We start from the raw sequence: 60,983 nt of genomic DNA, 5'->3' as shown, positions 1-60,983 counted from the left end.
AATTATATGCACCCGTGGTTCTAAATGTGAGGGACAAAGCGACCCCCCCCCCCAAATATAAAAGTCAAACTCGGTCTATGGTTATATCTTACATAAAATCGTGGGTTTTCTTTGCCATAAAACTTTTTAACACGGAAATGTAGCCTCGGGCTTTTCTGGACCAGTGTTTTTCTAATACCAGCATTTGTTTACGCAAGCAAAGTTGGGACTGCTTTGAGTCCGTGACGTCAACAGCATTTATTTGAACAGGCCACACTGCTGAGACTCAAAAGAGAATGGAAACCTGCTTACGCAATTACTTGTTGGGAATCATTGGTCCAGGAGGCTCAAATTTTGGTTGACCAAAAATTATACTTTTGTCCCAATAATTTAGTACTCGTAATTAGCCAAGACAGCAACATACTTTCTACAAAGTTTACGTACCGTGATGAATAGGCAACATGATGTTTGTGGAGTGCTCTTCAATATGTTGAACTTATTTCATACCGTACATAGCCAACCGCGCTGAACGGGAGGTGGGGGAAGGACCAACTAAACAAAAAAATGCAGCTCTTTCCGGTAACGTCAGGTTAACATGCAGTATGTAACGAGCTACCCTGCCGACGAGACTCAGTCAAAACTGCTCATTCGCAGAAAACAAATGATGCTCGAACAAGATTGGTCCAGAAGATGCATAAGCTGTGCTAGGATTTTATCCAAGTACTTTAATGGTGAAATAATCCTAAAAATACGTTTCGGATGCAACATAAGCGTCCGTCACCAGGCGAAAACTGATGACGGACGCTTGTGTTGCGTCCGAAACGTCGTGATCTATTATTTTTCGACCTACGTGACTTTACCGAAAGACCCAAAGAGTATGGATTCCTGCGGTCACGAAAGCTTAAAATCAAAACTGCCCCACATTATTGCAGATGACGCATTATACATTATTAAATCATAGCATTTTAATTATGGAAGAGCATTGAAAAAAACAATCTATATAATAAGGCCCAATACGATTGTCAAAATATATTTAGCCTCACAATGTTTGATTGGCTTTGGAATCCTGCCATTCTTTGAGGGCCTCACTTATTTTATACTAGATATTTATGCATTTAGAGCCATCCTTGAGGTAACACTTCCACAAATGTGAACGGGTATTCAAAGCATGTCAATGAACATCGTATGCAATTTACAATTCAACTTTATTTGAAAACATTCATACATGTACAAGATTGATGTAAAGATAGATTGCAACCAATTAGCAAACACAGATATAAACACACAAAGTTGCAAACATTCAAAATGAACAGGCAACAATGGCCAAAACTGGTCAATAACTTCCCTTTAAATAACCCAGCCGTGTATGCACATACGATCTTCTGTGGAAATTACACAAAATACCGAGGTCGCGTTGCTAATACAAATCCCCAAACTAGAATAACTAAGATAAAAAAAAATGATTTCACATCACAAAATTCCCACAGCATTCTCAGTGATAAAAGCACACAGTGCTTAACACAAGTGAGGGTACATTGTTACTGTAGTGTCACACTAATGGAGAAACCTGTCCGATGTGGTGTGAGATTGCCACTGAGACAAAGGACATGCATACATGTAAACTGAGACAATGTCCACTCAAGTGAGCATGCACTGCAGTTTTGTTGTTATTTTTGATCAATTCTAGACACGTTGATGCCGTTTATGGAGATAGCAGGATGGTAGTGGATGAAGTGTTTTGCCAACGGAGCTTCCATGATATATATATTTTTTTCTCCCAAAGCAATGCATTCACTTGGGACAATTGTTGGTCAGTCTTATAGCAGACATGGGGGGTTATCCACAAGCAGTATGTACACATACAATAGCTTCTGTTTGGAAAACCTGCATATATCTAATACAGAACAAATTGTTTTTTTTAAACACACTTAACAAGTGATTAACAACAAAACACAAATTCAACATGGCAAGATATTTTCGCATCGATATATAAAATGTTAATGCATTGATTTGAACTTTTGTATCGTATCTTAAAGTTGTATTAAATGTAACAAACCACGAGTTGCAGGTGTCACATTGTATTTATTGACAAAGATAAGGCCATAGAATTTGTGCAAATGTTAGTGACTGCAGTGAAATCCCCCATACTCCAGAGCAGCACATCAAATACTGTTATAGAAAAAGTGAAATATAGGTTCTCAAATGCCTTGCTCCCATGAATGCTTTCTTTCCAATCCAGATCCAATCTATGCAGTGGGCCATGGTGTGTGTCCTAAGGAATCCCAAAGCACGAGACCCATTTTAGACATGGCCATGTCATTTTCAAACTCAGCCACACAGCCCAAACATTCCCACCAACATCTGGGCCCACTAAAAATACGTAACTCCGGAGGACATCATACCACAGTGTGTCATTTTACATTGGTGCCAGCTAATAAGCTCAGTAAGCATTTTCTACACTATTTACATTATCACACACATTTGAAACATTTAAGTGGATTATAGACACAATGGTAGGAAGGTCAAATGTCAAGAGGAGTTGGAGGATGACATCGTTTACTGGTTTTCACTCAAGATCATGATAGGCTGGGTCAGATTGAGAACCGATCTAATCGCGATTGGTGCTAACTGGGTTACAGGTGTCATGGGAACCAGCTACAGACCACTACCTCCTCAATTAGGAAATATACGTGAATGCAAGAAAACCCTATTTGCAACTGCCAAGCAAAAACGCGTGTAAAAATGTAATTCCACCACGCTCGGTGACTTTTAACGCAGATTCCTATGAAAAAATATATGACCAGCAACCGACAAGGTCACCAACAAATGTGCGTGATGTTAATTTATCTATATAATAATAAAAAAAGTACAAACACCACTTGTTTCAACCAATACAAGCACTTCTTTTGAATAAATTATAGTGGTGACAACCATGAAAACACATTCAAACTGCAATATAAAAGTCACAGCAATGTGAAAAAAAGTTATTGTGGTCTTTACATATCAGCAATGCAGTCGTCCATGAAGAGTAATAATAAGTGGACGAAAAATCCTGTGCAACGACCTCGACTCTGGCCATTTGCTTTTTGTTATTTGAAGCCCCTTGTGCTGCTTACTGGTATCATACCGATATTCACGAATGCACTATATGGCTTGATTTAAACAATTGGTGGGTCATCTCTCTCAACTATCGTGTTATCATGTTGACATTAATAAAACGGTATTACATGCCTAATGAATGGACAAAAATGGGTTTTTGGAAAGTGAAAGTTAAACACTACACTACGTAAAAAAACTCTGTAAATGACGATAAACCCCATTACAACAGAAAAAATGAATGTAGGATGGAAACATAGATTTAACAACACACAGAGGAATATGACAGTAATATGGCAGCAGTGAACATTGTTGTACTACACTGACCAGTCCTAATGAGCACAAAACTGGTCTACAGTTGTCTGTTTCACTGCTGCCTGTTGGGATAGCCACATTTTATCAACTCTGAGTCCGAGATCTAAATGACAAAATGGCGACGCCTTCAGTTATTTTGATGCGGTTGTCTGGATAAGGCTTTTGTAAGTGCCATGCACACCTTTGAGTGTTGTTAAATCTGCTAAACAGATTGGAGCGGTCTCCTGTATGGAAAGGTAGCTATAAAATGTCACCAGGGTTTTTTTGATAAATTACCAAAAGCTCTCGCTTAACTTCTTGCCACCGCACCCGCTGTAAAATAAAAAAAAGTTTAGTTTAGTTCATACACGGTTTCAGGGCGTTCCCTTTATACAGTGGGTTATGTGGCCGTATCATTCTCGTGTTGTCGTCTCTAAGTTTTGATAGGTAGTCACTGTCTTCCTGTCACTGTGCTTGTCAGGTAAGCAGGTTGTGCATTGTAATTATAACAATGTATTTGGCAGCGCTACACATTACACACTCATGGGGTTTGCATTGGCATGTTGAGGAATAGGTTTATGATAGTGGAATTGCATGCTTTTAAATCACTAATGAATGCCATAGGAAAAAAACCACACATTTTCTAAATGGCAGCAAAGTGGAAGAATGAATACATTTGATAGAAGACACTTGTTCAACAGTGGCTTTACGTTTGTACTTAAATAAAAAGAAAACACTTTCCTCCTTCTTACACGTGCATTGATTTTTTTTTCTGTTTTACACAGGAATTTAAACGGTCGGCAGCCATGCATACAGTTAAGTTTGCTAGTTCCTGAATCACTGAGAAAGGCGTGCGCTCATGAATCGAGATTTATATTTTACCTACATGTGTATGTTTAATTTGTTTTGACATCCAGCGGCTATGAGGCATCAGTGTCACCCCCTAAACTCTGCAGTGGAGGGAGCGCAGATGCGTTAGCCTGCCGGCCGACCGGCCAGCCATTGCTACCCTCTGACCGCTGCTCCTCAGTCGGGAGGCAGCGGCTGGTCAGGGTAATGCTCGTGGCCCCTCGACGGACCAGACAGGTTGGGCAGGACGTCCAATTCGTCCACCTGCGGAGGCGGCGCGTGCAAACTTCCCGCGCCGTGGATGACGGCCGCGGCGTTGGCGGCAGGAGCTGCGCCGCCGCTGCCAGCGGCGAGTGGCTCGGTGGGCGGAACGTCGGAGGCGGCCGCCGCCAGGTTGGTGATGGACTTGCTCTTTACGCACTGGAAGTCCACGTGCCGGCTCTTGCCCTCCTCCTTCTCCCACGACATGCGGATGAAGGGCCGTTGCACGTAGTTGTAGATGACCTCTGGGCGCCCGCCCGGACGCTTCTTCACCTTCTCCTTGTACGTCGGGTAACCTGTTTGGGGCGATGGTGGAGGTGTATAGGGAAGACGGTCATTTGGCACAACGCACCTGCCAACACCGCCCCCAACTGGGTTCCTTTTGCAAGTGTTGACCACTTAACATCATCATGTCTCTTTTAACAGACGCACCAAAGTAATTGATCCCATTCAAGTAAATTAAAAACCCCAATGATTTGCACAATATAGAAGGGAGATGTTATCAAAATGCACTTAGGCATGCACACCATTATGTTCATGATGGTAGATGTCTGCTATAAAATGGATACCCCTTGTACACAAGTGAAGAGTAAACATTTTTAGAAACTTTTGAGGACTGAAGAAATGGTGGTAGAGGGCACAAGTGGTCCGGCGGGGGTTTCCCCTCACCCCTCCGTCTTTACGAATTGTCTTTTTTAGCATTTCTGTAGTGTCCGCCACAAGATGGTGTCCAATGGTCACTGACCTGGAGTTTGTCGGTGACCACCGTCTTAATAATATTAGGGTTATGATGATCAAAGATAAAAGCATCACCATGTTAGGTACATAGAATTGATTACCCAAGCCTGCAGCTACCTTTACACTGCCGACAGGATTTGTATAAAAGTTGCCAATTAGTTGCAGCAGACAGAACCACAACGGACAGCAGTGGACCGAAAGAAAATCATCCTCCTTACCCTCGATTCCCAGTCGAATCTTCTTCAGGCCACGTTCTTTTAAAACGGACTTGGCAACGTCCCTGTTCTCGATATACTTGAAGAATCGATAAAGCTTGGTGCTGTAAATGACTGAAACCGACACAAAAAGCAATAAAAGAACACACATCATAATTGCTTAGACAGCGCAGCTCCTGATTTTCCAACTTGTTAATATCCAGCAATCATGGGGGTGCCAGTGAGACATAAGTGACATTTAATGTAGATATATATTTTTCATATTCAAGCACAACTTTGATTTACAATGAAAGCAGTCTGCCAATGCAAGACAAATTCTGTTTGACCGTAAACTGTGAAGGGAATAAGAGTAATGCAGATAAAACATAACATTTGGCAAAAGTGACAAATGTCAAAAGTGATAAGTGTATTAAGAAAGCTACAGATTTGCTTTTCTTGCTCCTGCCGTTTTAGTCACAAGCAACGGCTGAATGTGGACATGTTCAACGGTGGAACCATTGGTCACGAACAAACTACTACAATTAGCTAATACTGTATATCATGAGACCTCCTTTGCCAGTATAAAATTATGATAATAGGGTTTTCCCCTTTCTGGCAATAAAGCAGGTGTTAAAATGTTAAAACACCAAACTGAAACCTTTGCGAGGAATAATGTCTGCATCAACCACATATACTTGTGGTGAACATGTAAACAAAAAAACATGCTCAGACAGTATGTGCATTGTCTTTGAAACTGATTGGTGTGGTTAATGCAGACAGAGGAATAAAAATAATGCGCCTGCAAAGATTTAGTTTTCCAGCATTTGTAGTCGCAAGTAATTCTTCAGCGATTACAAAATTACATTTTAAGCTGTATGATGAGATGACGTCAAACAATGGCATGGCCATCAAGGACAATCCCTTTCGTGCTGGCTTTATTGCCAAAATGTCAACAATCCTTTGACAGGTTTTACATAAGGGTATAATCCAAACTGGAACAACTTGACACGATATTTTCTTTTGCATTGGATTATCTTTCCGGAGACTTATCGCCCCCCCGCCCTCCTCCCCCATTACAGAACCGATGTAAGTGCGACTGCATAACTGACGCTTTTATACTCGGCTTGGAAAGCGTTAACGAGCAGTGTGTGTGCGCGCGGGTGCTCGGGTGTGCGCATTACTCTGCGAGTACTCCTCCCCCATCTGCGGCGGGTACTCCTCGTCCCAGTCGACGACGTCCTCGTCGGTCAGCACGACGATGTGGCACTCGCGGTCGCCGCCCTGCGCGCTCGCCACCATCAGCGGCAACACCATCTCCTCCAGGTAGTACTCAAACTGCTGCCGTGCCCCGTCATTGGACAGCTCGTGCATCAGGGCGCCTGCGGGGCGTAACGGAACACGTGCGTCAGGGATGGTTCCTCCTCGCCCACACCATGCACTCTTTGTGCCCTTGTCTCATATTATATTGTTGCTATCGTCATCATGATGATTTATAATAACCTCCACCCCAAAAAATAATAATCACTGCCCCTGTCAATCCACTGCTGGATGAAGGACTCCCAATGCCATGTCAGTCATTGGGGTTGTGTGAGCATAATTGAACACGCTGAGCAGGCGTAGTTTGGTTAAGGCGGGTGGAGCGTTGCACCAATTCTAATATGATTTGCCATCGATATTATGATCAGGAATCGAATGCATGTCACCGGGTTTGTAGCGCAGTGCGCTAATCAGTACACTACTGCTCCACCTCTGTCATTGTTATAATCGCATTGATTCAACATTTGTCATTCAGGACCAGGCGATAACTCGTTGACGAAATAAAATCTCATTTATAAGAGACCTCAACATACTTACTAATGATATAATGCAGTAATATTTGTACGCCCTTGTAAACTATGTGTTATGAAGCTATGGAAAACAGTGGTATAAATACATAAATAAGAAGTAATTATTACAAGCACAGTTCGATTATCATGATCAAAGAACATTTTAATTGTTGAATCATTACATCTCTACTATGAAGCAAAGGACCATTATTACTGTGAACTGATCATAGGAAATATTTTATTTTTAGTATTTAACATTGATTGAGTATTGATCACCACTGGTAATTAAGATGATGAAGGCCAGTAAATTTCAGCGTACTAAGATATTGAATAAATGTAAGAGCTATATACTCAAATTAATTCAACTGGAATACATACACACTCAAATGTATATGTATCACCGAGGAAAAGCAATGACTTGAAAACTTGTGTACCAAGTAAAATGTAAACATGAGCTAGTAAACTGTTATTTGCTTCTCATTTCCATATCGCTACAGCAAGACATTGACTCTGGCCCGTATGTTGAGCTTCTTTTGCAACCTACGTCGCCAACCGTGCTAATTGGAGGTGGCCAATGCTGCACCGTAGTGCACATTAATTACGGCCTTCACTTTACCCTGGGCATCACCACACGCAGTGGCGCCTGCAATGTTCTGCCCACCACCCTCAAAGCCCATAATTTACTGGTGACAGAATCTGTTCAGAGTCAAGGGCTCCAAGGGCCTATTAGCCGTAAGTGTCTGCTCTGCTTCTCTTAAAACATTAAAAAAGACTCCATAATACAGGTCTTTTTGGGTGAGATCGCGTAAATATATAAAAGTGTCGTTAAACCCGCCACCATCCGACAGCCAATTAGCAAGGTTTGTCACGTAAACAGAACATGCCAATTCGTTACTAGTACAGCACACCGGTGTGGTGGAGAGCACAGCGTTGTGTTGGAGAGCACTAGTAACAAATTTGCATGTTCTGTTTCCGTGACAAACCTTACTAATTGGCTGTGTCGGATGGTGGCGGGTTTAACGACACTATTATAAATTTACGCGATCTAACCAAAAATAACCTGTATTATGGATGCTATTAGTCGCGAAAGCCTACATGTTAAACTGATTAACAATACTGATTCATAAACAATAACTATTCAACGATGGTTGTAGATGTGTTTGGGGAGATGAAGATTGCCAAGTCCCTTTCAATAGGCTTGTGACCAAGTCAGCCGGAATGCGACCGATTTTTGTCAGATCTCGGAAGCTAGGTGGAGCGAGCTTTAGATGGGCAACCACCACGTACAAACAGGCTGCCATTGGCGGTTGCAAGAGCTGGGCTACATTATCAACAGAAGAGGGAATTGCATCAAAATCCATTGCTCTACTGTACTATGTTCCCTCACCGATGCTCACTGCTTTCAGTCACCTGCACTTACCAGAATTGTGAAGTATGGATAAAAATAAGTTACAGCCCATGGTGGAAGGTTTTACTCGGCAATGAATTAACAAAGGGCCGTACATGTACACCTTCAATCGGACGTAGAGAGAAAACGACTAGGAGGATTATTTCCAAGGGGCAGCACGGCTGGGATAATATCACTGTAGGGGCAGTGCTACTCACTGAGATCGCGGCACTTGATGGTGCTGTACTCGAAGGGGATGCACAGATAGTCGCATGCCTCTCTCAGCTCCGGGATGGAAATCCCATCTGGGCACCGAATCATTCCAGTCTTGTAGTAATCCTGTTTTTAAGACATGGGATTAAAGACAAATCAGAAATGTTAACGTGCATCAAGGAAACATTCAACTTCACCGTACATCGTGCACACGCCGACATAAATTCCTTAAAAAATACTTTTGTGTTCCACTGAGAGGAAGGAAAGTAGTCCGTGGAGAGAATTTGTTGCAAAGTTCCACCTAATCTTCATACACAATTGGCTGCAAGCCATTCCTTCAATCGTCAAAGCTTATTCTTTAGTGATGCAAAACATAGCTGGAAGAAACAAGGGTGGATGTGAAATTAATTAATGAAAATAGCAGTGGCTTATTTTTATAGCGAGGTAATAATGCCAGTAGGCATCATAATAATTTAAAATTGTGTGCAATTTTCATTGTGTGAATATGGTGGGGTGCTAACACTAATAAACAATGGAGAGGGCACACATTTCACAAATCAGACGCATCATGAAATTTCTAAATCATAGAGGCATGGAGCCATAGCTCAAAGTCCCTCGTACGCCAGCGTGAACAAGTGAGAGCCTTGAGTTGCAGCTTCTTGGAAGGCGAATGGTGCTTGGATTGATGCGTGTGTGCAGCGCGAGAAAGTTCCAGATGGCCGGTGCAGTTACAGAGAAAACGGCGCTCAATCAAGGCAGTTACTGGCTCCGGGTACGAGGAGCAGACCATTCGACGTGAACTCGGCAGGGCACGGCAGTTTTCTGTGGTCAATGGAGTAAGAGAGGTGGAGAGCTATTGCATGAGAACTTGAGAGAGAGAGAGAGCTTGGTTGCCACAGAGAATAGTGATTTTGTATGATTTTCTCTTGATTTGTTGGTGGAGCCGGTGCAAAGTTTTTAGCGAAGCGACATGGGCCGCGCAAATACCAAGGACAGCGCGTGACAGGATTGTTTTTGGAGCCGCTGTTGTTTGCCGAGACGTTTTTCTGATGCAAGGACGGCATCGCAATACCAAATAGCCACAACGCAGGTTAAACCTAAAAAAATACGTCAGTCACGAGGGGATACAAACTGCAAGCCGGCGCATGCACGTGAACATCAACACCACGTTCTGTCGCGTGCCTCGACACAGTAATCTGCTGGTGTTCAATTCTATCGCCAAGGCACTGCACATTAATCATGAATTCATCCTTAAGCCAGTTAAGAAAATAAAAGTAGTTTTCTAGTTTCCAGCTCCAGACGTTTAGCAAACATTCAACCCCCCAAGAAACTATCATGCAACCCCACAATTTATTCAATAAATAAAACTCTGGTTGACATTCACCAACTGGAAGGAAAACATTCAGGGGTTCTTGTGAACCAGGTCTTGAAATGTTGTGCACACCACATTTAGGTAATTCTCTCTCGTACAGAACATTCTAAATAAAGTGTGGTTAATTTGCCACATGGTCTACTTAAAAAACATTCTTTCTATTCCACGCCTCTGCAAACCTTCCACATTCATCCATACTCCTAGTACAGTGATGCATTGCACTCACAAAGAGCAGGACACGAGGTTTGAATTTCCTTGAAGCCGAAACCTCCTCATCCTCCAAGACAGAAAACCTCTAGACTGGGCTATCCTTAGTGCTGGGGTCTACATCTTTATCACTCATCCTGGGCAGCAAGGCATGAAAGCACTGAGAGGGCCTCCGGTGAGGGAGGGTGTCAACATGCGCTCTGACAGGCCCGAAAAGCGATGGAAATTTCCGCCAGGGGGAAAAAAAAACCTAGTGTTTTGTTTGAAGTTGAGACTTACCGCTTTCAGCATATTCAGAATATACAAACAGCTGCTGAAAGTAAAGGCGATGTACTTTCTCTGTCACAGGCGGTTTTTATTTGTAAACGTGTAAGTATATGGAGAAGCAATGTACCAAGTGTGGCCATTTTTGCATCGATATTGTTCTTGCAATTCCAACAATGTCACTTGAAAACAAAAACAAGTCAGGAAAAATATGATTCTATACATGTCTGCTTCCTCCGTGGGATGAAGCCCAACAACTCATCGTCTCTTGAGTACCTCCTGAATGCTGTTAAAACCAAATGTCTGCCTTTGCAAGAGATATTGTTCTTGTAGTATGTATGTATGTTGAACTTCTTTCACACCTTGTGTAGCCAACTGCGCTAATCGGAGATGCGGGGGAAGGTCAACAAAAACTAAACACAAAAAGCAGTTCCAAAGAAATGTGTTTTCAATCTAGATTTAAAAGTGCATGGCTCCAGTGGCTTCCTAACATCAGTGCCAACAAACTCTTATTACTCGGGCAAGAATACGGTGTGAATAATGAGCCGAGACTATGGAGCTTAACTCGTGCAGCCAGGTCTGATATAAATCAAAGGAAGGCATGCAGACAGAAAGAGGATAACACTGGACTCAAAGAAGAGGTTGTTGTGTCGCTGACTCGTACCAGGCACAGCTCTTCCTGACACCCATGACAAACAACTCGTGTTCAAAGCTAAAACTCAGCTCTCAAGAACATAACACAGTTACCACCAGAATACTTGCGAACGCTGCACCTCAGCCAGCAGATTTACGCAGCTTGTGCTAGGGCTGACGCGACGGAATTGTAATTCCAACGAAATTTAATTTGACTCAAAGCGTTCTACGAGAGAAAAAAAAAACGGAAGGAAAATAATAATCTCTCTGCATTTTACGAACTACAAAAGCAAATCACGTCTGTTGATATTGGCAAAATCTGGTGAGTTATGGGAAAGATTTATAAGGCAATCTACCATGCACACACACTCGCGCTACGCAGCGCTACTTCATGTTGGTTAATCTAAAAGACATTAGCGTGAATTGTGCTCGCTGCCTGCCAGTCCGACACCACTCTCTCTCTCTCTCTCTCACCAGGATTGCTCTGAAGACTGTGGAGCTGATCCCTTCTGCGACATCGTATTCCCCTTTGTCGTTCGGCCGCGTGAAGTTATACTCCCGTCCGGAGCCAAACATCCTGGAAAAAAAAACATCAACAAAACACAGAGAGTGGGTCGTTATTGCACACGGAAGAATTAATGGCTTCAGGCGTCTGTCTGAGGTCGTGTGTGCGATGTACCCTTAGTATCACTGTGTATGCCTGGCCCTCCATCTGCAATTTGTTTAACTTCACGAGCAATCTAACTGTTCATAAATATCGAATATTAGAGGTGCAATGATTCACCAACAATTGTTACGATCCCAAATTATAATTTGCATGAGTAGATTACTTTATTAAACGTTAGAACATGCAGTGGCCACTTGTGCCTGCGGGGGTTAGAACCCGTTCCATAGAACTCATGGCAATTGAAAAAAATATACATTCCTACACGTGCGAATGCATCATCATCTTAAGAATCAACATTAATGATTTAATCAATGCATCGACATACCTCTAACAATGCAATACAAGCAGTATACAAATCCTCAATAATCAGTTTGTCTTTTTCCTAGACCTCCGATTTTCACGGTTGGCTACATACGGTGAGAAATAACTTCAACATTCAAACATACATGCAATATCTTCCCACTTTACAACTGTTTCACAGCATCTCTGAAAGGAAAATCTAATTTTATCCAGACAACTACTCTTTTCGTAAAACCAATGCTGACACCGAGAATATTCCGTTCTCTTTCATATTATGGACTATTTGCAAAGGCGAAACTGTCAAAATGTGTTGCTCTTGGTTGCAGTTTCCCGCTAGTGCAAGATATTTTTGGGGACAAGAAAGCAGCCAAAACAGTCCTGGCAAGCGTCACATCCACACGTTATAATAAAAATGCACTGAGCACAGAGAACAGCAGGGAAGTCAGTGACTTCTCACCTGTCCAGAGAGATGCGAGGCAATTATTTTTCCCATCACCCAGGGAAAAGTGTGCCAAAAGTACTCGGATAAGGCACCAACCAGTGCCAAAAAACATGTTTTTCTTCTATCACTGCACACGTTTAAGTAGCAGAAGTCAAATCCCACTGCCACCTCACCTCAGTAAAAAATTAACCCGTAAAAACAAAGTTTTTCACTCTCGTCCTCTGGCTTGAGATGGCTGCCACCTATGGGTCAGATGATTGCCTGCCACCATTAAGCAATTGGTAATTAAATATAAAAAACATTTTCCTAAAAAGTGTAACATTTTTGAAAATGCTTTCATGAAAATAAATTGTCACGCACAACGAGTCTGTGTGCAAAATGTCAGCTCGATTGGATCACGGGAAGTGGGTTAAAAAACGACCGAAAGATTTGCATGGTCGTAAGCGCGCAAGCAAGTGAACTTAATATAAAGGATTTAAAAAGAAAGCTCATGAATAACGAATGCAACCGATGTGAACAAGGTTTCATAGCAATTACTCTCATGTCGATTCCGTAGTGTCGTGAAATTCCTCGAAGGAACATGCACATTGTCCTCATTCACTCGCTTTTAATCAGGATGTAAATGATCAGATTTGCTTTCTCTGTAAAATCTACGCACAACAATGCGACTGCGCAACTACTACTTCAATATTTGTTGTACATGTCAAATGATAATTCACAGAGCACTGCGGAAGACAATTTAAGAAATTAGTGTTTCTTAAGTTTCCCATTAAACTTTTAAATTGCTTACAAGAACCCAATTAATTTCCACATGCACAAAACTGTGAACTCAACCGATAATATCTTCTTCGTACAAGATATTTGAAAATATGTAGTTGAGAACCAAATAAACAATACAAATTAAGTTAAGGTATTGGGCAATGAACACGTGGCAGTATTTTGAAGACATGACACTGCTCAAAACATACAAAACACTTTACTCATGCCAACGGAAGAAAATCAGATTCAGCTCATGCTTACATACTGACGCAGGACATAGTGTGATACAATATATTGGTTCATTAAGACGCTGTCTTTCCGACAGCCCTGTTTTTCACCTGAGGACGGCTGCTTGCGTTGTGGCCGAAACGTCGTGAGAATTTTCTTATTAAGTTTTATTTTTCTTATTTTATTATTTCCCTTCTACGTCATTTTACCGAAAGAACCAAGAATATGAATCCATGCAGTCACAACAACTTTAAATAGAAATTTAAAATACAATATAACGTCGCAATCACTCGCAGTTCTGCATTAAAAATGATTCGCAGCTGGACCCAACGTCACCCCTATAAACACGCTCACCTGCCCAGCATTGTGTTGGGGTGCGCCGTGAAGATTCCCGGGTCAACCACGAACCGCGTGCTGTCCACGATGAGCGTCACCCGCTCGTGACCGCGCACGCTCCGGCCCAGGCCCAGGCCCATGCTGGGGCCGCAGATGCCGCCGCCGATACCGCCGCCGATGATGATACCACCGCCGTCCTTGTGGCTCTCCAAAGACATCACCACCATGTCCTCCTTGGCACGAGCCCCGCACGCCCCCCCGGCCGTGCAAGGCGGAGACGCCCGCGTCGGCCGCGGGCTCGACGGCCGCGACACTCGCCCGCCGTCCCCGCTGCCGCGATCTGACACCAACGCAGACACGCACACCTCCCTTTAAGCTCGCGGCTGATGCGGGCGATGGGGGGGGGGGGGGAGCAGAGGCCCCCTGGAATGTTTTCACACATTCATTTGAAGTGGCCTTGAGCTACAGAACGTCTGTTGGAGGTGGCTTCTTTACATGTGAGCAGGTGCCCATCTAAAAGAGATATTGTATTAAAACAAAAACAGGTCTTATTCTGTAGATATGTGCCGAGGTTGAATCCATTGCGGCACGAGTGATACTACTTGTCTCTGTTTTTCAATGGCAATGTACTGGTGTCACTAGAGTACTAAGATGGAGTTGGCCAACCAAGATTAAAAAACCTTTTTTCTCATAAAGGAAACAAAATGTGGCAGGCAGCCTGGAAAACAGCCTAGGAAAAAATCTGTTTATCCTCCTTGACGTTTAAACAGCAACAGGGTCCATTGATAAGCGAATGGGAGTACATAAAATGCTGGTGTTTCACGTACACAAGTCTCTATATGACATTGTACTCGTTCATGCCAAGTAGCTTGCTTTGTTATACTAGATGCAAAGCAGTCGCTAATCATGTTTTCCAAATAATGATTAATAATGAACCCTAATTATGCGTAAATAATAATTCCCGAAAATGTAGTTTCTCCAAATTCAACAAAATCTGAAATGTAATTAAGGCAAAGTACACGGACATTTCAACAGCATTTAAATAGTTTAACATGCAGACTTTCGCGACCAACCAGGCTGTTTTCCGATGATACTAATTATAATTACTAGCAAAACGTCAACTCGAATAGTAAATGTTGTGGGTTTACTCTCCAACACACAGGTGTGCGCTGTACTAGTAACGAATTGGCACGTTTTGTTTACGTGACAGACATTACTAATTGGCTGTGTCGGCTGGTGGCGGGTTAAACGACACAAATTTAGATTTACCCAAAAAAACCTCTTATGGATTTAAATCGTTGTTCTTCATTTACATTTTTAAAAGTAATCATTTTAAAATATTTCCAAAGCTTCAGATGGCAGTGTTGCTTTATCTGCAGGAAATCCCAGGTGGCGATGCTCATGCATAACTTATTAATACAAGAGACGAACGTAAATACGGAGCTCCTAGTGACGGCGCCAGCACAAATACATCATCATCAGCATCACCACTTACATATAAACAACGAGGAATGTACTGCAGTGTCCCGAGACAGTGTTATTTAATCAACAAAACGGAATATTAATTCACCTTGGCTAGGTTTTCATGAACAAAATTTAACTCTTTGTGCACACAGCTCCAAAATGCCGCACCTTGTTGGAGGGCAAGGAAGCAGCTACCACGACTCTTACATCCAGCCCATGGTACCATCCCCCCCCCCCCACTGCCAACAATTAACATGCACAATGTCTATTATACCCTGGTTAAAATATTGCACGGCATTGTGTGCACATGTGTGGTGAAGCCTCGCTGATAAAGGGGCGCTTGAAGGTGTGGGATGCAAGGATTGCAGTGCTCATTTACCCTCAACCCACGGCTTGCCCTAAGAGACACTGTGAACGCGGGGGCATTTAGAGCAAAGGGTTTGACAAAACCGATAATCAGCTACCTCACATAGTAGTACAGGGATGGTCGTAGCCACTGTTAAAGCAATTCCGTCAACTTTAGTAGAATCACAAAACCAAGACCCGTCAACTAAGCAAGCTTGTAAAGCATTTCTTTTCCCTCTTGTACATAAACTGTACGAAATTAGATTATAAACACGTGTTACCATCAACGTGCAATGTAATCAGCAGCCAAGAGCAAAAAAAGCACAATGGCATTAAACAGACTCCTGCCGTGAATGCATTCGGGGAACCAAAGCAGCGGCATTAAATATTGATAGCGTTCTCTCCAAAAAAAAACTGTGCACATAAAATGAGGAAAATCGAAATTACAAACGGCCAACTGAGACAACCTATTGAACATGAGGATACGGCCACAAAAATTACGTGAGGTTGATTTTAATTGGTTTTGGCTGGACGAATGCTCACGGAACTTCTTAGACGGTGATGATTAATAGCGAAACTGTGCCAGACTGCCGTTGCAGCCGTAGCCGCCACCGCCGCCGCCGCCGCGCCATGCATGGAAATGGGCTTCACGCGGCTGACCCTGTTATTGGCGAAGGCTCAGGAATCGCTCACCGCCAAAGCGACACTCCCAGCTAGCGGGCCCCGGCAATGCACGTTATTACTGCATGAACATTTTTTTTAAGATTCCCGCTAGTTACAAATGCGTCACACCGACCATTTTGGTCTTTTTCTTTCCTTGGGAGGCTGGGGTGCTAAAAAAAAATATTTGGCTTTTGAGTGTAAATCTGACTCGGGTGCCTAGGAGTCCGACTGATCTTTTCTGTCTAAAGATAAAATAATAAATTAAAATAAAAGCATATTACGACGTTTCGATTGCAACACAAGCAATCATCATCAGGCAAAAAAGAAAAAGCAACAAAAATCTAACTAGAAAACTATAGACAGACATACAAGCAGACAGACATCACAAGGACACACAGAGAGAGGACACATATCGGCACAAACCGAAAGAACCAAAGAATAATTCCTGCAGTCACGAAAGCTCCATAATTAAGATTGATCTTTTCTGGCCAGACGTGACGCTGGGCAGCGCCGCGGTAAATCAGGCGTGAAACACGGCTGTGTCCATTCCCTCTTCAATTTTACCACCGCTCTCTGTTGTCGGTCTAATGATCCAGTGCAGTTTGGTTTCGCATTCAATATGCTCAACCGCTGTTCTTTGTCAGCTTCGTTTGAATCACCGTTGTTGTGGACGCACACCAGGGTGAATTTGAAATATGCCGCATCACTGATGTGGTGGACGAGATTTTGTGTTACTATATTAGACGACAGAACGGCGTGGGGCTGCAGTGAGCATGATGAAGCCGAAGAGGGCATTAACAACGAGGATTTTCAGTAAAACTGCTTCTCAGAGTGGCTATGAAGTCACGTTAATGTGATACGATCAATCAATGGTGACTTGTCCTAATTGCAGCAAATGCAGACTACTAGAATCTATTAAAGAATTCTAATTATTTTGAACAACAAATTACACAGGTGTAATTTAGATGCGATTGTTTGTTGCAGTAAACATTTATAAAAAATTATTTACAAATGTGTTGCTAGAACATTATTATTAAATACATTAACATTACTCTATAACACTACTTTTCAAGTTGTTTGGTGACAATGTAATGGTATTTTCATGTAAGCGTACATTCAAATGTGGGGATTAAGCCATAGATCAATCTGCTGTGGCTTTTTTTCGCGTCCAATGTCCTCCGCAAGACCAACGGTGCATTACACACAGCCCCAGTGACCCAGAAAAATCTCACTGAGACAGCTTTGCCAAATCAGGTTGCCTCTTACAGTTTGGGAACGGCCAGGCTAATGTTCATGGACGGGGTACGGCAGGGGGGTGCAAAAGCATCGAATTACAATGCGGATCTTTCCATGGGTCAACAGCAGAGTAGGATGACTTCCAAGCGTTTCAGTCTCCTAGCCGTAGCCCAAATGCAGATGCACCAAGCCTCCTGCATTGCACCAATGTTGACCCCCCCCCGCCACCCAACTCAGTAAACCTACTACCTGCACATTGACTGCCAAATTGTCCAAAGGCCATCACCGGCTGCTTCATTCACTCACTTAACCACTGCAATTCTCAGGCGATGAGTACCACCAACCCATTATCTGGGGGTGACAAACTGGACAGCAATAGTAGCCTGTGGGAAATTATATGTCTGCTAGACAACGCCTGAAATTAAGCACCATATTTGGATCTTATTTTACAAAAAAAGTAGGGAAGAAAAATAGATCGTGGACATATAACAAATGAATGGGCCCTCTAGTTAACTTAAGTCCCCATGCAGCACCTCCCTGCAGCTTACCACAATCCTGCACTGCATTATTTAACAGAGCCGTTCGGGTGCCCGTGTAAGCCTTTGATATGTTACGCGAGGTGCCAATGCCCTTGCTCAGCCACCGCAGCCGGCAGAAGCCAAACAAACGAGCGAATCGACGAACCGACCGACATCGGAGCGAGCGACTTGGGTGCGGCGGTGGTCAATCGACCGCGCAGGATCAAGCGAGCACCTACCGGGCGGGCGCTGGCGGGTGGGCGACGTCACGTTGCGGATGCAGGGCGTGAGCTGCCCCTCGGCACGCTCGTGGGAGGAGTCGCGTGAGCGGTCGCTGGAGCGGCAGCGGTCTCTCGAACGCTCCGACCCGTTCCCACCGCCTCCGCCAGCTCCGCCACTGCCGTTGGCACCCACGTTGCCAGTCCCATGAAGGCTCATCCTATTCAGCTGATCGCCCACGTTCTTCACAACTCGCGATGAGGCACTGCACACGCGCACGACAGTGACGACAGCGGGCGGAAAGAGAACTGAGAACGGAAGAGGTTAATACCGAGGCCAATTACGGTCCAATCGGCACCCTCAGAACGCGCATTAACGCATGAAGGATGTTTTCTGCAGCAGGCTCGTCACGTTGTCGTGTTCGGCACGAGCCGTTAGCTAAGGTGGATCTGGCGCATTGCACGTCCATCAAAGGTCAACAGAAATCGCTTTGATTGCCGACGCCGTCTCCAGACGACACTGCGGTTTGACCTCCGTGCGGCTGCTCGGCCCTCACTGCTGCCTCAAGAGGTCCCGGGCGAGCCGCGTGTGAATGTTAACAGCGAGCAGACAGGTGGCCTCAAAAAAAGGCAAACAACAATTCTGATGCCATCCCATCATTTGGAGTGGAGTTATCGGCTCCGATTACAGTTTCCGTCTGTTTGGAAAGTTGTTGACACACGAGTTCATTGTAAACACAAGAAAAATAAACGGGGGAAAAAATATGTATGCATTATGTTTCAATGAACATGCTGATGACAAAGAAGAAAACTGCTCGTTACAAAGTAAATCACACTTGCCGTTAATTTTCCTTGACCGAGCTTTAACACGTGACGGATTAAACAAACGTAATGCGCTCCATAAACCAATGCAACACGTTTACCACGACGTTGTGTTCACCCCGTTAAATTCAAGACACGACACAAAAACAAATGGTTGGAATATGCAATATCCCACACTTACAATGATTGCTCGGGAATTTGTTTACCCGATATTCGCAAGGCAATGTAATTCTCCTAGTGTGGGGAGTGCTTGTACACATGGACCATGGTAGCATGCATAGCCTTCAGTTTGCACTCAGATGACATTTTTAGCAAAGTAAGGCACCCACAGCTGTTCATATCTGTATTCAGCACCCATCTACACCACAGGCATCAATCACGGCAGATAATGTTTATACAACTGGCACAGTACCACGTAATTAAACACTACATTAGTTGCTTACAAAAACAAGTATGAACAAATATACACTACAAGTGCCACTGTAATACTGTGTTAAGTGAATAATAGAGCAGATGTAAAATGACACGCATAATGCTTCACAGTCGTTTGTCACTACACTGCTGGATGAAGGCCTCCTTTACACTGTGCCAATCACGGGGTTTGTTTGATCATACTTCTCCACACTAGCAAGTGCAGCTTAGTGAAGGGGGTCCAGGACCGATTCAAACATAATTCGCCACTGCTGTTGGCCGAAAACTAACCTCGGGTAGCTGGGATCATAACATCGTTCGCGCCAATGTGTCAATGTTCCATCCCATGCAAAACAACCTCCCTAAATATACTCCCTTGCAGTCAACAATGCTTACATCATAACAGACATCAGCTCCAACAAATCCTCTGTAAAGCTGTCGAGGCATTTAAGTTCCCTCCACATCTTCGAAAAACAAAAACTATTTTTAACCGCATGATTCATTAACACTGTGACAAAAAACACGTGTGAAATCCACACACCCACATTACCAACCCGCAAAACAAATTAAACTCAAGACAAGGAGGAAACACCAGCAACCACAAATAATTAAAACCCAGAGAACCTTCGTAAAGCAAGGTAAACAGGGGGCTTTGACGCTATACGTGACATTTGTGGCACGTGCACACGCAGGCACGCATGCAGGCACGCATGCAGGCAAGTCATGCACCTGCAGGGCTTTGGAGGGAGTTGGCCTTAACACAGGGTGCTGCAGAATTCTTAGGAGAGCCTTGCACCTACCTTGGGGGCTGTACGCGGGGGTGGCTCCCCCACAACCGTGCGATCGCATGCTCAGTCTCTACGATCACTGCTGTTACAAAAGCATCCTGTGCTGTTGCTGCTGCGGCTTCTGCTGCTGCACTTAACATCGGGTTTGAGAGCATGAGCAGCACTCACGGTATTCTCATACCTCTTTTTCACAGCGGGCGGCTGAACAGGCAGGCAGTTTGGTCTTTTATTTAACCAGGTGGGACACCCTCTTGGGTACATAATGTATTTTGCCAGCGGACACCTAGGCAATTTACACGAATGTTAATAACGATATTCAATACAGTCTGAATTAATAAGCGTGCGTTGCCTTTATTCCCTAAACCACCATCCACCCCCCCCCCCCCCCCCGTGCCTAAAACCGCTTGATCCGTCATCACTGCCTAAATACCATGTGGTCGCAAAATTAGAATTAGGATTCAAAGAGGATAACGTAAAATGAACCTTATGGTGTGACCCCAGGGTCCCATAAGCCCCCGGCTCTCGCATAAACTGCATTGCGACATCATTTCACGTCTGTTGAATGCGAACGATACGGCAATCTATTCCTCTCGACGAGCTCTACACGATGCGCTAATCAAAGTTTCAAAGTTTTGTTTATGACTACGGCAATTTTGGCAACGACGGGTGCTTGGTGAAGAACGAGCGGATTGATTTCTGGTGGGTCGCAGCGTTTATGTGCGCGGTGGGACAGAGTCGGCAAAATGTTATTAATTAATTACTATTTTGACTTCCGTTTATTCGGGACCCCGGGGTCGTGCCATAAGGTTCAAATGCGTATATGTTTTAGGCACAGAAATAGATCTGCAAACTATTTCTCAATTTTAATCTGAGAGATTTTGATCAAACTTCATCTCTGGTGGCAGAGGAAATTATTTGCGAAGTCTACGACTCAGCTTTTATCACCATTACCGCCCCAAGGATTTTGCGCCAGTTTGGTACAACAAACCCCAGCGATACAGTGGCCTCTAAACGCTCTTAAAAATACTATTGATTTATTGGAAATGCTGCACTCTCAGTATCTGGTAACGCAAGGATTGGACAGTTATGGTTTAATACAGTAGGCGCTTACGTCCAAGCAGGGTGTTTCGTTTATTGCCTCTGGTACCAAACTCATTTTAGAAGCGATGTTGAATCCTCTCTGCACATGTGCACAAAAGCTTGTGAATGTGCACACGAGACCAAAACGTGCACGCACAAGTCCTAGCGTTAACACGCCCCTCAAACACGAGGCAACAGCATGGCGAGACACAACCTCTTTCTTCACCGCGCAGAGGCATCACATGAAGACTGCACGACATGTTGGTAGGTTAACAAGTGAATTCATGGGATATGATGAAAGACACACACAATTCTGATTGCTCACCCAGTTACAAAATATAAAGAAGCAAACGTCACATTTTGATGAAACAATGTTTTGTCATCATCCGCTGCTGGCGATACCATTTCATTCTGAAGCTTAAAACAGAATCAAATGATGGAACTCAACGCAACAACAAGGTTGTTGTTGTTGCTATTTTTCTTTTTAAATCAAAGTGTGCACAGCGGCGCGAGTTCGGTACCTTTCAGTACAGCCACGTGGGCCCACACTGCAGGCTGCCCAGAACAGCGGCATCAGGAACAGCAGGCCACAGCAGGAGCACAGGCCCCCTGAGGCCTCGGAGGTCTCCTCAGAGCAGTCGTCTTCAAAAGAACGCTGCATTACAGGACACTACCACCCATTCCAGAGGCTTCTGGGCTTACTACCCACCAACCCTTTTCTATATTAAAGGCAGGCGCCACGTCAATACGCTGTCATGACGCCCCCACACAATGGAATATATATATATAATATATGCAGCTTAAACTATGTTTTTAGAGAACAACGCGTTACAGCAAACTACACTGGTGGCGCCTCTTGACACATCCTCTCAGCGGCCAATTTTCACGGCACGCTTTAGCTGGCCACATCCCAGCAGTATCAAAGGCACGGCTATAAAATCTCTGCGGTGAACAATGCATCGACACCACCTCCTTGATCGCTCAGGAGAGATATACAGCCACGCCACCTAAACCTGCGTGTTTAGAAATTCAGCAAGCCTGGACACAGTGCCCGAGCGGCCCTCCAGAGAGTGGAGAGAGAGTTGTGCGCGCGGGGCGGAGAAGAGAAGCCGCAGGGTTGGCGCGGCGTAACCCGGCGTCATCTGCGAGCCCCCCCCCCCCCCCCGGGGCACTTTAGAGGGGCAGCCGCTTTTCATTAACCGCACGTAGAACGAGGGTCGTTTCAGCGACGTGACGGACAATTCCCCAAGGGGCCTCTGGGAAAAAAAAACCGACGCTTTCGCGGCAGCTGGGTACACGCCTTCAATCAAGCACTGTCCCAGTCAAACCGCCAAACCCACAAGGCCTGTCAGTGTTAACTTTAACCTAATCTACTGAGAATTATGTATTTCTGTCTTAAAACCACGAGCTTTTATTAAACAGATTAACGTGTAAAAAAAAACACTGCTGCCGAGTTAAATACAATAGACTAAGCTCAAGAATGACGTAGCTTGAAAAAACACAGCCGATGGGAAGAAATAAAATACCTATTTCGTAGGGATCATGTGTTTGCTGGTGTGTCTTGATTACAGACCATAAAAGCTTTCAGCAGTCGTTAGAGATGCAAGGCAGTTTTTAAGAAATAATAATGCTCAAATTAAATACAGGGTGCATTCCAACGTTTAATTTTGCACTTGCCACTGGAACCGTAGCGGATGGTGGATGATGCTTGGCTAAGGAGTGGCCCATTGGGATGGATATCAAATTGTACCCGTGATATAGGTTACTGGCGTCTGGCACAAAATGTTTTTGCTTTCATATACCTATTCTCTGAGCATTTGGTTGCGAAACTAAGCTCAATTCCCTGAATAATAAATTAAGACTAACTTTGTCCATCAATACAAACCGACGGTTTACTTTTGGCTGGGGTTGCAGACTTGCTGAAGTGACTAAATCCCACGTTAGGCTAATGATTTTGGCAGATCCACATATTGAACATTACAGTCAAGGAAACGGAATGGTTATGCAGGGACAGACTGAAGGACATGCCACAAACGTGCAAGTGAAACTCAAAGCTGGCACTCACACCAGAACATTCAATTTGGGTGAAAAAAAATCGTACAAAGAGGCAATATAAATTTACGAGTGTGGAGTAAAATTGAAAAGACATATACATTAACAACGAATAGCAAGAACGTTGAAAGGAGGACGAGACTGTTCTATTACTGCAAAAGAGGTTGAATAGACAGAATGACATCCTGCTTCCTACTCCTCCTGCACCGCATGGAATGGGCACAAACGAGGTGCTGTTTTCCAGCAACGGTTGTTTTGGTAGCAGCCCCAAGAGAGTGTGCTCAAGTTATAACTGAACCTTGGCTAAGCAGAGGTGCTCGGGCAAAATCCAGCACGAGTACAGCTTTCTTAACGGACTTAACGCGTGCCAGAGAAAGCGTGTGCTCGCACTGCATCTCAGGTGTCGCACCTCCGATGAGCACGGTCGGCTGCGTACGGTGCGAAAGAAGTTCAACGTACATACGTACGTACGTAAAATAATGTATCACACAAAGCTGAGAAATACAAATTGGGATTTAGAGGACTAGAGGAATGATGTTTTTTTGTTACTATAGCCCCTTTAAACTGCGAGTGACACTGAAACATTTATACATAGTGCACAACAAGCTCAAATAAAAATGGAAAAAATTAAGCTGAAAATGAATAATATCCTATGACTCCTATTGCACAATGTGATAAAGACGACACTTAAAAGGTATTCACTGTGGTCAACAGTTTTACCATTTGCAAGGGGCAGAGAGCATTTGCCCAAGTCTTTTCGTATTACCATTATTAACAAGTGACAGTAGACCAGCCCTCAGCTCCTGTTTATCGCCATGAAACAATGATGGAAATACTACATTACTATGGCAGGGAAATGTTATCTCCCAGAAAGCAACTGGTTGACGACAGAAAGAGATTTTACTCATTTTATCTACACAGGATTGATATACCGAGTCCAACCGGGCTAAGATTTAAACCACAATATTCGGATCGCCTGTCTTACTCTCTCAACCCCACACTAACCAGCATAACACACTACGTGTGTCTTTTATTAATTCTAGGCAGCTTTAGAATACCCTTATTTAATATGCATTGCAAATTAATGTAACATTTGGCATTTAAAAACCAATTATTTCCAAGACATACGACAAGTGGCAAGGCAAGTGATTATCAAACCCTTGTTTTTTTCACTGGATGGGGTGCCAGCTTGTCGCTAAATAACAGATGGGCGCATCTCAGTAATTATGCAATTCTTATGTTCACGGTGAGATTCGCTCATGTTTTCATTTCCTATTTTAACAAGTTATACACATTCTAATTAAACTACAAGCAGATGAGGAAAAAAAATCTCGCTATCAGATCCGCATGACAAGCTTTACTCAGGCAAACATGTTATAACTTGTATATTAAAACGTCCCCATCTGCATTTGTGATCTCAAATTATAAATAAATGCTTTTTATATTAAGTCCATACTCGCATTTGAACCACTGAGAATTAGGTGGCACAATTTTAAAGGACACGCACACAATCATACATACTACATAAAAGATGATGTATTATTTATAGCCTTTTGCCAATACACAGCTGGATGATGGGCCTCCACCAATGTCAGCCATGTGGTTGTGAACTATACTTTAGCAAAATGGTCAGTGCAGATTGTAGAACATGGCGGGGGGGGGGGGGGGTCTGGCCCGGGATTAGAGATCACACGCCACTGACGTGAGCCGTGGCTGGGAATCGAACTCAGGTTGCTGGGCTCATCGGGCAGTGCGCTAACCCCTACGCTGCCGCTCCCTAACATAAAACATAAGTGCGTGTGCATGAATACTGCAGGCAACTGCCCTTGCAACTCAGAGGTCGCTCGCTTGATTTGATCTCCTGGCGCAGCAATTGAAACAATTGGCATTTTTTTTTATCTCCACCCCCTCCCACCCGCCTCTGTCCACCAAGTAGTGTAAATGGGTACATCACAGTTAATCATTCGGTAGAAGGCTTGTGGTAAGGTAAAGTATGGGTAAACGCCTACCTCTTCCAAGACGTTCGTCCAGTTTGAAGTAGGCCAAATTACCATATAGAAAGGCTCTCTCTACAGCTCTTTCTAGTGGAGGCCGTGCCACTAGAAGCGGTGTAAGAAACTGCAGTGCCACATCTTTACCTTTTTCACGTCTACATGTACTATTTACATATTAGATCACTAACACACTTTCTAATTCACTCATGCAGCATCAAATCAACAGATGAATTGCCCTGCACAGTGTGCCGGCTGGAGTCTGTTTGATGTCTGTATGTCGGCACGTTATCCGAGCAGTGAGATTCTCGCAGACTCAGCAGCACGTTGTTGCAAGCTCCTGTGTGGCGGGATAAATAACTCATCTCTGGCCAGTTTCTCCAAATGCCCCCCATCGCTCTCAAAAGAATAATACCACTCAGCAGGCACATGCAACAAGATAACAGTACCAGCGCAACTTATTTAGCCACATTAGTAATTTTAAGTTCGTTCTCTCGAGATTTCCAAAGTCTACCAACTTGTGCATTTACACGACAGCACGATAGTTTATAAAAGGCAGCCTTACAGTACTTCTTTAAAAGTTAAAGACTAACCGTGAACACAATTTGGTTGTACTCAAAGGCACAAATAGCCAGTGCTCAGGTTTTGTGCATTTGTGGGTTATTATAAAATGGTCAAACACCTATTCCAGACACAGGAAGGACTGTATGTGTAACATGTCATTTTAGTTTTAAAATCACACGTATTTTGCAAAATAAATTTTCCAACCAATGACCTCGTCTAACACAAGGTTAATTGTCTGGTGTGAATGCACAACACTTTTATTTTGACGATGTACGACGGCACTCAAGTGAAAAAAGCATAAAATTATTTGTAACAATAGCGGTTACAATTACAGTGGCACATTATGCACTGGCAATGATAAAAAAAGGCCACTACCACTTTAATTTACGTGTACTTTATGAAATTAGAATGAAACGTATTACTCTAAACAAATACCTTCCAGGGTACAAGAAACAGAAAATAACCCACATCACACCACTTTGGCAGGGATTCAGGTGCAAGCGAAATTTAAAGTGCTTAAGTGCATTAAGTTATGAATAATTAACGCTAAAAGCCAATTAGATTTAAGCCCAGCTATGTAAGCACGTATTACTGACAAGTCACCTTACGAGAGCTGTCATAATGATGCACAAATGTTTCACCAAGGGGAAACCTGAAAGGTCAAAATGAATAGATCCATTCCAGACACCACCATTTTAGTGGCATGCACCTCATTGATGGGGGGGGGGGGGGGGCGTTCCTCTTTTGTTCTTGGGTTCACTGTCCAACTCATTATAGGCTTAAGCCTGTAATCGAGCATCTTGAATGCACGTATTGATGTCAAACAAAATCCACCGAGCTGAGAGGTGGTCAGGTGATAGCGGTACGAACAGGTTGTGCACGGCATCTACGCGGACCCTTTTGAGCGTCATCCTTTAACGTGGATTGGATTTATGGGCACTCGCTACACGAGCAAACAGATTGCCAAAGAGGGCATCACAAGGTGGTAAACGCCCACGAGCAAACGAGGCCATCAGCTCAAGACCTGCGTCTGAAAAAAACGGCTTTCTCCTCGTCCCCACTGCTCCTCACTTCGACGCAGTCTCCCAAATTTCAGCACAACCACGTTCAGCGCGAAAAACCAAAGTGGCGGAGGCACTGCCTCACCTCCAATTAGCACGGTTGGCTACGTACGGTGTGAAAACAGTTCAACATACATACATACATACGTCTAACATCATCTATACCTGCAAGCACCACATTTACTGTCAAAGCACCCCACACCGAATGTACGTATATACAGGCACAACGTTTGTAAAGCAATTCACTGTCGGATGAGGTGCAATCCCAAAAGGGTTAGTGTCATGTCATACCTCGGTATACAACCGCTTTGGAATACGTCGAATTTGGTATATGTCGTGTTTTTACGAGAGAAAAATGTTTGGGATACGACGTCTTGCTTGGGATATGATGCGCTTGTTAGAACTTGTATGGGTCGGGATGAGTCACCGCGTACAGTACCCGCGTACACAACACTGTTACGGCTCTAACAAGCCGTAACAGTATTGTGTGGAATGACCAGACAATGTCATACTTCAGGAACATTCTTAGAAGAAGGCAAAAACAAACTTCAATGGACAGGTTTTTAGTAAAACTCAAACCTGGTGAGCCTCACCCAGGTCTAAGTCAAGATAAAAGACAGAAAACAGAAAGAGAAAAATCCCCAGAATTTCAGCTTCCTGAAGTTATAATGGAAGGGGACTCTCCTTCAAAAAGATAACATCTCCTCCTCCTCGCCTTCCTCACCACCATCCTCGCAGGCTATCAACTCCTCTCAGCAAGGTAAAGTGACGTTAAATTGTATTTTTATTTCAATTAATTTTAATTTATTTATGCATTTATTTAAATTTATGTATGCATTTTAGTAATAAGTAGTGTGTAAATTATTTTATACAACCCCATTAATGTATAATATGCCATATAAAATATCATTTCTTATACTCTGGAACGAATTATTTCCTTTCCCTTTATTTCTGATGGGAAAAATACGTTTGGTATACGTCATTTTCGGTATGAGTCCTACCTTCTGGAACGAATTAATGACGTATACCGAGGTACCACTGCACTTGACTACTTCACCAAGCTGGTCAGTGTGAGTTGGCGAAGGCAGAGAGAATGGACGTAGGAGCATATTAAAGCACAACAAAGGATTTTTCTGCACTCCCCTCATCTGTCCACAACGTATCCCTGGTATGTACCTCCGTACCACCTAAATACAGACGACTCTCCAAGTCAAAAGGATAGGATTGAAATACTCTTTATTCACTTACAGTCAAACTCTTCTTATCTGCGACCCTATTACCCAAAACGCCTATTATCCATGATAATTGTAGGGTCCATCAAAACTCCTATTATGTGCTCACCTATTCTTCCCATCGTCTGTGACAAACTACAATTTGTCCCGTCCTGCATTATGAAACGGCTTTCTCTTATCCGGGAATTTTTCATGGATAAGCAGAGCTCATGATCTGTGATTATCCACGTAGTATTTTGTTGGTAATTTGAGTAAATTGGATAACAACACGGACAATTGGATCCATGAGGCTCGTACCCCACATCATTGCAGGTGAGGGGCGTTCTAATGAACATTTAAATGTCACTGCAGCTCTGACGCGGCACTAGCGTGATTTACACACATTCAAAATTCAGACATTTTACTTCAACTGGCGTTGACAGACCTAAAGGTTTCCAAATGTAAGCATTTGAAAGTGTACGATTAGAAGTACGTATGTGAAACTCACAGATGCTCACAAATGTTATTTCATGCTGTGTGCAATTATCTGAATTACCTCAGTCTAGCCCCTTAATGGAATCATGCAACACTCATTACAAAAATAAGTCGATTTGATTGTATTATATTAATAAAAAATATCTATTAAAATCTAGACTACTGGAACCTGTTGCTATTAATATCTATTTTATTATCTTCATTATTAAAAATAGAATAGAATCTAGGTCAAATGTCCCTGTTGCTATGCATCACTGCATACATTTAATTCGAGGCTATTGGGAGATTAACTATTTAAGGCTCAAGCAAATAAGTGAGCTTCATGTCAGTGCTATGAAGGGAAAACTTGCTTGTTGTGCGACAAGGGTTTGTAAGACCACGGCCATTTTAAAACACACACGCAACACGTGACTTGAGCAGCCGTTCCGAAACACGTGGTCAAGCAAGAAGACATCCTGCCAAGATGTATGGCCGCGTGATCATCTGCACCTAGGAGGCCCATGTGTGGCGCACAAGGATACAAGAAGTAAAACGTCCGAAAAGACGAATAAACATGAGAACGTAATGAGATGAAAGCCAAAAAGGAGAAATACAACAGTCGGGTAATATTAATGTGTTAACGTTTTTTTTTGCCCATCTAGGAGTTTGAGAAGTAAAAAACATTACGATAAATTTCCATTATCCGTCAAACATTAAACACTCATTAATTTCCTCCAACACCACTTACTTCCTTATTATTATTATTATCTCTATGACATTATAATTTGTGAGGCAGAAGAACATCGTGTTCCAGTGAAGCACAAGAATCACATTTTCAGACAATGAAACCTCAAAGCGCTCACAGCAACGCTGATCCAGACAGCCTGCACAAATAGCACTAATGGGTATTCCACTTAAGACTAACATACCAAATGGCCAATGGCCACAGGGTCACACATTTGACCATTTGGCATGCCTCTGCCCCTCCATTGGTTTAAGCTCCGCATTCGAATTTCCCTTGGGCTATGCCAAGGTGCGCGTGCACGATGATCAGGGGGCGCATTGGCCTTGAAACGTGGGAGCTGGCAGCGTTACGTGAAGGCACGATGCCCAGACGCAATGGAACTCCTAATGATATCGCCACTTGTGCCAACAGTGATGTATGATTGAAGGTTTCCATAAGAAACAAAGTGTCGCAAGAGAGCAGCAAAATTTACAAAGTTACATTTGTTTGCACGTCACGGAGAAGATGTCAGTCACATTCAGAATTTGGTTTTTGGGTGACAAAAGGCTCCAATGGAAGTCACAGATTTCATTTTGAAGTGGACTTAATAGTAATTAGTATTTACTTATTTATCCAGGAAAGCCACACCGAGTCGTATGACTCTCTTTCAGGTGGGTGCTGCGCTGGGTTTTTATTTAAAGATGTTTTCAAGCCAATTACTGAGCAATTTTACAAGCGGGAGGAAAGCAGAGCACCCGGAGAAAACCCATACGTGTGAGGGGGCAACACTCTATCCCCGTACTTTAAGTAGTAAAACACAAATGATTATCCCCACATTTACCATGATATATTAAATGTTGGCACAAACTTCAACCATTTAAGGATATATGCTCAAGCTTGATTTAAAAGGTTCAGTGTTTACAGAATGTTTCACATTCCTGTCTAAAGGATTATAATTTTTCATTGTTCAATAAAAGAACATGCACGAAAATTTAAAGACCGATGTGATTAATCACAATAGACATGCATCTATAAGCATGGAATCAACTGCTCTACGCTTTTACTACTACTACTACACAATTGGGCCGCAGGGACCAAAGCACATTAAATAGTAAGCATGGAAATGCCACTTCAAATTGGGTCAATAAACACGTTGATGAACATTTTCATAGCTGCTTAATATATTTCACACATGTGTGCACTGCATTACATAATATTGTACCATGTGTAATTTAGTAAAAAAAAATACATTGAATTGTAAAACGGATGTCCTGCATTTCTGAACTATCCCCACAAGGCAAGAAAAGAGCAATGAAACTAACCTACCAGGGCAAAATATACTAAATACAATCTAAAATACTTCAAATCACAATGTACTATGTTGAATTTATAGACGGAATATCTTAAAATGGCAGCAATGGTGGCCCGGTCAGATTTGATGAATGACACAGCTTGATCACAATCAGTGCTACATTATGGACTTGTTGAAGAGTGGCTTTGAACTAGTTTGTCAATTTTCTGTCTTGTCATATTGGCTTCATTCATGCCCACAAAGGCCCTGTGTGTTGTCTAGTTCACAGAACTAACATTGCTCAGTTTTTGTTCCAACAGGTGTGTACTAATATTTCAGCACCCCAATTAACAGTTGCTCAATCCTTAAGCTAGATGACCCTTCCAACCTAGGAAGTGTTTCACAATTCCTCAGTCAAGTTCCAAAAGCTTAGAAAAAAACTTCGCCCGAAGTAATTTTCATAGATAACTCCTGCACATGGAAGGGTATTGCATCTGTGCTGTGTTCGTCATCCTTACCAGTCCTGTAATGTTTAAGTGGAAGGGTATTGCATCTGTGCTGTGTTTGTCATCCTTGCCAGTCCTGTAATGTTTAACTACAGGTGCTGAATCACTTTTGGCAATCATGTATGGAGATGTGGTTTGAATTCATAATGCAGGGAACTATATCCAATATAGCAACTAATCAATGAGTTTGATTAGTTGTATGTGGCCAAATAGGTTGGGTGGATTACTGAATTATTGCAAAGTGTGCGAGTGAAATTTACATCCATAATTTTTTTATTGGTTGATTTTTACATACATTAGTTATGCTATTTTTGGGAAGCAACATGTTTTCTTGACAGCGTTCACTTTTCTGCACCGACATATCTTGTATTGCACTTGGCACCCCGACTCTCTCTTACAAAAGGGCCCCATACCTCAATTAGCTCACACCTGGTCAAAAACACAATTAATGATGACTGACGATGATGATGGCACCCAGGTGGTCTGTGTTATTGTTGTGCTATTGGCAATGGTCAGCTATTCACTCACTTGTCATCACATCACCAGGACGGACCCGCACAGTCGGTTCACACTTCAGTGAGTGAGCGACTCATGACAATGATCGTAAAAGCACCCAAACTCTGACATTTGTAAGTAACTTATCGTTTACAGAGTAGTCGGCGGGCAATTGATCAGCTTGCTACGAATATATTATGTCACTTTGCAGATGCTGACGTTTTGATGAAGTGGTTTCAATAATATACAAGAATGACATAACTGAAGAATGGTTGCAGAAACATATTAGTCACATGTGATTATCAGATTTAGGTAGTAAGCCCTACCGTGTGGGTTCGAGCAGCAGTACTGGAATGCCACCAATGGTTAGTTACTGTTGACACAGGAAGATAGCAGAGACACCAAGGATTTTTACACAGGGTCAAGAAAGGTCAAATGATGACCGTTTTCCCCAGCCAAAACGCAATTATACCCTGTGTATTTTTACATTTTAAGAACTGTCAAGGTGGGCACTGGAAATTTGGTTCATGTAAACAAGATTTTGAACAAACTGTAAGTTTAATTAAAATGGGTGAGGTCTCCTTCACCTCCACACAACCATTGGGGAATGCAGCAGACCGCCATTCTTATCCATAAGTGTACGTCACGCACTTTGTGCATATTTTAAATTGTTGTCAGTGATAACATTTTGTGAAAATAATTATTATAAAATGCATTTAAAAAATATCAGTTCATATATTAATCAGTTGACTTCAATATAAGTTAGTAAAAGCATGAATAAATAGTAATACATCTATAGTGTGGGAAAAGTATGGCAGATACCTTGACAAACCCTTTAAGGCTTCTTCGAGTAGAGGCCCTTACGGCAACAGTGGCAAGGGCAAGTAGTTTCAGGGCTGCCCCTTTATGTTACGATTACCTATAAATGTAAATACTACTTACTTTCAACTTATAGGACAAACATCTATATAAATAAAGACCTTAATCTGCGTCTCAAGAACCTCGACAAGGTAGAAAGCTGAAAATTTGGTACATCGGTAGCTTTCAGGACAGACAGAAAAAGTTTGAAAATCCGGAATTTTTTATTTTAAGACCCCCAAATCTCGAGATTTTAAGTGTCCCATAAACATGTTTGTGCGTGTCATTCAGAAACCGTTCAAAATATAACATTGCAGTTTTTTTCGTACGAAAGAGCGTTAAACAGCAAATAAAATTAAAGCTAGAACTATTGTTCTATCTTTTATTGTTTGAGATAGTTCGGATTCAAGCGTGAATGAAAATATATGCATTTTATAATGTTCAGATCTGAATAATTCTAAAACGGAAAAATATAGGAGTTTCCCCTCAGAGCATTAAATTAATACAGGTTTGTTCTTTCTAATAAGAAAGAACGAAATCTGTAAAATGAGCGGTTTCCGATGGGTACGTCTTTAAATATCACAAGTTTAATCAAATCAACAATGTGTGTTTTTTGTTGCAGCAAAACACACATTTTTGGAGTAGTTGTTAGTGTCTGATCGTAGATAAAAATTGTCAAAACATCGTATCAGGTTCATTATTATATTTATTGAAAACGTTTTCCTGGCAAAGACAGCCTTCCTGAACTAGTTACAATATAAACAGTGACTTAACACGATGCTTTAAAAAGTTAGGATGGAGTAGTGTTCGATCTTCTCATAGTGTTGCATGTGTTAGTTTAATCCTAACATATGTAAAGGTAAATGTGTAATGTATTGTGTTTACTGCTTGGCTGTTATTCAGAACTTGACCAGGAAGACGCTGGTGTTTGTTGCCAAGGTGGCGGCTTCTTGAAGACGGTTTAGTCTTCATTTCAAAAGACAAATTTTTACCTTTGCTTCTTAGAATTCCCTCTGCTCACGTGAACACCCAATTTGGAGCTGGATTTCTTTAAGATCAACCTTCAAAGTCACATGGCAACAAGGGATCTAATCAATCACCCTTCTGATCTCAAAACATGGACTTTCCCTTTCCCCCACGTGAACATCAAACAAAATGAGGCAGAAATTGGAGTTTTGAATGTAACATTTTTCGACATTCAACACAGAACGCATTCAACCAATGTATTAAACGCTCTATTTAATTATGTAATGGTCTCGATAATTGAAAACGGTGCCACAAACTGTACTCTAATTATATGGCCACATTGAAAACAAAATAAGTGGTGGAACGGAGTGTACGATTGATGCCAAAACCAGTCGTCACGACTGTCACTTGGCATTACTCAGATGCATGTGCTCTACTGGGCTTCAGAGCTTTCTCAGATCTTCAAGTCAATAGTTCCATCAAGTTCACATCAAAGTCCAACGACCCCTGCTCCAGCATTCAAAGAGCCTTTTAGCAGCTTTCAACGAGTCATGTAAATTATAATCATCTGCCTCCTAAATAATGTATCTATATTCAAATGCAATACAGGGACAAAGTAATATCTGAAGTTTGACCTTTGCTGTAAATAGGCTAAATAGAGAACATAACAACACATTCCAGGAAGTACTTAAGGTGACCGACAACCTTGTTTTGGTTTTGAATGATGCATATGTTCGGGTAAACTGCACAGAAAAACATTCAATGTCCCTTCCATACATTCACAAGGGAAAAAAACCCTGTATTTTGATGGATTACACAGGGTAAGAAATACCCAAACTTTTTCGGTAAAAAAAATATTCTAAAGACAGACTTTGAACGACAATAGAGACACAAAGCTCTTGGCGATTGATGTAATTATTTTTGATCTCCTCTTTAAAAGCAATCTCCACTTGCAATCTCCTGAATTATTACCCGACCGGAAATTTTCAGATACTATAAATTCAAGGGCTCCGCTATCCAGTCTAGCATATTAAAGCCCATACAATAACTTACTTTTGCTGAGCTATTAATATGCAATAAAATAATAACTTTCAAAAGGAAAATGAAGACGGCAAGAGCTTGTGCAGACCTCCAATGGTCAGACTCCCCCTCCATCACCGAACACGTGAGCTGCTCAAGAGGCCAAGTTGCTCTCGTTTCAAAGCCACCTGCTTGCCGCAAATCACTGTAGCGATGTTGACTGGTGTTGACTGATAATGCGCAATTTACTTAGTAGGCGTTTGGAAAGCAAGGCAGAGGCAAGCGCAGAGACATGCAACGCATGTCTTTGCACCAATCTGTTGTCCCATCAAGAATTATCCTGTATTTGACCAGATATAAACGGACCACAACACACTTGATAGCAGGAAGCATTCATGGATAAATGATACACTAACAAACGTAATGCAGCAGTGCGGCAGATACACTGCAGCTCTTATAAGCACTAACGGGTTGCCTGCAACAGAGGAACATTGTGAACATGAATCTGACTGAATAGCTGGCAGTGAGTTGATGAACATCACCTGAGATGTATATACCCATCAAAATCTAATTAAATGCCAGAACTAAATATTATTTAGATATAAAAGCAGAAGGTTTAGCACTTATCTCGAAGATACCAGCCCTGAGTGACTGGCTTACAGACGGATGCAACTAAAAAGTGTATTATCAGGAAATGCTATCGTAGTTAAAGTGGACTGAAAAGCAGACTATTAATTAATCCACATTGTACACAAGGCCACAGCTGCCATTTGTAAAACAAACTTCCAGTCTCATTTGGATATGCGATCAGTCAACATAACACTGTGCACTCCAGAACGAGGGACTTCATGGAACCGTGCAGGTCCTAAAATTATAATAAACTTGAGAAACCGGTTTGGTTACAAGCTGGTTGTAACCGAGATTCAAACAAGAAATCTCATCAGGGGTGCTGGTGCAGTGCTCTGAGACACTCGGCCACCTCCTGCTTGTCAAATATTCAAACTACCAATATATATTTTTTTTACCGTAAAACGTTTTATATGTATAGTACGATTGGCTTCGTACGATGCAAAATAAGTTCAACATACATACTTAAAAAGAGCTATGGGGATGATTTTGAAATGGAAGCCAGATATTGGCGTTTAACAGTTTACTCATCTCACTCAAGCATATCAGCGTCATCAAGTTTTAAGATATTACCAGAGGCTTAAAAAACAGTACTTAAGAACAATACTAGAAGTAGTACCTTAGAAAAACAACCCAATGAAAATCAACCACCACAATAGACTGCCTGCAATGCTTGCCTTATCCTCGAGGTATTCAAATGCAAACATCTAAATGGATGATTTCAACAAATGCTGGCAGGGATGCTCAAGGATCTCCAGTGGGCCTACTCAAATATTTGGTACATGTCTTTACCGGGTTCCCCTGAGAGAAGAGTGTGGGGAGCGGTAGTGTAGCGGTTACCACGCTGCGCTTAAAACCCGGCGACCCGAGTTCAATTCTCGCTCACGGCCAACACCAGTGACTTTGATCGAAACCGGTCCTGGGCTTCCCTTGGTCGACTAAGCCTCAAACAACGACCGAGTGTGATGTGTAAACATTGCCACTCGGGAGACAAAGGCGGCCGAGCGTGGTGCTGGCCACCCATCCCTTCCGTGTGCCGTTCTGGCCTTCATGAGTGCTTGCTAACAGCACTTGCCCCAACAGTCTGTTATAGGCTATACGGGAGATCTTTGTATTTGTGTGTGTGTGTTCACTAAGGTCCCCTGAGAGAGTGCGTGTTTGTTCACCCTACACACATTCCCGCAATTGCTCACGTGTTCATTTTTTTTTACCAAGGGGGCTTGGCAGTGACGTTTGATAACTCCGGCTCTAAGCAGTGACATTAACATTTAGAAAACTCAACAACCCGTTGAGTCATTGTGTCCTGTTATTAGGCATGCTTCAACAGCTCAGAAATGAAAACTATGTTCCATTACACAATCACAAAAGACAGATGTCTTTAAGCATGACCTACAGTACACTTTTAAGAAGCTATTCTGAGTTACAGATTGCAAAACATCCACTAAAACACAAACAAGAACATGACATAACAGGCATACATGACAAATGGTTCAACAGGGCACGTGGAGTCTTGGTCTCCACACTGAAGCTCCAACCGAATCCCAATTGGTTTATCTGTCCTGCAACAGCAGGGGAAAAAACTGTTGACGACTAACACAGCTCTCATCAGTGATCATTAGATGAGGATTCACTTTTTTTAATCCTCAAAGTAAAGCACATGTTTAGTTTTCAACAGCACTGCATTGTCGTTAAAATCGGACTTTGTATTCTTGAATAGACTCGTCGCCTTCCCTCCTCAGCCCCCCCACCCCACCTTGAGCAGAACACACGCGGCACCCAGCAATCCCAAGATCTCGAATCCCACTCACGCCGCTGTGGTCGCACATCGGCGGCGAGACGAACGTACACACAACCGAGGCACGCGAACGCGTTACGAATCGACCGTATGGATGGGCACAGCGGCGGCGTGCCGATACTCACTGCCTCTTCATGTTATTCTGCAGAGGTCAGGCGTGGGCCGTGATGCCGCAGCCATGCGTGCTCGCAGCGCGAGACCTGAGACCGAGCGCCAAGGCGGGTTTCTGGCTCGACACCGCCCGATGCCACTGCTGAACAACCCGAGCCTTCAACGCCCCAAGAGGACTGTGGGAGCAGCATGGGGCGGCGTTCACGTTTTAAAATAAAAGTCTCGGGGGTGGGTGGGCGTGGGGGTGGGGAGAGTGCGGGGCTATTTTTTTTATGTTGCGCCCCGTTTTGTTTTTCCCTTTCAATTTGACAAGGTCAATCGTTTACATGAACAAGAGGAATGAATTAGGGTAATAAAGAAATGTGTTATATTAGAAAATGCAGTATGTTTGTAATACATATACTTATTGTATGTAAAATTTCACATTCAAACTCGACAATTTTAAAAAGAAAAGGGTTAATATGTATATGTAATGACTATTTAAAGCATTGCTCAGTAGTGGTATTGAAACATCGGATTCTATTGTGGCTTTGTAGAGCAGTGATTTATGCTTCAGTTGCTGAACTCTTAATTTGTAAGGGAGGTTTAGCTTCTCACTAAAATCTTGGTAATGATCCACGAGATAATGGAGCATTTCAGACCTCACTCGTTGCATTTTACATTTCACAGAACTCACAATTCAACTGAGCTGGCCTAAGGAAAAAATAAAATTGTGAATTTAGAACAGGCTACAATTACTGCCACCATTTCTGGCGAAGAAAACCATTTTAATAGCTCATCTTTTGGTGATAATTTAATAAAATAAATGTTCACAGGTTAATGGCAAGTGAAATGATTCGGTAATTGATAAGCCTAATATTTTAATTCATTCACACAAGTAAAACATAGATGTATTATATTCACCCTGTAGATATTCGTTGTCAATTCAGGATCACAATTTGATTTTTGTCTATTCTCATCACCTGATTTATATTGATTCAGTTTTTCTGTATCGTTTGTAGAGTTCCGTTGGTCCGTTTGCTGAAATGGTAAATTAGCATTTGTATAGCATTTGCATCAATCATAAATAAAATACCCCTCACACAACAATAATGTGTGTATCATGAGCATCATAATCTAGGAATCGATTAATCATGAAATGCCTCATATATTTTTAAGAATTCCATATTATTGAAACCTATGTATACCTAAATAACCAATTTTTTTTCATATAAACGACTATTTTGATGCAAGCCCTTTCAACAACAGATGGCCAGCCTATATGCGCAAAAATAAAATGCGTGCAGTTTGTAAAGTGCTGTTAAAATGCTCGTGACACGAGCACTGGCGGCGATTTAACATTCCGCATATGAACAAACACAGGCGTGCGTTTTATTTTTCACGCAAATTAAATTCTTCTTTAAACATCTCATTATTATAAGTCTCCACAGTTCCAGGCACACGCATACCAAATGCAGCAAAAGTTGGTTAATGCAGACATGTAATTTTTTTGTTATTTCTTTTAACCTATCTACGTGACTTTACCGAAAGACCCAAAGAATATTAATGCAGACAATTCTATGAAAATGTGCTCGCTTAAAGAGAAACAGTAAAAGGGGTTAGCAACACCTGAGTGATAGTGTTCCATGCCATGCACGTCAGTCTGATGGTGGGTAGTCTGCACAGCTGCTATGGATCCTTTTCCTCCACGTGTGGATTGAACATTGTTGAGCTCTAGTGTAAGTTATATTTACAATAAAAAGTGTATGAAACACCGTCAATGGCCTTTTTTTAAAGATCGTTAAGTTAAAGCTGAATTTCTCCTGCACTTTCATTGCAAAATATGCACGTATAAAGTCGACACATTGACAAAAGCCACTTTCCAAATGCAATAGCCCAATGTTATTCGTGAATTCGTCAAATTTAGGCTTTAACTTGTCATACGACTGGATACAATCCCAACAGGGCACATCCCTGCATCACTCAGCTGTTAACCAGAGAGTTGCACACCCAAGACAAAATGTGATTCTACAGCAACACAGCAAGTGAGCGGTAAACCAAACAAATGTGCACCGCAATCCATCAAAATAAACGCCCAAGCCAAAAAACCACCACCCACCACTGTGCCCAACCTCCCTCTCCGAGGAATGCCCAAACACTCTTAAACTCATTACACATTCTTTTCAGTAAACAAAAAATAGTATGTACCTGAAAACAGAGAAGAGCACGTACCTCAAAAAAGCAACCAAGTGCAATTTCACCCACAAAATTAAAACTTTACCAGTTGCAAACACGTACAAGAATAGCAACAGTTTCTTAAAAAAGCTACGATGTAAGTTGCACATGCCCCACTAAAGATATATTTTATTGCAGGTCATTAATGACACATTCGCTTACATGAGTTTTTCCATCAAGCCCAACAAATTGAAGATAGAGCAGGTTCATAACCATAACACTCGCTGCAAATGGGGCACCACCTTGTGTTCATTTGCAAAACCAAAGCTGGAATATTCCAGAAGTCGTTGCTTGGTCTGAAGGAATGTGGAAATAATTGACTATAAGGCTGAAGGGAAATGGAATAAGTGACCACAGTAAAACTAAAAAACTATTTTATTTTAATAGGTAAGGCCCACTGAGCTATATAGCTCTTTGTCAACAGTGATCTGGCCACAAATGATAGCTCAATGAAGTGGCTTATCATGTGTAAATGTATAGAAGTCAAATACTGTAAAAGCATGTTTCTAAATGTGGAGGGAAAAACCAGAGGACCCGGAGAAAAATCCACGCGACAACAGGTAGAACATGCAAACTCCAATATACAAGCATCAGGGTCGGGATCAAACACATGACCTCCTGCATACTAGGCGAGGTAGTTAACATCTTACCACCGCAGCGCCCAAGAGAGTTGCACTTTACCTTCTCTCAAACTTTGTTCAAATACAATACAAACGATTAACTTCCTCTCCCTCAGTCCTTCAATACATTGACGTTATCCTGGTCACGATTTTATCAATTGCAATACAATTTGACAAATTGTTCGCATTGTTTTTTCTTTTTTTTACACGTCTCTTTTGTGTAGTTTTATTTGCATATAGTTTGCTTCACTCGTGTATAATGATGCTATTTATTTTAAATCGCTGAATCATGAAAAGCTTACCAGAAACACAGGTGTGAAAGAAACAATGAAGGCAGCCAAGTGTGGTGCTTGCTACTCATCCACTGCAAGCCTATTCTATCCTTCTGAACCTATTACCAAAGACATATATTACCCTTGCTGTTTTTCTTTTTATTTGGTGATGTCAAGACATTAATTCCTCACTGAATATGGGAATGGGACGCAAGCGTAGGATTGATCACCCTGTCGCTGGCCGCCTTTGGGGAGGGTGTATAGTATGAAAGGCCGAAACACCCTAGGAACCAAAGGTTCACTACTGACGATGCGCTCCCCAAATTTCACCAGGCTCACTGTTCATGAACTCTTGGAAGTGCTTGCACAAAGGATAGTAACATCTCATCCTGTGTTCTTTGGAATCTGGATCATTTATACACTCTCGGAGCCACAGCCATAGCAAGAGGAATACTGGATATGGTGTGCTGGGTCAACATATTTTTCGGACCCAGCCAGACCTCGCTGAAATGAAGCCCTGGCAATGTCACCTGGTATATGCAGGTCGTGGGTTCGATACCAACCCTGACGCCTGTATATTTGGAGTTTTCATGTTCTCCCCGTGGTCGCGTGCATTTTTATCCGGGTCCTCCTATTTTCCCCTTCGCATTTAGAAAAATGGGTTTAGAGCATTTGGCTGCTATAAATTTCCACATAAACCACGTGGTTGAGCTATCATTTGTGGCCAGGTCGCTTCTGAAAAAGAGCTATACAGCTCAATGGGCCTTACCTGGTAAAAAAAAAAAATGTTTTTTGCCTACCTTGGTCTCTTGGAGTATCGGCGGCGCCGGGTGCTCGCTTGTGAGTCCCAAGAGTTGGGGTTGTGCTCCCAGTACTCGGGGTCACTGCTGTTGCTGTCATACGCCTGGGGGCGGCCAGCCATCCCACTCAAGGGAGAGGTGCGGCGACAGCAGCGGCAATCGGTGCCGCAGCAGCTCCCCTGGAAAAAACACAAAGACAATATCAGAACCCTGCAGCATAACCCTGTTTAAAAAAAAAAAACACTCAAGGGCGGGCAAGAGAGCCACCATATTAAACAAACATTACATGTCGATTTAAAGCTTTCGTGACTGCAGGGATTCATCTTCTTGGTTCTTTCGGTAAAGTCACGTAGAATGGAAATAATAAAAGAATAATAAGAATAAAATAATATAATATTTTATTATGTTTTGTTTTTATTATTTTATTATTTCCATTCTACGTGACTTTAATGAAAGAACCAAGAATAAAACATTACATGCTGAAGAGAATGAGTGATGATATGATCTGCTTTTGTTAATCATGCATTCGGCTCCAGATATCACTCCTATGTATGAGGAAAGGCCGATGGGAAAACTACCACTGGTGTTAAAGAGTCCGAAAATGTTTTGCCTTGACAATAACAATTGAAGGGGGGGGGGGGGCTCTCTGAGCCTTCAGCAGGGGGACTAAGCCCCTTTCAGCTCCCTGACACTACAGCGCTACACTGTTGACCCACATCACTGGCAATCCAGCACACAGGGACACTATGGTAACAAACACAGCACATGGGTGGGCGTTAAGATGTTAAACACAAAGCGCTAGGGTTCTCGGAGTTAAAACTGTTAACATACCATACACATTCTTGAATTTCCCCTGAGGTTTGGCTACATGCAGTTTACAAAAGGTTTAGTAATTCTTTAGTTTGAGTTAAAAAAGCATGGTTGGAAAACCAAATAAAAAGGTCATGAGGTCAGTGTCACTACCTCCTTTTTGAGACAATGGTAGCTTAAGTTCCATCTTTAATATCTGAAGAGGAAGAAGATGTCCATCTTGGAATAAAAATGTTCAACCATTACAATTAAGCACCCATGTCAAAGGCATACGATTTGTTTTTTTCATTCAGTGAAATGATGTTAATGTTTTAAACGTGAGCTTGCTTACAATTACACAAGCAGATATAGAAATATTATATTATAAAGACATAAAACTGTGAAATGTAGTCTCATTTTTTTCCTTGGGGTGAAAATAATCACCACCAGCAATTTTATATATTTGTGTGATTTATGGTCACAATTCAATTTTATAATTCTCCTCTTTACAATGTGGTGAATGGTAGTGCCTCTAGTGGCTACAGGGGTGATGTGAACCCATTACAGTACGAATGAAGAACATTGATTCTTATGCACGTGATTCAATGTACCTTAAAGCTTAAGAAACAATATTAACTGCTGAATTGATATAAAGTTCCACCACAAATTGCCTCAATACCATCATTTAGAAAAAAAACTAAATACTGGAAAATTAGGCCCTTACAGTTTGAAAGCTTTGAAGATCCAAAAGTCCTCCAAATAAAATAAAAGAATAAACTATGTTTAGTTTACCAGGTAAGGCCCACTGAGCTATTTAGCTCTTTTTCAGAAGCAATCTGGCCACAAATGATAGCCCAACGAAGTGGCTTATCATGTGTACATTTATAGCAGCGATATACTCCAAACGCATTTTTTCTGAACATGGAGGGGAAAACCGGAGGACACGGAGAAAAATCCACGCGAACACGGGAAGAACATGCAAATTCCAAATATAAAGCAGGTCTCAGGGTCGGGATCCAAACCCACGACCTCCTGCATACCAGACGAGGTAGTTAACATCTTGCCACTGTGGAGCCCTGAGATGGGAGACCAAATACGCAAATATTTACCTACTAGGAGTGTCCCGATTCCACAGTGCAGTGTGAGACAAGGTGTCGTTGTAAGCGATCTGCGTGCAGCCTTCATGGAGGCTACTGTGAATAAATAAGATTGCCACTTGGCAGCGGTGGCACCGTATGGACACAAACAGCAGCTTGTGGGCCCTGCGTTCGTTTCTGCATTAAGTTTCATGAACCCTCACCTTCTGTTCTATGACTGCATGTGCCAAACGTTAGATTCCCTTGAAACTGAAAATTCATCCTTGCGTGTGTCCATGAGAGAAAACCCACAACTACATCGCAAACTCACTGAATCTGATGGTCTAACAATATCAGCTTCCATTCAAGGCAGTGCAGTACATGTATCATTGCTGTAATCCTGTTTAGGGGCTCTTGTTGTAACCAGTTTCATTTGTCTCTTCTAATTGTGGATTTAGTGTGCACGCCTTTAGCCGGAACAATGCGTGGTTACTGTAGCTTCTGGGAGGGTGTGGTTCCCCCCCCCCCCTCTTGTGAAAGATCTACTGTATTTATCAATTGGCTATCGCCTGATTCTAAATGAAATACTCACTTGCTTAACAGAACATAAGCAAGAGGAATATACCAAAATATATCTAGACAACCGTTCAGTGATACGGACTGCTGCAATAAACTGAAAAAGCACGTCCTCTCAATTGTTTGCTCTTGATTTAAGATTGACAAAGCATGGCAGATACATCAAAAACACTTATTTTTAAACACAGTCCATGTGATTCAAATTGCAATGAGCAAGACACCATGAAGTTGATGTCATCTCTTGATACAAACAGAGGTTTATATCCTCAACCAAATTTGAATGAGACCGTTTATAAGTTTATTTTATGTCCGTACAGTATGCTGAACTTATTTCGCACGGTACGTAGCCAACCGCACTTATCGGAGGCACTCTAAGAGTGCTTTATGCAGCCGGGAGTTTCTAGAAAAAAGCCATAAATACTAAACCGCTGTATGACCACTTAACGACTTCACCATAAGACAAAGTGCCCTACTAAAGTCAAACTTTAGACCACCCTCACGTAAACAAGTACCGGGAGGGTGTTGTTTACATTATTGTTCCTTAGCGCGTCTTAAAAAATTCCTCATTCCAAAATGGGGATCAAATCTGTCTCCGCAAACTCACCCTATGTTATTCTGTCCGTGTGGTAAAAAAACAACATTTGTAAAGTGGGAATCAGTCTAATAAGCAAACAAAACACGTACAGGGACTCCTCGAATAACGAACGACCTAGGTTCCCGAGGTCTGTCCGTAAGTCGATTTGTTCGTAAGTCAAACTTTACTCCTGTCGATTCCAAACATGTTGTACGGCATGTACACTAAACACGGGGAATGGCCTTAAAAGTTGTGCAATATCCTGTAGATGTAGATACCACTGCTTCGTCATGTTCTGCAGATGTAGATGCCACGACCGACATCTATTGCCCGGTGGTTGAATTTACGAATCTCGGTACAAACAGGCAGCTGGACATACAGAGAGGTTTGTTCATATCTCTGAAAGTTCCTAAGGGGCCATCCGTTTAGTACGTACGCATGGAGGGAAGGGGGTAACCCAAATGCATAAGCTTGCGTATGGGGGGTCTACTGACAATGTCCACATAGGAAACGGGGGGTGGGGGGGGTGAAGCCTCGATAATAATTTGTCCACATTGGCCTTCAAATGAGTTAGATAGTCCGGCGGTGGACTATCTGTTTGCCTAAACACGTAAATATTATTAATCCTTGATCGTTTCTGGATTAAACATCGGCCGTTCTATAGGATTCGGTGGGAGGGGGGGGGGCGTCAAGCGTGCGTACGCAGGTGGGGGGGTAAAAAGTACGCGTGCGTACAGGGGGGGGGGAGGGGTGAAGTTGACAGATTTTTGCGTACGTACGAAATGGATGGCCCCTAAGTCGAATGTTTGTAAGTAGAGGAGTCCCTGTACATCACCAGCAGCCACGGTAAATCCCCTGCTGGATGAGGGTCTCCCCATGCCACGGAGATCATGGGGGGGGGGGGGGGGGGTATTTAACCATACTTTGCCACACTGATCAGTACGGGTTTGCCAAGGCAGGAACCCTAGAAAACAAAACTAAGGTACAGCAATTGATTTTGCGCGTCGCCCCACAGCCCTATGACAAATATCACAAGCTGGTTACCATCCAGACTCAACCCTGCGAAGCTTCCATTATCTGATGACATCGGGTATATAATGGGTAATTTGGTCTGTTATATTCCCGAAAACCTGTAAAATTTGCATGATGCTATAGCAGAGACGACAGCAGACTTCAATACAAAACATTAACTTCCCAAAAGTAGTCTGAATCTCAATTTCTTTAGGCAGGAAACAGCGTATCCTCAACAAACAGTTTGGCTCCACACTGGGCGATTCAGCTTTACAAGGTGATTCTCATTTTAAATCCTCAAGGGACAACTCTAACAATGATCATGGGTCTTATTTAACACTCGAAGAGAATATTCCACGAAATACAAATTTTATCGCTATCTGCCTCGTTTGTGCGTCCCAGGTTATATGGCAGGAGTTCGAATCTTTCTTCGTGAAAACAAAGGTTTAACATTTATTGAAAAACGCTCCATTACAGTGCTCTCATGATGTCACTGGATTGATATAAAAATTTATGGATGAAAGTGCCACAAAAATAAGTATTGATTAACTTCATCACGCGGGTAATTATTCGGCTTTATTGTGCACGCAATTATTCCTGTTTTCCTATAGTCATGATCATGTGCATTCAATTATTTCCAACTCGTGCAAATGCATGCGAATAACGTTTAGTCGAATGAGAAAAAACAAACAAGACGGTCAACACATTAGATTGCCCGGTACTTAGGAAAACGCACACAGACGACATCCAGTGCAAAGGACAGTACACGCGAGACCGTATGAGAAAGAACATTCAGTACTGATAGAAACAAGAAGATGCAGGATGGAATATATTGCACGCAATTATGACAGGATATGGGTACGTTAATTGTTACATTCAAGAGGCTTTAAAGCCTTTTTTCTGTCATACAACGTTTAACAAGAGCCTGGATACATACGCCGCATAAGAAATAATTGCTACTTACACACATACATTTATAAGCCCTTAATAGATAGGTGAAAGCAAGCGTTTCTCTCGGAAGACGTCAGTTTCAACAAATACTCAAAGCAAAACAAAATAACTATCCAAAATGGGTTACATTTTTTTTCTCAACAGGAAAACAACTGATGCTTAACAAATATGCCAATTTTAAAATATAACATAGTAACCGTGAATACATTTTGCCCAGTCGTGTATGTTGTTCATACACGTACACAATATACACACACACCACCATACATATTAAACACCAACACACGTACACCAAGTCGCCATTCACCAATAAGTCGTGGCACCACAACCACTACATTTGTGCCAGGCTAAGTGCACTCTGAGGCCAAGTGACGTGTCAAAATTTCACTGGTAGGTCAGCAGCACAGACGTATTTCAGATGAACTGCCTGGGATGAATGGCAGATGCACCAACCTTCCCTACTGTCTCCTTGCTGTGTTTTAGCCACCCGGCACTCTGCTCATAGTTGTGAGCGTCACTCCTCTGCCTTCTGCTGTTGTTTGGAAAGATGCTACCTCCCACTACCCAGTGGCATTCTTCATGAGCCTCCTCCACAAAGGCAGAACTGAACACCACTCAATCCTGTCTTCAGCAAGTCCATTCAATTTCAAGGCCTCCTCAACCACATCCACCCATCTGCTCTACAGTCCACACACAACACTGCGTCCGTCCAGCCACCTCCACTCAGCCAAACAGGAGAGTATTGGGGCATGCCGTGGCTACGGATGAGAGCTGCGTGACCCAGCCGACAAAACCTCGTTTACCAGGAGGTTCTCAATGATGGGCTTACATCCAAATCACACAATCCATTTTGGTTAAACTAATAATGGATCGTAAGCAGACCCGCCTAAATGTTTCAGGCCAGCATAGGTGTTACCCCGTTAAGGAGCCCACATTTCGCAAGGATAAAGAACAGAGTGTATGATTGTGACAAGACCACGAGCTATGTGTGTGAAGCAACAGGCCAGGCATCTTACACACTCGTGTTACGCACCTGAAGCCAAGGTAACAACATTCAAATGATTTGGTGTCATATCTGCTGCCAAGACAGAGCTGGCCATAAACACACCAGGTATGAGAACTCTGCCACCCTATTGACAACCACGCCACTCGCACAGAGCTGAGGTAGTAGAATTTCCCAAGCCATTTAGTATCCAAGCAATACTTTATGTTCCTGGGACTGATGCTTTGCTTTTCTCAGAGCTGTCAGTAGCCCCCCCCCCCCATCTCTACATGACAAGCTCCCGTTTCAACAGCGAACTGCTCAGTGGGCATCACTTCCCAAAGAACATCAGCACAACACAATATCATGGAATAGCACGTAACCATCCCTTGACCGTACACAACCTTTGGTCTGCCCCAGGACAGATGATGATGTTTATTATTACCACGGGCAGCAACGTGGAGTCATGGAAAGGCCAAATCGGTGACCTACGGGAGACCCCGGGGGGTGGCAGAGCCACCACCAGTGAACCGCTGGCGACGTTCGTCTTGGCCGGATATCAAACGACGTGGTGAAGTAAACCCACCGATATCTAAGCATGTGTGTGGCCCTGATAACGTGACACCACGGCACAACGGTGACACACTGCAAGTGACATTGGCGTAGAGCCACTGTGGTTGTTGTATTCAAATCGCGATTCAACAATGAGCGGTGGCGCCAGCAGCTGCACCTTGAACCTCTCCAACGAGGCCCAGTTCCATTCCGGGGCCACGGCTTGAATGTCCGTCGCTGAACCGATTCTCCACGGTCATCAATACCCCACCACACCACCACTACCACCACCACTGACCGGCGTGAAGTATGGTCAAACACACACGATCACCCACCGAATCTCGCCGTGACACAAACACGGCCCCCGAGGCGAGGCCTTCATCCGGAGGTTGATGCCAAAAAGTAGCTGCGGACAGCGGCGATTGTAACGAGTCAGACACAGGCTTATCAAATAGTCGCCGAGGCCTTGCCACACACACACACACGATATACACCGTGGACACACACACACATACACGACTCGAGATACACCGTGGACACACACACACATCCACCATCTCGTCTGACGATAACAACAAGTCTCGCACTAGGAGGAGGAGGAGGGGGACGAGGGCGGCCGCGTAGGGAGATGGAGATGGGGACGGGGGTGGTCCCAGGTGAGGGCTACCTGCGTGTAGAGTTTGTAAGCAAGGTGTGGAGATGGCGAGAGAGGGGGGCACGGTGAGTCTCTCTCTCTCTGTCTGTCTGTCGCAGTCTTTCACCGCCGCCGCCACCACGACAGCTCCCAGTCCACTCAATCCAACGGGGGGTGGGGGGGGGGCTGCCTTTAGATTCCACACCGCGCTTCCGTCGATAGCCGACAACCAACCCGCCCCGCCCCCCCCGACAACAACTTGCCCGCTTCCCATTGGCCGAGAGCGCGTCACGCGCTCGAAAATGCCGAGCGCCCGTTGGCTACCGAACGTTCGACGCGCGCGCAAGCGGACTACGAAATCGAAGTCGGGGGCGGTTATTTATTTATTTATTTCGAGTCGCGCGCGCGCGGCGGCGGCGATTTAATTATTTATCTGCGGGGAGGGGGCGTGGTTTAGCTTGCCGTGGTGACGTCACCGTTGTAATTTATACACCGTATAGGCAGCTCTGCCGCTCACCACCAACCGTCGCCGCCTCGTACGCCGTGCTACGCGGGGCTGCCTGTGCGGACTACGGATTCAAATCGTCTGATCGCGCGTGCGTGGCGCGGCGCTAATTGGGGGGCCCTTCAAGGCTGTGGGGCCGGACACGGGAGTCGCTCCACTGCTGGACTAGAATGGGCCGTCTCTCACGAGCCCTGCCGTGTAAATGAGTGCCGTGGCTTTAAACGTCGTACGTTGTCGCGATTTGAAAGGTGGTCACCCCACCCACCACCCACCATTCTCACTGCACGTGTCGTTTGTTTGTTTCCAATTTTCATTTTGCCGCGTGCTGCCAACATGGCACGAAGTCTTTCTCGCAGCGAATCTCGTCGATGTCTGTCGTTGTCGTCGTCGTAAAGACATTCTCCGCACGGACTGCGATGCCACCCAGAACAATTTCGAAAAGTGTTTTGGTTTGGCCATGTTTGTTTGTTGTAGTAAGGAGTTGGAATGATGGCTTTAATCTAAGTTGTCTTGTGGTTGTTGTTTGACTTGCATCCCACTGGGATTTTTGCACAGAGTGTTGGTGTACGGTGATTTATTTCTGGAAGACTTTGCAGTTTTTTCCTGGATTTTTCTGTTTGCGCAGAGTCACTTTAAGATGTTTTCTTCTTCATGTTTTTGTTTGTTGCGGTTGCACCCGATTCAAGAGCCGAATGGCTCACGGGGCTATACCCAATACTGTAAATGAAAACTGAAACGCACCAGTCCATGGAACGCCGAGTCAACGTTTGGCCCAACGTTCCGTGTTTACCGGGGAGTGCGTGTGGCGCTACGTGCCGTCGCGTTTGTTGTGGTTGTGTTTACACGGACGAGACGAGGACGCAGAGTACGGTAACCTGGGGGGTTGTTGACCGCCGACTCGTGTTAGGAGTTTGAAGGAGTGCGCGACCCCGCCGCGGCAACGTGGAATTTCCACCGCAGTGGGCGGCTGAGGGACTTATTTTATTCGGTGTGTGAGTTTGGCATGTGAACGTGGAATTGCCACCACTTAGCTCAGGGCCGTCAACATTTTTGTTTCTCTGTCCCAACGATTTCCACAATGACAAAATCGTTGGCCAATTTGAGTAAGGTCACGCCAGGTCACGCCGTGGGAATGTGGAATTTACAACATTGGCCAGGTGCCACCAGAAGTAATGTCAACAAGCCACTCGTCTCAGTGACTCACTACGCGTCCGTTAGATACGTTGACACAATATTTACGAGTTTTATAAGGGGCATTAAACCTACCGTTTTGTCCGCTTGCACGCAAGGCCCTCACGCCAATTCGTGGAGTGCGTTTGAATGCCGCTTGCACGGGTGTCTGTGGAGAGATGGAGCTGATGCGGCACAGAAGGATGTGGAGCCGAGTTGACCTACCGATGACCTGTGCCAGCGGTGTCAGGATCGGCCTCTGGAGGAAGTTCGTGAAGGACGCTACTGGGGAATTGGAGGCAGCTATCCAACAACAACGGAGGGCAGAGGAATGATGCTCACGATAACTTGCAGAGCGCCGGGTGACTAAAACGCAGAAATTTGGTACGGGGGAGCACAGGTGGTGAATCTACCGGTCATCTCGGTCAACCCATGGCACCTGGGTCTGTTTCGTGACCTCCTGCCAGTGGGCCTTCACCACTTCACGTGACCTCAAAGTGCACCTAGCATGGCACAAGCGCCATGCTGACTGTCACCGCCAGTTATTGGCGAACGGCGATTTTTGTTATCTTTGTGGGGCAACTGGGCAGTCAGTGCCTTCGTCTCGATGTGCAGTGTGGAAGAACAAGAGCCATTGACTGAAGAAAACACTTGCTACATTTATCATTAACGTTTCTGTTTACTAGCAGACAAATGTAAAGGAATGTTTTGGGTACTAGTACCTTCTTTGGAGAAGAGATATAGTGTGCTACTATACATAATCTGAATGGTAGTTTTCTCAAATAATGCAGTGCGCTCATAATACCTATTCTGAAAGACTCGCCACATTCACAGTGTGCTTTGAATATAAAAAAAATACAAAAGGCTGATGTGTTTGGCAAAGGCCCTTATTCACAGTAGAGACTTCTTGACATATGGGTGGCAATCACACTATGGTGCCCTGAGAAAACTGTTTGACATATAGTTGACTTGAGTAGTTTTTAAATTACATGAACAGTTTTTCATTCGTATTCATTGGAAACAAAACCCTTAAAAAGTCAACACGTTTTTAGTAAAAGCTGATTTTAACTAGAGGTGAATTATAGAATGTTGCTGAGTTTTTATTATGTGTGCACCATTAATCTGTCGCAAGGGTTGGCAACCTGCATCTCCAATCTTAATTTTCAGTTTAGTTAAAGATTTAATTCATAATTAAGTAATATATTTTACATTTTCTTTATTTGTTGACTTTTTTCATTGCTGTATTTATTGTATTTATAATTTTTATGTGACCTGTTGCTTAGCTCACAGGGCAATTCTAAATAAACTGTTCCAGAGCCGCATGCGGCTCTCTGAGGAGCTGATTCATGATGTTATTCACATGCATTGTGGCTCTTGAAATATTGATTATTTTTTACTGAATTCTAAAAATTGACTCTTGTTATTTTGGTTTCCGACCCCTGATTTATACAGTCCCTTCATCATGGGTTTGTTGAGGACTTCTTATTTTAATGGTGGGTTCTATTCTAAATAGGTCATTATTCACTGCTCCTTGCCATAGGTATATGGAACTTCCACAACTGACTCTGGACTAAATATGAGCTTATCAACTCCCCACAATCATTTAAGCCATGAGGAAAACACTTTTACTTTTTAATATTTCCAGCTAAGGTTTAAAGCATGTATGCATTAACTTTGTTCGTTCGTGTGTAATGTGCAGGCAGGATAACTGCTTTAGTTGATCCAAATTGAACCAAACTGTTCATAACGTTGTGTTTCTATTTGGGATTTAGCATGTTGAAATCCACTTGTTCAAAATGTTGCCCAAATTTTGTAGACACAAACCAGAGCAAAAAAATACTAAAGTAAATCCCCATTCAACGTGTACTTACACTACGTGTTTTAGCTTTAACGCGGTTTTCTTTTAAACAACGTGTTTTGCTTGACACACAGCACGTGCCTGCTTTAACACGAGTCTAGCACGTGAGGGACTACTTTCCTGAGCGGCGTGGGTGTTGGCAAGCGTTGTTTTGTGATGCTGGGAGCTGGTACTGACTACTGATGCGAGCTGTGACACACGGTGTGCCCTCTTCATCAATCTTTGTTCCGTGCAGCTTTGTGTGCGTAGCGTCATCTCACTCCCTTATCTTTTTCACTTCCCATGCCTCTCTCTCTCGCACACTTTTTATATAAATGAATGACTGTCCCGCATAGAATATTTATATAAATACAACAAGCATGGAAAACGTTTCCTGTCAAATTATAAACAAAATTACGGGCTGGAACGGCACCCCCACATTCACTATTAATCTTTATGGGAAAACTAATCCCGCTTAACGCGAATTCGCTCGACGCGGCAATTTTCAGGAACGCAACCTCCGCGTTAAGCGAGGACTTGCTGTATCTGCAAATATGTAAAAGTATGTTGCCTTGAAAGCTGCCTCGGGGCTTCAGTGCTACTAATTAAACTATTCTGAAGAGGTAGGAGTGTTAGCATTACATAATCTATGCACATGCTTGATTTTTTACGTAACGTGTTTCTGTATTTATATTTTCTCCGTAGCCATGGCGACCAGGTTTAACCGAGCTCTACCTAGGCCAGCTATTTTCCGCTTTCTGTGGGAGCTGGAAGGAGGAGAGCCTACTGACGGCGAGGTGCAGAGCGTGCGCACCATCGGAAGGTACGCTGCACCGAGCCGAAACTGGAAGCCATAGTCTGCTTCAGAATGTTTCACCAATAGGAATTGCACTGTTTTTTTAATAATAATTTGCAGTCCTTTCCGATTCCACGACTGAATCAAGGTCTCCCCACGTCATGTGTGTCACGAAGGGTTGTTTGACGATACGTCATTACCACACCGGTAAGTGCGGGTGTTTTTTAACGTGGTGCGGGGCACAGGAGCATTTTAGATATCACTCATGACTGATGACAGCCATGCCTGGGAATCAAACTCAGGACAGTTAGGTAATGGCGCAGTGAGTTAACCGCTCCACCCAAAGTTATTATTGCATCGTGGAATGCCAGTTGTATGCGGTCTAAAGTCGGTGGTCTTCCGTCAATGGTACATGATGTTATGTAAGTGGTGCAAGGTGTCATGGCAGTGGTTCTTGTTCAGCGGTGCATAATGCAACTTCGGTGGCAAATGATGTTCACACTGTGTTGTCCCATAACCGTAGGATGGTCCTGTACGATGCTGTTCATTCGCGGGCGAGAGTCACGATGGTGAATGGGACCGAGTGTCACAAGCTGTGGGTGGACACGTCACTCATCGAGCCCTTCACCACCCGCATGGGAGGGCTCTACCTGTTCCTCGGGGAGATCGAGAGGCTCACAGGTGACCAAGCAAGCCCTGTCCGTTGATGACTCGCAGTAAACGCCTTCAAAATGTACCGTTGCTTAAATCCAGTACGACATTCACGTGACAGCTTGTCATCGACTAGACACGGACACGTGGAGTTCACAGTGCACAAAACTAAATCGGAATATATTTGAGCATGGCACAGGCAGCACCACAATTGAAGCAGAAGGGCTCTGACCCCCCCCCCCCCCCTCAACTGGGCAGACTGGGAGAGCAAACAATAGACGTTAAATATCTCGCCAACTAAAAATCCCTAAGAAAAAGAAAAATAAGTTTTACCCTTTCCGGCAATAGAACAGGAGGTATTAAGGTGTTCAAACACCAAATAGATACATTTTGCAAGGAATCAAGTCTGCATTAACCACACGTACTTGTAAACAAACATGCAAACATGCTCTGATAATTAATATATGCGTTGTCTTTGAAAATGATTGGACTACACCAGAGACAGCCTTCTTTGATACTGGCAATAAAGGTCCCATGATAATAATCCCTATTTAAAATGGACGTATGAGCCAATTCATTTTATCAATGAAACTTGTGCATTATTAACGCGTACTCTTTCCTGGTAAAGTAAATCTCATATTAACGAATACTTTTTTCTGTTAAATAATGTATCGTACGTTGAATAAAAAAAACAGTGACAGTGGAGAGCAGAGGGGAAAACCCACCAAATCTTAGGTAGAGAATAAAACCTCGAGTCAAATGTTAAACCAAGGAGCCTCATGTCCTGTCCCTTCGGCAGAGCCGTCCCTATGGTACGGCAAATCGGGGGGACTGCCCCAGGCCCTGCACTTTGGGGGGGCCCTGCGCTTTGACATCACGGTGTCAGATGTAATACTTCTGGGTTTAGTTTAAAGGCGTGGTGGGGGGGAGGGGCACACAGTGAGATTTGCCCCGGCCCCCCGCACCCCCCCCGATAGACGGCCCTGCCAATCGGCTGCAGCACCTACACGAAGGATATTTTCTTATCTTCTTGGTTCTTTCGGTAAAGTGACGTAGAAGGGAAATAATGAAATAATAAAAATAAAACATAAATAATTCTCACGACGTTTCGGCCACAACGCAAGCAGCCGTCCTCGGGTGAAGAACAGCGTCTTTCCGACAGACCTGTTCTTCACCTGAGGACGGCTGCTTGCGTTGTGGCCGAAACATCGTGAGAATTATTTTATGTTTTATTTTTATTATTTTATTACTTCCCTTCTACGTGACTTTACCGAAAGAACCAAGAAGATGAATCCCTGCAGTCACGAAAGCTTTAAATCGAGATATTTTCTTACTTAACATCTGCAGTGTTGCCTGCTCCTCCATGCCCACACAAAGCCAGTTAGCCCACCCACTTATAAAACAGTGGTGCCACTCATGGCATTTATGGGGCTAATTAATTCGCTTATAAATGTCATGGTATCTGAAATGTGGTTGATGTCTAGGAGTACGATAATACACGTGTAAAGACTGCTATTGTGTGCCCTTTGCTATCGTGCTTTTGTTTTTTTTGCAGATGAGGAGTGCCCTCTGTTGAAGGCACGTGTGGTGCAGTGTGTGGATGGCGTGGACCTCCCTGCCCTGGAGCAAGCCTTGAAGGACCAGCGCAGATATCTGGCCACCAGAGAAGGCTCGGAGATGAGCTAGTTAAAAAAGCTCTAATAACTTAGATTCTGCCAGATACAACTTTCGATTTTTAACCCATCAACTTGAACATGTATATCCCGTTTGTCATTGCACTTCCTGGATGACGGTCTCCCGACAGCGTTGCGGGTCATCGTGTTTATTTGACCCTACTTCACCTTGTTGGTCAGTGCGAGATTGTTAAGCAACGGAGCACAGATGTGGAAGAATCGTCACAGTTCCAAGGATGTTTCTGCACTGCCCTCTGTTGACCAGAATGGAGCACAGCTCCGCAGCCACCTATATGACATGAAGCATGGATATTTATCGTCACAACTCCTATGACCTGTGTTATCACGAGTGCGCAGAATGCATACGTTGCAAGCTCTATTAAATTTTTCTGTCTTGCATCTTCTACCGAACTGTTGAAGAGTCTCGAACGTGCAGCGGTAGTCCGTTTCAGGCCAGTGGACCGCAAGGCCGCGAGGTCCAAATCTCGCTCTGCGAGTGCACGGAATGACCAGGTTGGCGTGAGCTGCCAAATGCTTCGTGCTGATGGACAGACTGGAGTGGACATAGATGGGATGGCATTGGCGCAGCCGAAGACATTTGCAATAGTCAAACACGACTGGTGATGAATGCGTATGGACTAATGTCTCAGCTGCATCAAGAGTCAATGAACGGTGTGTTGTACATAGCTGCCGTAGTTGGTAATTGCACCTGCCCGCCACGTATGTGTGTAGAGAATTCCAGTTCAGGGTCAACTCCCAGGCACTTGACATCAGCAGACAGTGCCCCCCCCCCCCCCGGGGTCATGATCCGACACTGAATGATTTGCTGCCTGGTACCAAGCCAAATGAACTGGGTCTTAGCGATTTCAGCGTTTAACTTCATCTGAAATATGTTGACATCGACTGGTCAATGTAGGAGCTGAGGCGCGATCACGATGCAACACATGAAGCAGCTTTATTCGTGAAAGTAATCGCACCATCGATTAGCACAGTTGGCTACGTACGGTGAAGAATAAGTTCTACATCTATACAAAGCTGGGTGTCATCAGCATATCTGTGTATGCCAAAACTTTGTTGCTCAGCGATGGTTGTCATGTCAGCCGGGTAAAGTAGAAAGAGCTCTCGACCCAGAACACTTCCTTGTGGCACTCCGGAATGGACTGCTGACTTGGTTGATTCCTGACCAGGGAAGGCGACGTCTGCATCCTCTGCCGGATTAAAGAGTCAATCCACGACTGTACAAATCCACCAACTCCAAACGCAGTGTGAAGACGGTCGATGAGGATGTTGTGCTCGACCGTGTCAAAAGCAGCAGACATCCTAGCGTGCTGGGTGATCGCCCATCCAAGTTTTAGCCTGGCTTAAATGCCTGCTTCGCTTATGAGATGTTATGAGACAGGTCACATTACAGGTGATTTTGTCATAGGAAAGTACATTAATATTCTCTAAACATATAGTGAAGCTCAAATCTAAATGGTTTTGTGTTCATTTGCATTTTGACTTTTAGAACGTTTGTAAATATAGTTTGACCTATTTGCAAACTACAACAAATATATAAAGATGACCAAACTTTTTTTTTACATAAAATATTCCATTCCATCTTGCTGCAACCAATATAATGTATGTTCTGGATTCCTATTGTATAAAATGCATTATTTTAGGATACAACTATAATGTGAAAAGAAAAGTCAAAACATTCAAATATATGCTCCACTTGATTCATAGGGAAAATGTTTTAATGCATTCCATAACTAAAACAATGCAATCCAAACATTACGTTTCATAAATGTTTATACGATGTTCTAATATCTTAACGTGATGCTAATACTGCTTTGCGTATTACATTGTACACCGTATGAGCTTGAACAATTCTTGCTCTGACAGCGAAACCCTGTGTATATAAGTGCTTACTTAAAAGACGGTAACATTCCACAAGTTTCCAGTTGAGAGTTTTAGACATGGCACACTGAGTCATATGTGTTACTGGTAGGAACCATCTGGTTCCACCAGCCCACAGGGGATTATTGTGTCCGTCCGTCGTGCATTAAAAATGGGAGGGGTGGGGCTGGGTGGAGAGGGGGTGGTCACCCCGTGGTGCCCTTATAAAACTCAACGTTTAACCGACTCACGCCGGCTTGTGCCCACCCTCACAGTCGGGCATATTTTCGGAATACACCACGCCGCCGTTGACCCTGGCCATTGACCGAGCAACCCAACGTTCCTACCAGCTCCCTCCGCAGGAGGAATGTGTTAGCTGAGTCACTCAGGACACGGCTTATGAATTCACCGAGAACATGTGATGATACAACCTGAAAATAGAATTATACTGCTCATTCATTAGTTTAAAGGAACTTCCTTCAAAAATTGTTACCGAAAGAATTTGAACTTAAGGCCAAACTGTGTATATGGGATCATTTCATGGATTTAAATATATATGCAATGCACTATTGTTATTTTGTAATTCTATAATGAAGCCGGGATGGGTGAATACCTATTTGTATATAAATGAAAGTTATTGTGTGAACACCAAAGTACTGTATGTAAGGACGTCGTATTTCAAAATGTCATTAGTCATGGTTAAAATATATTTTAAAATACAATATTTTAGGCAAATGCTCCTTTACAGTTATATGTCAAAACTCATAAAGTGTAAATAATTACTTAGTAGCAGTTGATATCACTTAATGTAATACGGTCTTAACTTAAAGATGTAGAAAGAATACAAATAAATACATTCCATATAACATTAGCTCATCATTGTAGACATAGTGCATTAGTTGTGTACATATTTTCATGTCATAACTATTCTGCGTTAGCTGACGGTTTCCAATCTTTTATATTTTGCGGGAATTTTTCTTGTTAGGAAAACTTTAAAAGCTTTAAAATGTTTCGTTACATTGATTGGATATTTCACGATCAATGGCCTAACCGTGAGTGTGCAGGTCGTGCGTCTTGCGCTGGGGGTCCACAGGCCGGAAAATCCCAGGATATTGTGGCCGATGAATAAATGGGATTTGATTGCCCCCCCCCCCCCCCATTCCATTGTTTGTACCAAGGCCCATTCCAGCCAGGCGACGCCACCACTGCTCATGAGCACACTTTTTGGGATTGGAACAAAGTGAATGTCCGAGGATAATGATGAAAGGACGCCGCTATCTGCAATCGAGATCCTCTTTTGAACACTCAAAAGGGGAATGGATTGTGTTAGAGTGGTTCATACAGGGTGGATGCACATGAAGTCAGATTAATGCTAAAGGAAACATCAGAAAGGATTACATAATTCAAAGTGCGACCATTCATCCAAAATAATAGGTTGTTAAACGGTAATTGAAATAACTGTCTTCAGTATTTAGCCAAATATACCAAGTGAACCATCCTAAAACAATTAAGACTCGAGGCTTTCTTGGATAAATAGGTGACTTAATATGATCATGACAGAGTTACTGTATTATGTAGACGGCCGACTCGTACAGCAGTTTCCTAATTAAAACATTTTAATAAACCTTAAGAAATAGTTTGCCAAATGCCAAATCTCTATTACCCTGGTATATAAATTGATTACATGTTCCGGTTACGTGCTCATGTAATGGGAATATATTATAACGTGCTTCTTAGGGTTTCGTGGTTGTTCTGTATCACTCTCCAATGTATTTTGAGGTTGTACCACGTGTGGTGCAGCCTTGAGTCTGACGTGTTGCTGCACGTGCTGGGAGCTTGTTCGTGACCTGACTGGATGGAAGTTCCAAGAATCATCTTCCAGCATGTGCAGCGAAACGTCAGTCACCGTGCCGAATAGCGCTCGGTACAACCTGAAAACGCATGGGTGAACTTGGCAGCGTGATCCTATTACCGTATCCAGATAAGCTCGTCAGAGGGGGGGGGAGGAGAGGGGCTCGTTTTTATCTGGGAAGGGAGAGCGGCCGCGCACTCGCTCGTTCGCTCTCATGGAATCGTCCCATCATCCACGGGGCCCTCTTCTAGGTGGTGAGCGAGCTTGGACCCTGGCTGATGCAGGCCGTGAGATACTGCTGCAGCTGCTGCAGCTGCAGGGTCCACGTGGCGCAGGGACCTGTGCAGGGCCACGCGGGAACCGGCGCGCGCCCCGCTCAGCGAAGCCCGTGGCGGCATCCCTCCGTCCCGGCCTCGCGGTGCCGTGTGCACCTCGCTGACCATCGAGTGCATCCAAAGACGGCGGCCCATCTCCTTGAGCATTCGTCCCTTGTCGTTCATGAACTGTTGCTCGGCCACCGAGCGCTTGCTGCGCGAACCCGAGCCACCGCGAAGGGGAGCGGGTTGGGTGGAACGCGTGGGGCAACGAGGGAGGTGGGAGAAGAGGGGTTGGATGGGTGGGGGGGGGTCGAGAGATTTAATTCGGGTTAATGCTTCACGACGGATAATGCACGTGCTACTCCACTGCTGGATGAATGGCCTCCCCAACGCTCCGAGGGCCGTAGGGGTTATTATATCGTCCAGGAGGCGACGAACATAGACGTGGAAGCGTGGGTTGTGCTGAACTGTCCTCTGCTGCCCACCCCAGCACCTAATATTAGCAGGGTTGGCGACGTACGGTGCGAAAGAAGTTCAACATGCATACGTAAGCTCTACAGCCGTGTGTATGTACAGCCCCGTGCGTGGCGTTCGCTTATACAAGCAACTAATTCAGGCTCAACCCCTGCTTAGCTTGCAAGATCTGACGAGATCGGGAGCGTTCCGTGTGACTTGTGATGGGCCAAGGAACTACACCGTAATGATCACGAACCGCCTCTTTCTCGTAAACAAAAGTGCATTGCAAACAATCACGTTGAGAATTTGTATTCGGTCACATTTCGCAACGTATAACCTAGACCTCTTGCTCGTTATACAATGGTTGATTGAGTGCCGGAACCGTGGCGCACGACAAACTGCGCTAATAACGCCGGACATCTGAATTCGATTCTGAGCCACAGCAGCTAACATCGGTGGGCGCGTGGTATCCGCAGCAGCGATGGGCAGCCACATTTACTGACCTCAGCACGCATTGGCCAGCGCGGTCAAGTTGGGGTCAAACAACCAACAACCCCTTGAAGTGAACAGCGTTGGGAGTTTCTACACCCAGTAATGGGCTGTGACATGGGTGTAAATCATCACTATTATTATTTCGACATTATGTTGGGTTTACCGCACACACACACACGCGCGCACTGATAATAATATGTGGGGAATTCAAAATGCACAGCCTGCACATGAATTAAATCCTTTTTCTGTCCTCATAGCAACACGTACAACTCATACGCATTGAGTGGATCGATTTTAGCACCATGGTCAGTTACCACGCAGCCCAGTGCATGTAGTCAAAGCAGCTCACGGCCACTCTAAAGACATCCCGATGTAATATTTTTCACCCGTGACATTGTATTTAGCGATGGAGCGGTGGCGCGGTGGTTAGCGCAATGGACGACCAACCCGGTACAAGCCGAGTTCGATTCCCGGCCACAACTAACATATCCGTGGCAAGTGCCACCGCAGTTTTGGGCTGCACTCCCCCCCTCCCTCACTGCCATCGCTCCCATTTACCAACCGGCATTGCCCAGCGTGGTGAAGTATGGTCAGACAACCGCCATGACCGACACGACGTTCCGTAACTGGTTATTGTATGACAGCTGCACGTGCCATAATGGATCCACCATCCGGACCAAATTGCTACGCGGCATTGCTCTAGGACCAGCAGTTCCCAAGTATTCGGGAACCCACGGACCCCACTGTCAGCTGTCAAGCCTCAAGTCCAACTCGCCGAGCACTGTGCAGCGAGACAATACATTTTACAAAATTCAAACGGCGGTGCCTCTAAATCGTCGCATCTGGATCACAACTCAAAGGCCAATTCCCGTGGCCTTGCGGACCTCCCTTGAGTGGACCAGGGCCTGCAGGTGGCGGTGACGATGACGATGGTGATGATGATGTGTAAACACCCCGCCCCCCCCCCCC

The 60,983-nt window shown here is 43.6% G+C and overlaps 2 protein-coding genes across 5 annotated transcripts; one reads left to right on the top strand and one right to left on the bottom strand.

Annotated features, from left to right (window-relative positions):
- Positions 1-1,165: 1,165 nt before the first annotated feature.
- BTBD10 (BTB domain containing 10) lies at positions 1,166-48,561 on the bottom strand. Of its 2 annotated transcripts, XM_061564461.1 has the most exons (9): positions 48,421-48,561; positions 41,243-41,421; positions 18,511-18,755; positions 14,064-14,385; positions 11,788-11,890; positions 8,843-8,963; positions 6,593-6,790; positions 5,436-5,546; positions 1,166-4,775 (listed from the first exon to the last, which is right to left on the bottom strand). In XM_061564461.1, exons 2-9 carry the CDS (start codon positions 41,362-41,364, stop codon positions 4,396-4,398), a joined length of 1,602 nt encoding a protein of 533 aa, XP_061420445.1. In that variant the 5' UTR covers positions 41,365-41,421; positions 48,421-48,561; the 3' UTR covers positions 1,166-4,395. The 2 variants fall into 2 exon arrangements, with proteins under 2 accessions (XP_061420445.1, XP_061420446.1); XM_061564462.1 differs by lacking the exons at positions 41,243-41,421; positions 48,421-48,561 and adding an exon at positions 37,351-37,508.
- Positions 48,562-48,922: 361 nt separating this feature from the next.
- Positions 48,923-57,906, top strand: TEN1 (TEN1 subunit of CST complex). 3 transcript variants are annotated; one of them, XM_061564492.1, is made up of 5 exons: positions 49,009-49,140; positions 50,304-50,446; positions 52,605-52,722; positions 53,219-53,376; positions 54,902-57,906. In XM_061564492.1, the coding sequence occupies exons 3-5, from the start codon at positions 52,607-52,609 to the stop codon at positions 55,030-55,032; spliced, it is 405 nt and encodes a 134-aa protein (XP_061420476.1). In that variant the 5' UTR covers positions 49,009-49,140; positions 50,304-50,446; positions 52,605-52,606; the 3' UTR covers positions 55,033-57,906. The 3 variants fall into 3 exon arrangements, with proteins under 3 accessions (XP_061420475.1, XP_061420473.1, XP_061420476.1); XM_061564491.1 differs by lacking the exon at positions 50,304-50,446 and having other exon boundaries at positions 48,923-49,090; XM_061564489.1 differs by lacking the exon at positions 50,304-50,446 and having other exon boundaries at positions 48,976-49,140.
- Positions 57,907-60,983: the final 3,077 nt, after the last annotated feature.

Source organism: Lethenteron reissneri, chromosome 33 (assembly GCF_015708825.2).
Source record: "Lethenteron reissneri isolate LAM-NWPU_2019-01 chromosome 33, ASM1570882v1, whole genome shotgun sequence".
Classification (NCBI taxonomy): domain Eukaryota; kingdom Metazoa; phylum Chordata; class Hyperoartia; order Petromyzontiformes; family Petromyzontidae; genus Lethenteron; species Lethenteron reissneri.
The sequence above is the reverse complement of the archived record's forward strand: the minus strand, read 5'-3'. Positions and strand labels throughout refer to the sequence as shown.

Bases quoted from the DNA above. Each gene is read 5' to 3' on its own strand.
- BTBD10 (XM_061564461.1), bottom strand. From the start codon at position 41,364: ATGGCTGGCCGCCCCCAGGCGTATGACAGCAACAGCAGTGACCCCGAG. The intron at 11,891-14,063 runs GTGAGCGTGTTT...TTTTTTTTCCAG, and splicing joins CCCAACACAATGCTGGGCAG to GATGTTTGGCTCCGGACGGG. The intron at 8,964-11,787 runs GTGAGAGAGAGA...TCTTAAAAACAG, and splicing joins CAGTCTTCAGAGCAATCCTG to GATTACTACAAGACTGGAAT.
- TEN1 (XM_061564489.1), top strand. From the start codon at position 49,095: ATGAGTGCCGTGGCTTTAAACGTCGTACGTTGTCGCGATTTGAAAG. The intron at 49,141-52,604 runs GTGGTCACCCCA...TTTTCTCCGTAG, and splicing joins ACGTTGTCGCGATTTGAAAG to CCATGGCGACCAGGTTTAAC. The intron at 53,377-54,901 runs GTGACCAAGCAA...TTTTTTTTGCAG, and splicing joins GGAGATCGAGAGGCTCACAG to ATGAGGAGTGCCCTCTGTTG.